The 72,089-nt window shown below is 36.6% G+C and overlaps 1 protein-coding gene across 1 annotated transcript; it reads right to left on the reverse strand.

The window, feature by feature from the left end:
* Positions 1–6,816: 6,816 nt before the first annotated feature.
* On the reverse strand, positions 6,817–48,064 carry GABRA1 (gamma-aminobutyric acid type A receptor subunit alpha1). Its single transcript, XM_075164128.1, has 9 exons — positions 47,983–48,064; positions 44,101–44,213; positions 34,062–34,129; positions 28,073–28,293; positions 26,346–26,428; positions 21,586–21,729; positions 15,827–15,979; positions 12,983–13,185; positions 6,817–9,619 (listed from the first exon to the last, which is right to left on the reverse strand). The coding sequence occupies exons 1-9, from the start codon at positions 48,054–48,056 to the stop codon at positions 9,311–9,313; spliced, it is 1,368 nt and encodes a 455-aa protein (XP_075020229.1). The 5' UTR covers positions 48,057–48,064; the 3' UTR covers positions 6,817–9,310.
* Positions 48,065–72,089: the final 24,025 nt, after the last annotated feature.

Consider the following 72,089-nt stretch of genomic DNA (forward strand, 5'->3'; position numbering starts at 1 on the left):
TTGTGCAGAAGTGGACAGAAAGTTACGTTCAGATGACCAGTTTCCTAAATCCCAGACAGCATGAGTTAGCAGTTACTATTACCAACAGGTTGTGGTCTGCTCTGCCCTTTTTTTCACCTGTTGAAGTCTGTTTAGTTTCTTGGACAGAGAAGTGGTCTCGGCGTACATCCAATGTTAATGGTTTCTTGGCCTTTCTGAAACACATTTGTTTAACTGTGGAAATTATCAAATTAATACAGCGCACATTTAATAAGAATTTTTTAGTCATAGGGAATGATGATTTCTGTCAGGACCGTTGGTCCCCCTTTGGAGCAAGGCGTGGACAGTGACAACCTTCTGCAGCCCTGTTCAGCCTTATTGTTCGATAGCACTCCCATGTACCTCCTGAGGGGACCACAGAGGCAGCCCCATACTAAGGCTTAGGATTTTCCCCAGCAACCTGTGGCAGGTACAATCCTGCTCCGTCTCAGGTCACTCCTGCAGGGAGACCTGTTTGAGCCACGACAAGGACCGGTCAGGGCAAGCCAGGCAGTGCAGCAGGCAGGGGAACATTGCCCGGGCAGCTCGGGCACACGGGCACCGGCTCCTGCCAAAGCCCTGGCCTGACCAGGAGTCACGAAGTGGCAGCTGTGGCATCACCTCCTCCCCCATCATACAGATGTACATGGTCACTGCTTGCCAACCTCCCCTAGCCTGTGTTAAGCTGCTTCACCTCTGACTTTACAGCCTTCTTGCCGTCAATTCCTCCTGGTGCTGTATAGGCAAAGTTTCTCTGAGTTCTTGTTTTTCTCTGTGTGCGCTGATGAGAACGGCGTGTCCATTCTAACTATGCAAAGTGCTGGCACTCTTTGCGTAATGCCTCAAGTAGCAGAGCTGGCATCTCAGGCAAGTTCTTCTCTGTTACTATACAGAAACAAGATATATTTTTGATCTGGGACTGGGGACGTGAGGCATTACAATTCAGTTTCTGTTCAAGATCCTTCACCGCGCTGACCTTGAAGCCAGTTTTCTTTACTTTAGTGATGCACACCCTCCAGCCACAGTTGGATGTGAAGAGAAATGGATAATTATTTGCCGTTTGCACTGACCATACCTTCCGGTATCAGTCTTTTTATCTTTTAAACATACATTCCCAGCTATTAAATACTAGATATAATAAAGCAAAATAACAGCTAATAATCTGTGTAGCTTGCTTGCAATACAGAGGTATAATAGCTCATCTCACATTTTGTAGAGCCAATGTTTACCTTTATCACTGGTAAGTGTCTCCCGAGACTCATTATTCATGTAATTCCCATTAAGAGGCAGTAGTAAAACAGCCTGTTGTCTTACAACTCTTGTGGTTAAGTACACTATGTTTAGTAATAAATACGTCAGCTTGTACTACACCAGAGAATTATTATTATTTCTTATCTCTAGACATTTATAAATAAATGAATCATGTTTATTTATAGACTTCTTTACATTTACTTTTTGCAGTAGTCAGATAAAACTGCTTTTCTTTAGGTATGTGGTCATATTTCTTGAAGCTTGCTTATTCCCTTTGAACCTAAGGCTGTAACAAAATTAATATTCTTGCTTTTTATATCTTTTGCTTTGCAATTAGCCAAGGATGATATTTAGGAAAAAAAATTGTATTGAAAGATAAATGATGTCAGTTCTAGAATAACGTGATAGAAATACTTCACAGAATTGAGTTACTTGAACTTCTAACTGTTATTTCTACTGCCATTACTAAGGCCTGATACAGGAAGATAATAATTAACTTGTGTCTCTAATTTGTCTGATCAATGGCTCCATGCAGATCTATGACAACTCTCAATATAAATTTCAAGCTCTGTTATATAGTCAAGAAAATCTTTTGCAGCAGTGTGAATATAACCAGGAATTCTTTTTCTCTTTCAAAGACTTGAAACCCATGTTTGTGTGGCTTACCACTTAAGTATTTATGGCCCTTTTCATGTGTCTGCAAGAATAAGATTTTTAGCCTCATGCTCTGGCAAAATCTAAACTCAGAAAATTTTGTTAGCAGAACTTGCTGCAAAATCTAGTAATCTTTTTCTTGCTTCCTGTTATAATTATTTTTTAGCATCACCAGTATGCTTTTAAAAGTCATTCTATGCATGGCTAGAAATATTAGGTGAGGTTTTCAAAAGCATCGAGCGCTCGTTTAATTCTGCTCATATCCACTTGGAAGGGTTTTTGTTGTTTTATTAACTCATTTGCTAGGACAAGGCCAATGCTGTCTGCGGGTGGATGATGGATGCTTAATCATCAGGACTAAAGCTATGATAAACATCTGAAAGTGAACTTTCTGGTTTATCAGTTTTCTATATTATCCGTAATGATCCTTCTCTTCTGTCTCAGTGTTCCAAAAATTAATTTTCTCAATTTTTATACTTCTTGGGAATTGCAAGAAAAAAAAATCTTTCTGTTCAAAAACCGTTAATGGAAGCGGACATTTTCAGCCCTGCCACATTTGTTGGAAAAGAAGGCCTAGGTTAGAGTCACTTACAAATGAACATAACCATTGAGATTCAGTAACTCAATACCAGAACACAACTATGCATCCTTAGAAAGCTGCTAGTGAAGTCATGGCTGGGATCTTCTGGAAGTGTCATGTGGAACTGCAAAAAGATTCACCTTCCCTGCGAATCCGCCTATCTTTTGGGGGAGGAGATTACATATGGGTGTAAGAGAAGTGCACTCAGATGTGAAAATTCTGGCTTTGCAGCCCGCTAAACATTATATCAGTACATATATTACTCTCATGATACACACTGTGTCCTTTTAAACTGTTGAAATGGGATGTGTTGCTCTAGTTACTTCCTTTATGTTTTCTTCACCGTCCCACAAACAAGATAGGAGAGAGGGTAGTCACAAACAAGCTGGTAAAGTCCTTAATGACCCAAGGCCCCATTTTGCTTGGTCTAAATTAACCCGGTTCCTTACAAATCTAGTGCTGGTGAGGCAAGCTAGGGAGATAGAAATGTGCAGAAATCAGCAGGCTGATTGACAGCAGGTATTGTCTGCTGAATAGCTGTATGTAGCAGCTTTCTTTAAAGTTTGATTTAGCTGTCTCACATAAATGAAGAAGCAAAATCCTATCAAGGCCGCAAAGTTGTACATTAATCTGCATATTATTTTGTCATGTCCATGAGGCTTAGCTGAACATTATGTGTAGTTATGTAGTATGGTCATATAAGGAAAAGCTGCTAAATCATGTAAATAATTAATTAAGACACCCTGGGAATTGTTATAACATGATATTCTGATAAATTGATTTTTAGAACAAGAAAGGAATGGATGGTCATGAACCAATGGGCATGAACCTGAGGTAAATGAAGTGTCTTTCAAACCGTAAAAATTGGGCCAAGTTCCTCAAAGATCATGTCCTAATTATAATATGAAAACCACACCTCCACTGCTGAAATCTCCCCCACCACATTAATCCCCCTACTCACTGAGCATGCATAGTTAAGGTTGAGAATGAGAAAGCAAAATGGTAATAAGAAAATTATAATAACCAATCTGTTTGTAGAATGGGCAGTAGTTAGCTGCTTTTAAGATACAAATAAGGATTTGTTTTGCATTTTGGCGTGCTAGCTTTGTGGAGTTACCACCTAGCACCCATCTCTGTGCAGACATGAAATAAACAAAATCTCAGCTCTGTGTGTGAGATTGGCTTATTGCACACCGGGTAACGAACCCCACCTGAGGGACAGCAGTTACAAAAATATTTCACATTGCCATATTAAAACTAATGTTTGATCTAAGACTCCCACGCTGTTATTTCCTGAGATATGCACCATTGCCTTTGAGAACTGTGTCCCTCACCTCTTCATGACTGCCATAGCCCCTCAGACAGGAAAAAGCAAAGCAAAAACCCTGTCTAAAATGCCTCCTGAAACTATTGAAATTAACAATTTCATCCAAAAGGAGATGGCTTCTTAATTTAGTTGATTATGTTGAATTGAAAAATGTTATTTTTCTTTCTTAAATATATGTCCCTATAGCAGGTCCTAACAATTGGCAGAGATTTTTACTGTGGCCTCTATTGGCTTTTTTTCTTATTCAAAAGGTGCATTCATTTAAAAGGTTCTTGGCTGAAATCCACTTTTCTGTTTTTGTATTTAAGGTATTTCATTAAAAAGTAATTTAATTTAAGAGAAAGATCTTTCTTTGTAGCTTCACTAGGTTTTATTTTTGGTTTTACATGACCAGAAAAGATTTTCTCCTGTTTTTTTTTTTTCTGGAATTTTTCATATCCTTGCAGTAAATTTGCTGCATTAATAAATATCACTACAATGGAGAGCAACCCTAGAAGCTTACAAACCACCTGTTTAGAAGTGTGGCTCTGCTGCTACAGGCAGTAATGGAATAAGAGGTCTAAGTATGTGGGGTTTTTTAAAGAAATTTACATTAATCCCATAGCAGCTAAATTATTTTTTTTTCCTATGAGGCACTTTAGTCACCTGGTGACTAAAGCAGATGATGCATACATGTAAAACTATCATGTAGCAAAGACAGTGCATTCTGGGCAGCCGTTAGCAAACTACTTCTAAACAAATTTAGCATCTTAGGCGTGGTTCAGATCCTTAAGTGTGTACAACTTGAGGTTGATTAAATACTTCATGTATGAGGACATTTGGAAAGAAATTCATCATATCTGTTTGCATTCAAATGTCCTTGACTGGAGAAAGAGTTCAATAAATACATCTTTCCTCCTTTGACAGCACGTTCAGAAAAGCAGCGCCCTTTGTTGGTCGATCTGTCTGTCTGCAGGTTTGTGAGGGGAAATGTCTCTAGTCTTTGGGTGAAATGCATGTAACAGCTGTGCTGTAAGTGCAAAATCTACTCAGAGCATCTTCAAATGCCCTAAAGCAGTTTAATTAAATAAGTTTATCAGCAGCTGTGAAGTCATCCTGCCTGTTTGGATGGGCCTATAGCCAGAGTGAACGAGCCTATAGAAATTTGTCATTTCAAGGCTTTTACCTCTCTCATTGTATTTGACATAGTTTGTAATCAGATGTAACATGACAGCAACAGTTTGACAAGCTGATAATACACTTCACTTGCAAAATTCATGTGGTAAGACTGCAAACATATTTAAGCTATGTCATGTTTATGCATAGCAGGAGGATTTTTTTTCTTCTTCTGTGGATCTGCTGTAGAAAGTCTGAGGAGATCTGGAGTTTTTATCTTTTAAGGTTTGACTGATATTTTTGCAGCTTCTAAGAAAAAGTTTGACTTTCCCCAGTCACATTAATTTATTTGGACAGTCCTTCAGATACAAAGCACAGGCTGAAAGAGGTTCTCTTATTATTTGCTCCCTGAAGCATTTTCTAGCCATTAGGGTGTTTCATAAGCTTCTATTATTTACCATATTGGTGAAAAATAGAAGCAGATAGAGAGAAAAGGAAATCAATAGTCAGTCCAAGAGAAAGAATGTCATTAAGAAAGTCGGTGGTGTAAAAAAAGTTCTTGGTCATTAAGAAAGTCCTGCAGTAGCTTCTAAGGATGATCCAAGAAAAAATGGAGGAGTTTCCCCTACTGATATAATATCAGAGCAAACACAGCAATGCCATGTCAGGGTGTCATGCTGGACTGTCTGGTGACTGTGAATCTGTCATCCTACAAGGCTGTTCTTCCACTCTGTGAAGCTGAGTAGTGCTATATATTTTTCTCTGAGTCAAATGCTGTTGCATCTAGACATTTTCACTCATTTTACTCCAGTAAAATTCTGAAAATGTCCAAGCAGTGACAAAGGAGATGTGAGAATCCCCATGTACGCTCTGCATCTGGCATGTGAACATAGGAGGCAGGTGTTCAAACAGTGTCACTCATCACTTTCTTTACCATATTCCGCCAGAAAATCCTGTGTGGGTTTCCATAGGGATTCATCTCTGTGGAGTTAGTAGTAGGAGGCAAGGAACAGGGATTCAGACTGCATTATTCTCATTCAAAACAGAGGAAAGCATAATAAGTTAATAGAATCTGAGTCCGTATTAACACAATCTATCCTTCCATTTTGAAGAATCCTTCTGTAGGACTCATGCTTAAGAACACTATGAATATTGTTATATACATATATACACTTATATCTGCCTTTCCTGCTTTGGATCCTCTAGAACTGTATGTCTGCAACTGGTTGTCTCCCGCTACATAAGAGCATGAGCCTTGCTTTCTAGGAACTTTTCCAAGAAAATTTGAGGGCTGAATGCACTGGAATGACTTTTCCTCTCTCTGTATTTTTCTGTGTGGGAAAGAATGAAGAGTTGAAAATTAAAATTTTCAAGCTATACATATGCTTGTTTGAATGCTATCCCCACAACTCATTAAATAAGTGAAATAATATTATTTTATACAGCCTGAGTCTCTTCTAACAGTCTTTCTTAGATCTGTACACTTATTTAAACAATAAAATCTATAACATAAACACCCACATTTTTACTCTCACTTTCTGGTTTATCTGCCATTTTATCTGGGAGGCAATGCATTTTATTCTATTCCTACCCTATATCATAATTATTCTTATGGTACTAAACCTTAACAATTGTTCATCTGATTCAATTAATTGCTTTACTGGATACACATTGTACAGACTGAACTATCTTTTTTTGAATGTCAAATCAGATTTTGGAAACATTCCTGTTGTTATATTTGTCCCTGGAAAACCCTGGACAGAAAATTACATCTACTAAAACTGCATTCATTACCAAATCCACAGAAACTAAGTTTTTGAATGAATAGCAGTTTATCAAGCAATGTGTCATAAAAGGCAGTAACTAAAGAAAACCAAAGTAAAACATTCACTTTCATTATTGAACATTTTTAGCTTTATTATTATAATAGAATTACAGTCTGACATAAAATAAAGAGCTTTTGCTAAACTCTGTAAAGCAATACATGCTTCTGCCATAAACAACCTCTATTAGATTTAGGTTTTATTGCCACATCACTGCACTGAGGTGCAATAAACATTCAATGTCATCTTTTTAAAATTATCCCAGGAGTAAACAGAAACTGTCCTCTATAAGAGTGTATCATTATTTTCAAGGAAGACTTACTATTATTACATGGTTTAGCAAAGCATTGTAAAAAAGCTACATAGAGAATACCTTGTCTTTGATAAACTGTGCAATCAAGTTTATACAGTATAATACTATTGGCATAGACTAACTAAGAGGTGATATAATGCAATCATTGCATAGCAAAAAGCAGACTAGTTAAGTAATATTCACATCTAATGTGCAAAATGCAGACCAAAAGGTAGCTATGAATTGCTAGAAAGGTAAAATGCCCTAAATGAACACACTAGTTTAACGCCAAAAATAACAAGATAAACAAGTACACAGAAGTTAAAGAGCCATAGTTTATTTTTTTCTATACATATATCTACACATGATGCCAGAAGATGAAACATCCCCTTTTAATAAGCTCCAATCAGATAACTTATCAAGTTCAGACAGGACTAAATGTTAGACAATGAAGCATTATCTAAAAAAATTTTCTCTAACTAAAACATTAACTATTTCCTTTTGTAGATAGAGAATGTCACCTTTTTGATTTATTGAGAAAGAGTTTAGAAAACATTGCCTATGAAATTTGACTCTCAGTAGCTGTTTCTCTGGAGGCTCATGTAGCACTGTTTTAAAATTAATTCAATACCATATATTACTTTTTTTAATTTATGCTTGCAAATATCCACCATTCTTCCCATCTCTTTGAAAAATCTTTATCTGAAACTTTATTTCTAAGAATCAGCAGTAATAATACTGACTAGAATTTTTTTAAAGGGAGCACAATACCTGCAAAATGGACATCTTGTATTTAAAGCCCTTACATATTGTTCCTACAAATATATTGCTACAGTAAAAATGAAATGTAGTAAGTTTACTCAATAAAATCTATTTTCCTGTACATTCTTTTATGTATGACCTTTTTGTATTTAATGCTACATATATTACATCACTTATTGTAACAGTTATGTATCAGCAAATATAGCAGTAATATACAAATGAACTTCTGTCTTAACAAATATTTCACCATTTTTACCTACCAAATATAATCCCATACTTTAGCATTTATGCATGACCTGAGCAGACCAGTCATTAATCTAATAGTATACATTGGATGACATTGTCAAATTGCAAGCTACTGTACACTTAACCACTTTACAAATGGAATTAATTCCAAGCACTTTCTGCGTGTTTTTTTTTTTAGGCTTTCCAGTACCACTGATTTTTTTTTTTTTTAATTCAGGCTCTAAATATGTTTTATTGAGCATTTAACAACATATTAAGAGCTAAGAGGTGAATCCTACACAATGTTTTAAGAACACAACTTTAAAAAAGTAAAAAAATGTACAATCTCATGCTGCATATTTACATATATTATTTAAATACTATATTTTGTCTCTCTGCTAAACATAAATCTCAGTCTAAAGCTTCTTTTTAATGTATCATTTTATAAAAGAATACATTCAACATATCTAGAGCTTGCAAAAATTGTTGTTTTGTTTTTTTTTTTAGCTCTCTAAAACATAGTGATGAGTAAAAGCTATCTGCAAAAGCATCCAGGAATTGCTTGGATTACACAGGTGATAGAGGGTACTTGGGATCTGCACTTGATTGTGCAACTGGTTTTAAATCTAGTCTAGTGACAACTTAATGCTTAGAACAAGACTGCAGTAAGACAGCAGATTAAAGCATTTGTTACCATTAGATCTTATGTGCTATACAGTGACAAACTGTACCTAGAGTGAGTAGATTTAAAGACCATTTAATATTGTAAGTCAGGTGGTTTGGAATATAGAAGAGAAAAGGGATTAGGAAAATAACATATCTTATGGGATTCAGCAAATGGAAAGATTTACATCCTCGAAAAGATTATAAACAGTGGTTGAATAAATGGTACGGTATAGTATGTGCATCAGGAACGTAATAAAGAATATTTTCTCACTCCCCACAATCCTTTGAATAAAAATATCTTTTTCACGTACATATACAATACCTTTTGGGGACATTCAGTACTAAGCTATCTACAAATGGTTTCCTCTTTTTTTATTACTCTACAACTCTTTCTTTCCCATTTTCAGAATCACTTTTCCAAAGTATATACCTTATATTGTTCTCTCCTTCATACAGAGGTTTTTTAAATATACAGATATATTTTACCTTTTGTTAAATAAAGAAATCTTTATTTTCTTTAAGACAGAGGCAATGAAGCAAATGGGAATTACTGTATGTGAAAGGAGGAAGCAATTCCCAGAGCAAAAGACAAAACAGAACTATTCGAATAAATGCGGTTATTGATGTGGAGTTGGAGCTTTTAACTGGGGCTCCCGGTTTAAATAAGTAGCCCAATAGACTAAGTTAAAGATTCCAAAAAGCAATGGGAAGGCTATTCTTGATAGTCGGTCAATTTTACTGACGCTGTTAAAAGTTTTCTTGGGTTCTGCAGGTTTTGTTTCTGGCTTAACTTCTTTGGGCTCAATCGTTGCACTTTTAGCAATAGTTGCCAGCCCAGGGTCCCTTGCAATATTAGGGGTGTAGCTCGTAGCTGCAGCTGTGTACGTGTTATTTTTCTTAATGAGAGGATCCTTCACTTTCTTTGGCTGAAGAAAGAATAAAGTGTTTTATTCTCACTATCTTCTCAACAGATAAGATTATGAAAAAGCACCATAAAATTTTGCAATTAATTGAATTTATACCACAAATTGTAATAAGCTGTAAGAAAGAAGTTAGTGTCTGGATACATGACTCATGCAAAATATTTAGGTGAAGACAAAGACAAAATCATCCATCTGCATTACTTGTATTAATTAAACGAAATTAGATGATGGATAAACTATAATGAGGACTTATACTGATAGCTAGGCTCACTGATTGACAAAATTACCTTTAATGGTAATCAACAGTGACAAACCGCTCATAATTCAATATTTCGTTAATCAACTGTGCTTCTTGACCAGAACAAAAACTTCAAAAGACATTGAGTTTCTTAATGTAGCTTTCCAATATTAAGACAAATAATGTTATATGATGCATTCTAACACAGTTCATACATAAAAATATACTAAAAATATCATGTGACCATGCACTAAAAGAGTGGATTATTTAATAAAATGCAAAGCTGCCAGTATTCTATTCACTAACAGTTTACATCAAAAGCATATGCATTATGGAACAGAAACTTAATGTTCTTGTTTGAATATTACAATTGGATCATAATGGCTGAAATTTCATTCCACATGCAGGGACTTAAATAGCTGTATGATTTTTGCACCCACCTACCCATATTGCTAAAGCAAGAATGTATCGAAAATCTTTTAGTGGAAAAGAACTTATTGATCAGAAAGAATATCTAGATTTTTCCCCTGGGTCCTTATGTTTTCTAGTATTCTACTTCTGGGATCTACTTGTAGGAAAAAATTTAAATTTTGACATCTGGGGTTACCAGTTGGAATTCCACTGTCCCTGTTGCAGACAGTCCAAACCCTTCTTCCAGCCACTGCACAAGGATAAACATAGAAAAGAGATGTAGTGGTCATTAAGGAGGTGTAAAGAAAAGCATCACTTTGCTCCAAGTTCCTCTGATTATGAGAAAAAAAACAGATAACAAAAAAATCCCAAGGGCTTAGAAAATCTTTAGGCAGTATTTGCCACAAAAAAAATAGGCAAATGTTATTCATTTTATCCTCTTAGAAGAGGAAAAAAAAAAGATATGGCTAAAGAGAAAATATCAGCAGAATGTGATCTAATATGTCATTTCACAAGGTAGCAAATATAATTCCTGTTTTCAAGAAGCAGCTGTCCCACGGAGGCAGTATTTTTTACAGTAGTCACTTTTTATGACAGGTCAACTATAGATTAATAGCTATATAGCCCACCCAATAGAGGGGGCTTTGGTAAAAAGTTTTTGTTCAAGAGGTGAACGTTTTGGGGAACTGATAGGCTCCTGCAGGACACTTGGGAATGTGAAGGGAAGCTGCAAAAGCATCAGGGCAAGTTGAGAGAGGCTTGTCAAAGCATGGCTTGGAGCCCCACGCAGGAAGGAAATGAAGGCTGAATAGGAGGAACAAACAGGTTGAAAAAAATACTCAGAAAAGAAAAAAGGCGATGTCAGAAAGATTTTTTAGTTGTCTGTCCGTTCTTTTCCTCCTGAGCAGGAAGGCTGCTAACACGCTTGCTGAGTACAAAGTCCGTCCTGTTTCCTTCTCAGCCAGATACTCTAGTGAGCAGCGATAAATCCAGCGGGCAACGAACAGCTTCACAGAAGTCTCAGAGGAGACCCTTTCTGTCCCTTAAATGTCATGAGGAATCCGATCCACAGAAAGTCCTGATACCAGTCAGGGTCTTAATATTTCATGTCAAATTCAACTTTATGAAAAAATAATATGACAGCTAATTAGAGCTCTACATTTTATTAGGCTGCGATGCTTTGTTCACCGTTAGTTTGCCTTGCTTGCCTTTCCTTATGTCTACAGATATTGCACTTTACCAGGTACCGGTATGTCTTTGCTGACTTATATCAAATGACACATAAAGACCCTTACCTGTTGAGGAATGCAAGGCCATAAATCTTCCAATGTTTTAAACAGTGTTTGAATATTGTGTTTATATTGGTGTGGTTTTTTCTGAAAATATCATTTTCTTTGAAACAAATGAAATGGCTGATTATAGTAACTATGTTACAAGTTAGGTAATATTAACAAGGCAATATTTAACATTTAAGGATTTTGTTCTATTAATACAGCCCATTTTTTACAATAGATATCATGAAGATAGGAGCACAAAAAGAATGAAACAAATTCTTTTCAATGAAGTATCATCAGTAACTGAAAACTCAATATTCACCAGCAGTCGTGCAGCTCATTACTGTAATTTTGTTTTGTTACTTCACTCATTTGTTCTACAATACATTTCTATCAGTTGTCATTGTGTAAATGTCCTAATTTTACTTCTGTTTTTTCACTGACTTATGCAACTACAAAAAAAAAAAAAAATTATGTATAGCCATACACTCCTGAATTAAACACATACATTCACGTACCAATGAGTAACATCTGCTCCTCCAAATATTTATTTTGCTGAATCTCTAGTCTGTGAATGTTCATAATAACTAATTAGGCAAGTTAAAACTCTCTTTCAAGATTTCTTTCAAAAAAAACCCCCAAATCCAACAACCAAATGAGCTTCCTCACAGAAGCAGCTGACATGATAACTCGTAGGAAATGGGAAACTTTCTCTTTCATCCCCTAAATGTCCTCAACAATTTCTTGATGCACCTGTGATTTACAGACCGGGTCTGATCCCAGACCAAGGGGAGTCAGTGGGATGTCAGGGCAGGGAGGTACGGATCAGGATTGCACACTCCCAACACAACTGTCAATGCTTCCCCTAAAACAAATCAATTTCTTCTATAGACTAAGAAGTAAAAATAATATTTCTATTTTTAAAAAATAGGCAAATGATAGGAGAAAAGAAAGGAAAGAAAAAGTCCTGTGGTGATTTATTTGGTCATGATCACAGAGCAGTCCTCCTGAAGTTCATGTTGGGGAGCAATATACTTTGGAAACTGTCAAATACAGTAGCCACAAGATTTTTTTCTATGTTTATAGAGAGGCATCCACATTTTCTCTTGCTCGAACACTAGAAAATTAATTGCCTTTCCTTAAAAAAAATACACATTTAACTTATTTCTACTCAGTCGCACAAGTCAAAATCTCAATAAAATTTTTAATTATTAATAGCGTTAAATATCATCCAGTATGTCAGAAGTAGTACTTAGGTACGCAATGTCTAAGTAATTATTGTTTATGTGTAGAAATGCTGTGTGCGAACACATGAGGAAACTTTTTTGGCATGATTACTTACTATTCTAAATAATAAGAATTTCTAACGGGCTAAAAAAACCCCATATAGTGAGCAAGCATGACACGGTATGACCTGTTGGGATAGATATTAAATGGTGTTACCTTTTCAGGAACGACACTTTTGCCATCCCATGCATAGCCTCTCTTTGTGAAGTAATTCACCGTTGCAAATTCGATGAGTGCAGAAAACACAAAGGCGTAGCACACCGCTATAAACCAATCCATAGCAGTGGCATAGGCCACCTTGGGGAGCGAATTCCTTGCGCTGATGCTCAGAGTAGTCATTGTCAGGACAGTTGTCACTCCTGCAAAGCAAACAGTTTTAGTGTCTTTGGATCAGTGGCTGTATTTTGTGCTTCGTATCTCAACTGTTACAATAGAGGGGAAAGCCTTGTCTTCGCCCCTAATTCGTATAAACTTCCCCACTTAAGTTCAGTTGCTAACTGAGGATATCAGATTTCAAGTCCTGTAGAAGTTGCAGGATCTTCGAAACATCTTTTATACCTTTATTCTTTGACGTTGTTGTAGTAGAACAATATTTTTAAAGTTGGAATGGAAATAATATTTTGAGTTGTAGACTGGATACTACTTTATGCTTCCTGGTATTTGGAGAATCATTGTTGCTGTTCCTTATTCATGCCCTGTGAATTGTCCTACAGATGTAACAAGTTAATATTTTTAGTTCTTTCTTGCAGCAATTCTAAGATATTTAGATAGAAAACTAAAAAACTCGTTGTTTTCATTCAGCTTATTTGGTATATGCTCCTTCAACTGTATACTGAAATGCACTAAGCTTTATGTGATATTACATTTATTTGAATTGATGGTTTTACAGATTTCTGCCCCTTTATTCACTGATGCCCTGAAAATAGCCAAGAATTTATGTAAGAACAATGACAATGTAGTTTGCATTTCTGATATCAGAGCTTCTCACTGCTGATGAAGCTTTTCCCTTAACCGGCCTTAGAGAGCAAGCAGGACTGTATTGAACTAACTCTGCTTGCAGCTGCTTGGAAAAAAATCTGCAAGTGCAGGCTAGACATTTACATCAAATCACATGTCCACAAGTTACCTTGACAACTGCAATGTCATGTATTGAATGTGTCTTGCAAGTTTATCTTCGCTGCACTGAGTGTTAGTGAAAATGTGCAGTGGTCTAAAATAAGCCAAATAATGAACAAGGTATTTATGTGCTGGTGTAAAGAGCTTGAATTATTAGTGCCTAATGAGGAAGCAATTTCTCTTCCCTGAGAGACAACCTAATCTTGTCTTTGACTCATTACTAGTGAGCTTATGTTTCTCTTACATAGCAGCAAAACAGGATTTATAATTTTTATTATCTGTCGTACTAAGCTGACTAAAAGATTTAAGTTGTGCTTCTGTATGTATATACATTCATGCAAAATTTTCTGAGACATTGTTTCACTGCCATTAAGAAATGAAAAAGCTATCTTGATACATAATGATGGAGTAAACACAAGACTATTTATTAAATAACTGTTTTCTAAAAGGAAAATTTTCAGAAATGTGTGGGCTCTTGAGCCTGTGAAGATAGCAGCTTGAACATCGTGCAGTATTATATATTATTCATTGTGAGACTAGGAAATTTTGTTCTCCATCTAAGGACAATGAAGTATAGCATTTCAAACTGATCATCTGACATTTCTTTTTAAATGGAATGTGCAAAAAGAGGTAAAATAGTTACAATTTCAATAGCTTTGACTACAGAGGCCCATAAAAGTCCCAGGTTAATTCTCGGTGAAGTTGATGATAAAAATTCAGAACTAATTTTCGATGTTAATCTAAACAATATCATGTAAATCAAATTTAATTATACTGTGGTCTAAACCATTCTTCTGTAAGCACACATCTGTATACCAACCGAAAGCCTCTACTTGGTTCATGAGGTCTAAGGCTATGCAAGTTGTGATTGATTTCCAGAGGCATTGGGAAGCTAGAGCACAGCTGTGAAGAGTTCCAGAAAAGGTCAATAAAAATAGCTCTTGTTCAACAAGAGTTTCAGAGTCTGCGTTTCTCAACATCAGGCCTTGTGACTCTCTGGCTTTGCTATGTCTGGTGTAAATGGGTAAATTCCCTTCAGCCAAGCAGGAGGGCCCATGGTGCCCTGCCCCAGCAGTGCCCTGAGGCAGGGAAACTAGCGTAAAAGCCAACTCGGCTGTGTTCTTCCACCTCCTTCTGCCAAAGGTGTTCAGGTGTCCCATCTGAACACCACAAAAAAAAGACTAGGTTACATAGCAGAAGTCTCAGGTTCTATTTTCCTTAACTAAAGATTTGTTACATCATCTTTTTTTTTTTTTTTTTTAAATTACGTACTTGACTTGGATTAATATCTCCAAAGAATATGCTAATTATTTCTAATTTTAAGATAAGCGTTTGCAAGCAGTGGTTAAAACACTAGGGACCAACTGTATAAACTTAGAGCCCTTTAGATTGCCTTCTTACTGCATTCATTGAGTCCATCTATTTACCACTGTAAGCATAATAAATTGTCACTGATTTCAATAGGACACCTTTAGCAGCAGCTTGCAAAAGGGATTGATGAAAAAGATTTTTAAGATAAGAATTTTCAAAGGGCTTAAGGATGTCAAATGACCAACAGCCATTGATCAAAGCCTTTTTTCACAATCCCCACCACGAATGTCATTGCCATTGTCAGAAATGTTTTATTCATATACTCATTGTTTCGGAAAAGTCGAACTGTAATAGATTGCTTAAGATATTTTCAGGTCTCTTTTTACAATCTGTTTAAAAGCTTTGGACCTTAAATCAGCTTCTGCTACATCTTTGCAATAAAACATTGTGTACTGCACTATGTCCAGGCTCATGCTGTTCTCCAATATCGTGTTACGCATAACTAGTTTTACAATAAAATTTTTTACACCTATTTGGCTTATGGTTGCCAAGCGGTTTATAGGTCTTGCTTACCAAATACAGTTCTTGCTGGAACGGATTCTCTATTAAGCCAGAAGGACACCTGTGACAGTATCACTGTCATGATGCATGGCAGATAAGTCTGGATGACAAAGTAACCAATCTTTCTCTTCAAATGAAAATGAGTAGTCATAACAACATATTCCCCTGAAAACAAGAAAAACAGGAACATTAAAGCTTTTATAAATATACAAATCAGAGGGCTTTACAGGAAGTATTTTTTCATTATATTCACCACTATTGTAAAAAAAAAAAAGTCCTCAGATCAAATTGGGTCAGCTCTGAAGAAAACATTTAATAAAGCAGGTTCTGAAGTTCCACTAATAACACAAAACTAGACAGTTCTGGGAAATGCTAATTAAATTTACATCTTTTCATCTCTGTTGAGTAGTGAATGAAAGTCTGCATTAACTGGTGGCTGTTTAGGCCTCTTGTGAAAGACCTTATTCCATTAGAAGATGGAAAACTACCATAATATATACACGTAAACATCATATAAAGACTAAATCAAGACAAGCATTCAGAAGTGTTTCAGCCAGGCCAGGCTTAAGATGTAACTGTTGATGTGATTGTGTTTGCATGACCACTGACTGTGCTTTATGTACTCTGAAGATTAAGTGTCCCTGTTCTGTTAATTCGGTACTTTACTGAATGATTATTCTTTCCTAAAGTAAATGGACAATGCAAGAATAACACAGAATATTCTCAGTAGCACTAACTTTTTGGGTGCTACAAAAACATATGAGCTGGGTATTCTAATTGCAATTGAAAGGGATCTTAAGTATTTATATAACTCTATAAACCTTTCCTGCCAGAGCACAGTAAATAATGCCTCATTTTCAGATCATTATTTACATCATTGAAAATGAATTTTGAAAAACAGTATATTCTCAAAAGATTGGAAAACCTATTGTTGTCACTTTTTTGGAGTAGATTGATTCTTCTTATTATGCAATAAACATTATCTTAGGAAAGAAACAGGTGGACATGTAATTGAATGGAAACCTCTGTCTAGATTAGAGATGACATGAGAAATTACTGTTATTCTATTTTAAAATGTAGGCAGTTGGAAAGAGAAAGTTGCTCTTGTACAGGAAAAGCTTAAATTGGATTGAAAAACTATGTCTAGACATTGACTACTTATGCATCGAGCATGTCAAATGCCCTTTTCTTTAATTCAGAGTCTAGAAGAACATTCATTTGAACAATTTTGCTCAATGTATAAACCTGAGGAAAGCTTATAAATAACATGTGACAATACTCCTGGTATGTTTCAATGTAAAAGACAGTAGCAAAGGGGGAAAAGAGAATCAATTATAAATTGAGAGGTAAAGCAAAGGATATACAAGAAATATTTTCTTTCAAAAATAGGACTGGCAGAAGTAGTATAGTGGGCATTATTACTTGAATTTTGTTCACCTTTCTTTAACTTTCACTGAAACAACCTTATTTTCTTCAGTACCAGAGATTATGATCTTATGAAGGGTGCCAGCCTTGGCTAGAAGAGCCAATAATTTAATTTTATCTACTAAAATATGACGTGGGAAGCTATTTTAATGCAATCAGATATAGAATGCTTACAATGGTATGTCAGAATTAATTCAGTGATTGTAGATGGCAAGCTAAGAATACAGAGTGAACACACCACTGTACTCTGAAGCTTTATTTAGCTGCTTAAATTATCACAGTATTTTTAACCTCTGGAAAATGAGAACAAGATTCACAGCATAAAGGAAATTAAAAAGACAGGGATTACTCTCATCTGTTAAGCATTGCAGCAGGTCTGAGCTAGAAGTCAGCTAAAGGTAATGCCACGAGGAGTGAATCAGGCAAAGCATAGGCCTAGAATAACGCCTACAGTTCAATTACAAGGCAAAACCATGTTTTTAAGTCTCCAAAGTACCAATGGACTGCAGTCCTTTATTAGAAGATAGTACATCTTTGATGAGATTTATGTAAATAACTGCAGGACATGAAAGTACTCCAGTTATTTACTGAATCTTTAGCTACCCATATTTTACGGCTTTCTTTAATTGAAAAGCATAGTCACATTCATGAGAGCTGCTGACCACTGTCTAACTGCCCAGCAATTCCTATGTAATTCTGTTTTCAAAGGTTTGTAATTCAGCCATGAAATTCCCTACAAGCTAAAATTTCAAATAGCTCTTGAACAAAATATTTCCTATATTCATAGTGTCTGATTACTAGGCTTGCACAAGTTGTAGCTTACGCATCTTACATTCTCTTCTCTCTTATCCTCTTATCCAAAGAAGTTAGAAAGAAAGGTATTTCTTTTTAGCTTCCTTGGAATTCCTAAAGCCCTCTACAAATAATTGTGTTGAGCAGATAAATTTGTTTTTCATTTTATTTATTCCATGAAGTTTGAATTAGTTTATATGTATTACACAATATGAAGCATTTAAAAGTGGTCACACAACTCCTTCATCTATATTAGCTTAATGTTTCAAACGATTGTCCACATTTGAATACTTCAGTACTCTTGGAAGAGTTTCTGCCTGTGCTCAACACTTCCGTAGCTGCAGTTTTTAAGCAGCACTTAATTCTACAGTGTATCACAGTCATTGAGTCAAATGCTCAGGTGGTGTAAACTAACCTGTGTCCTTAGAAGAAAATAGTTGGTAATTTAGTGAAGTTACATCAAACCTATTACTCAGTGTTCTATAAACTATTTGTAATAAACCCAGTTTATCAGGTGAGCACCTAAAATTAATCAGACATAAGGTTTGAGGTGGGGACAGAGTTTTAGCTATAAGAATACTTCTTCTATCACTGTAGGTAGGAAATAAGGCTTTCCTTGCCATTAATTTAAACAAAGTAATTCTCATTTACTACTTATGCCATGTAACCCAATAAAAAAACTCTTAAGAACAGCATCCTCTCAGCAGATTTACAGAACATCAGAAAAATATATATCATTGTGAGTATAAATCCTGATGATTCTCAGTGCAAAGCAATGTTTTCAAGGTGGCAAAATAATTCTATGTAAATAGAAACTTGCACAAGCCCTTTAAGCATCTGTTAAGGTGCTTACAAAAAAGATCATTTTAAACCCTTTCTGAGTCAACATGAGTCAGTAGTTGGAGACTGACAGGAACTTTACATACAAGTGAAAAATAGGTGACTCTGCTTAAGCAAAACAACAGCAACAATAATTATTATTTCATTTACTGAATATTATTTTTAGGTCTGTAGTATCTTCACATTCCATTGCCAGCACAGATGAATAACTATGCTATAAAAAGGTTTTAGTCTTTCAAGATTCTCTTGTCATAAAAAAAATCAGTATTTGTAGTCATCTTGTTCTAGATCCAGAAATAAGGATGGCAGATGGCCTACTAGCAAAGGAAGAAATTAAAGAAAAAAAAAAAGGAGGACTTTATGGATTCACCAAATCATTTAATAGTTTTGAGAATGTTTAGAGTAACCTAGTTACACTCAAATTTTTGGAAAATACATATCTGGAATTCCAGACAACTATAAATATCATCTTAAAATTGCCCAAGATGATGTAGATTCCTCTAATGATCCACAGAATCAGCTACACGAGCGCTTCATTTCTTGCCTAATAAAGGTGCTGAGAACTCTTAAGTGAAGATTGTCTTCAATTCCTTTTGTCTTTTTATCAGATGAGTCATCGTCCACAACTCTGAAAGTAGGGAGGGATTTCATAATTTTCCTTACATATGTCATATCTTAAAACAGAGATGATCAGAGGACAAAGGTGTGCTGAAGGATTCTGTTGAGACTAGCTGCCCACCTACCTGAATGGGGAGAAGAGTGATTATTAACCACTTCTGATCCCCACCATTATTTTGGGGAAGGCAAAGCATTTTTCTTTCCAAAGCAAATCAAGAAGAATTTTTCCTTGAGACACTGAATTTGCAAGAAATAAATGTGTTTCTTCCATCATTGTATATTCTTATCAGGTAGTAACTAAAGAGGATTGCAAGTTTGATACTAAAAAGATTCTTAAATGGGCTTATTTTTAATTTTGATAACCATTGTATTTAGTTCTCTGTAGTTCTTTTCTGCATCTAGACAATGGCATCTTTATTTCAGCAAATATTAATCATACTGTATTTAACTATAGATAGGCATGTTAGAGTTTCTTTAGGTAGAAAAAGGAGGCAGAATTCAAACCTATGAAATATCATGGGCAAAACAAATATTTTTTTGTTTCTTCACAGAAATGTATGAAGATTTTTTACACTTGTTATGTTTGCCTTCAGTTCTGTTTAAAAATTTATCATCTGCCTTTCTTAACAATTTATAGGGTGCTTCTCACACTACTAATTACCCTAAACTATATCTGGTATTATCTATTTGGTTTAGATATGCTCCCAAGCTTATGAGTCTCTTCTGATTATCCTGCCACCCTTACAATGCATCCAGCAAGCAGAGAATTGGCGATGAATGCAAAAGGGCATACGGGTTGCCGAGGTCTCTCTGAGCGAGTAGCTTCAGAACAGATCCTTGCAGTTCCTCACAAATCCTATTGACTTTTCAGCAAAGGGAAGCTGGGGTGAATTACTGGCTCCGCAAAAGCCAAAGGCAACATTTCTAGTTGTGGCCAGGCCAAGAGTTCTCTCTTTTTCTTTTTACTTGTCCGATGCATGCCACTGTGCTCAATAATGGAAGCAGTGAATCTGTGGGAGCAGCTGTGTTGATACTGTTCTTATGCAAAGTCCTTATTACTGCCATCCCACTTATTTCTTTCATCATTACATCAACTGAACAGAAGCTTCCAAGCAGTAACCTGAATATTGGTCCACTAGAAACTTTTGTCTGTGAGAAATTTTGTTGGCTTAATAGAGCATATGAACATATTTTGGCAAGCTAAATAAAAAATTCAGACATGAATTAGGATTCCCCTTAAATTGACTGACTTTTCCTTAAATGTTCATTGACTTTATGAATGACAGATTAGAAAGTTTGGTTTATGTAGGTATAAGTGTACTTCTCTAGTTCAGTCACAACATTGGGTGCATTCAAAGCAATACAACTACTGCTCCTAATGCAGTGCTTCTTTTGGTCCATTGAACTCCACACCTTGAGTTCTTGTTCACGCCCAATGCTCAGTTTATTACTGTATTTAGGTCTTCGTGCCCCTTCCAAATTATTTAAAAAAAAAAAAAATTACATCTTGAAACCAACACTGCAAAGTGAAAAAGCAAAGGTTTTTAGCCAGCTTTGAGGTTACAGGTATATAATACTATAAATGTTGGCTATATTTCTGTATCTCATTAATAGTTTTGGTGTTAAAGCTGGTGCTAGCATTAGGACACCTAAATCCTGTTTTAATTTGACTTTTTTTTTCACTCTTTAAGTACCTCCTTGAGAAACTATGTGCTTGCTTTTAGCAATTTACTTCACTGCCTCCAGGAATATGATCTTTGAGGATTCATATTCTTATACTATTTTTTTAAGCTTATAAAATAAGATAATATGATAAGGGTATGAGGAGTCCTTCTTTATAATGTAAATTACTCTTTTTTTCTGGCTAGATCTGTCACTATAGGAAGCTTTTTAATTGTTCAAATATTTTAACCACCAGTTGAATTAGGAAAATAATCCCAGCATATGTTATCTTTTCAGAGTCATGTTTTCCTAATCTGAAGCTCATATATTGCAATTTACCTGTCTCACTCTTTGGTCTTTGTATTTTTTCTCCTGCTCTAAATTATGTTTTGGAAGTTAAATATGACCCTTCCCAAAAAACCTTTTTCACAGACCTGTACTGGACTGAACAATTCCAGAGTCCACAGTTTGTCCAAGCAGATCATATTGGTTCAATCGAGAGCCGTCTTCAGCCACGACCACTGACCTTGCTGGTTCCCGTGTCCATTCATACACAACCTCTGCTCTGGTATAAGCATCTAATTCAAAAGAAATACATTGCATTTCAGCTTTGCACCTTCTGTTGCCATATGTCTTTACCAGAACAATGTTTTGAGCAGTCGTTTGAATATTAAATTTTCTTTAATTATCTGTAGAAACCCACAACCAGCTTACTGGAACTTTTTACTTATGGGAAATATAACTGATTTTATAGGTCTATTTGTGCAATGATTAGCTAAATATCTGCTGTAGGGCTGGATTAAGGTTGGTCGTCAATGACATGAAAATCTTTCTCTCCCTTACATCATTCCTACCTATGTAAAATCTGAGTAACCAGAAGCGAGAGAGAGACGTGGAATTTCATGGGCATGCAAGGACTCCAACTCTTTTTCTAACTTTTAACTACCAGCAAGAAAGAGGAGCCCCAGTCTTTTCAATTTGTCATAATGTGGTGTTGTCTGGGCTACTGTAAGAAAATAAGTCCTTCTCAGAGTGGCTTCAGTGATCTTCTCATCATTGGCCTGGCTAGAGCTCTCCATTTGTCAATCCCTCCCTTGCACTGTCCTTGCTGCATAACAGACATTTCTGAGGCTGCCTAGGCTCGAGTGAGTTTAAATCACAATTAATCTATTTTTTTGCTTTGGTTATTTCTGGGAAATGCTCACACTCAAGTTCACATTTATTTGAGTCTTGAAAGCAAAAGAAAAACACTGTGGGCTCTCCAAACCCTAGTATGTTACAGAGATAATTCAGTAGCATAATACATATGCCATCCGGGTGTTTTGTGCTGTTATTAGTATGTTATTTATGTTATTTCAGGAATCAAACTATATATAAATATTTTTAATCTTAGTCCCGTTGTAAAATTCTTCTGTCATTTTGCATAGTCTGGAGTCTGACAGCTCTTGCTCTGAGCAGTTAGGGTGGGAGTTAGTTGTCTACGTAGAGGCATCTAGTGTCATTCTTCACACCTAAGAGTAGCCAAGACATGTATGTCATGTGTGATTAGAACCTACCTAAAGCTTGCACCCACCAAAGGCAGCTGGAAGCCAATAGGACATCTTAGGGCATCTAAAATGACACTAGACTCGTACCTACAGGATGAGATTTTCTCTTTTTTCAGGACTGGCAAGCAGGAAAGGAAAAGGAGGAATCTGATTCACTTGACCTCATTTGTGAGTTAGTAATTTTATCTTATCAATGTAAGAGATAACAGTTAGTAATTGAAGAGGTGGTGTTGGATGGAGTGCGCTGGTAAATTAATTGCATGGCATTTGATCCTGCATTATTGAAGCAGAAGAGTGCTTTTACCCTCAGACTTCATATTCCCCAAGCACTGTAACATATACATAGCTTTTTGGAATCAATGGTAAATGCAAATCTATGTCTTAATAATTCTGACCTTAAATATAATGGCCACAGTAAGTACAAGAATTGGCTTGCTAATCTAATCACATAAAGAAAGAGTGGCAATAATAATATTAATTTGCAAGCATTTTACTTCTTCTGGAGCATGACAGTAGTTTGGAAGAGAGAGGACTGATTTCCTCAGCTGCTGAGAACCACTGGATTGGGTTAGAGGGAAGGGAATACACTCATCAGTGCTGGAAATGAGCTCGCCCTGCCCTGTAACTGCCAGATTCGGTGCTCTGTTTAGCTTCCATCCTCAGCTTCCAATTCAGATATTGCATAAGTAGCAACACAGCCTTTTGCTCCTATCACTGCTGCTTTCCAGAGAAGCCTTAATTTTAAACTGACAATCAGATTTTTGTGGTAAGAGTTGAGGAGAGCATCTGCCTTTCTGATTTTGTTTTGCCAACATATGGCTTTTTGTTGTTCCAGAATCTCTTTAGCATTTGTCACATTGAATTTACATTGGGATAACCTCTAGCTTAAGCTGCTATTTTGGCAAACCACTTTAGCCTTGGGGCTGGGTCAAACCTTTATCGGCCTCTACAGTAAGGACAGAGTCCACGTAGGAGACGTGCAACTCCTTCAATATGAGGCTTTTCTGAATCCAGCTCCAATAAGTGATGAGTAACAGTGGAGGACATGGAAAAACTTTTATCCAATTTAATTCAAAACAAACAGAGCTGGGAAAACACTACCTTGGGGAGCTACTAAGTGTAATATTGTAGTCTGCACTTAAAGCATGGCTTTCATGACAATTAAATGTCTTTTTCAGTAAATTTTTCAGTCCATTCACATGATTATAATGAATTGCTGTAGTTGTTTGACAGAAATGTCCCAAATGTCTTTAAATATGATTCCTGCTGAAAAAATAGCAATTAAATATAAGAACTGTTCTTTTTCTTTGTACAATGGTGAGTCCCGTTTTCATATCTTGCTGGTCCAGCCATTTGTCCCATGGGAGATATTTCTATTTATATCAGTAACTAAATATTGAGACAAATATTCTATAATCTGATAATTATGACATATAATCTGATGAGAAGGAGGGGAGAGGTCCAGCTTTAAGGCCCTGTCTGGACAGTGAATTCCCCATACAGTGTTTGCAGTAAAACCATTTTACAGAAGGAACTCCTCTCCATAAGGATCCAAGATTAGAAGCTCACCTGAATTTAGTAGGGGAATGTAAAGTTTCCCTGAAAACTCCTTGGTTTTGCCTCATGGCCCTTCCCAGCATTTGTAGTTACTTGTTTTGCTGGGTCCTGTTTAGGATAGCTGGCATGATAGCCAGTTAGTGTTCAAAACAAAAAAATCCGCAAAAATAGCCTGTAAAACATGTCAGACCACACCTGCACTTTGAGCTTAGAATGCCAGTTATCACCTGTGACTTTATTGTAAGAAATGGTCTTTCAATCAGAAATATCACTGGGGTTTTTTTTGTTCATTTAAGAAAATGATGTATATTATGATAATAAAAATGTTTTTGCAAGATAAAAAGGAAACCAACTTAGATACAAAAGGTATGCAGATACACTTGCATATCTTTTTGCTATCCTGTTTTTACCTTGTGGTGTGGTTCTGGAGTTGTATTCAAATCTATATAATCTATCCCTTTTCATTCATAATTTCTGCATCTCTTAATTATTTAATCGAGGCAAGATCCTTAGTAATCTGGAAAACTGTGCACTTTGTGAACCAAGAGTACACTAATCTGGGACACAGTGGGCCAGAAAGAACTCAATGTAGGAAAAAAATGGGAACTATTGTTCAGACTAGGGCATGTCTGGTGTTTAGGCTGTGGCTCAATGATGCACAGATGTGGTGACAGGTCTCTTATCAGCTCTACAAAAATTCAATCTAGTAGATCACATTTGTTCAAAAACTGGTGCTGGTTTAACTGCATTAGCAGGTTTTATGCATGATTAGCCATCTTCCCACCTCCCAGATCCAGAATGCAGTCCGCATAAACACTTTAATGTGCATTTCAAAAGAAATTAAATCCTGCGACCACTCCTGATCTAACCGGGATCTCAGGTGCACAGATCTCCTGTTATTAATCAAGAACCCACTATTTGCCCTATTTGCCCTATTATTAGCTGGAGTAAGGTTCCCCCCACCCCGTTCTGTTTCACAGATTTGGAAAGATTTATTGGAAGTGCTGTACGAAAACTTAACATTCAGGGAGTAAACTATTCTTGTCAGCTATACTCCAAGTTTGTATGAGCTTTTTGTCCTCTAAATCTTATCTAGGAGGCTAGTAGTTCTTTAAAGACAAAACATCAGTCCTTTCTCATGGTAAACATAGAGCTATTCAGCCCAAAGTAAATTATCACCCTGTCTGGTAACATGTGAAGAATGAATTGGTTGTTCTGTTTGCTATCTTCTAAAATAGATCAAGCCACTAAGTACCCATTATCAGTGAAACGACCCATTTCTACTAGAAAAAAATAGCCATTGAGGAAACAATTTGTACACTATTACATCTTCCACATATTTTTTCTTCCTCGTTCGTGTTGAACCAACCAGAGTAAAACAGTTGTTCTTTTTTTTTTTTTTTTTACTTAAAGAGTTGAAGGGGGACTATATTTAATTTTTAAAAATTACGTTTAGCTAAGTTTGAAAGTATCAGTGTCAGGTTGGTTGTTATTCAAATTAAAGTTTTTGGGGAAATTCTCAACTTACAGAAAGCTTTGTCAGTTATTACAGTGATTTCAATTACGTTACATTTTGTCCAGTATGTTCTCTAATCTAGGGTTACAAATGCTGCAAGTGTAGGACTCCATTTGGAGATTTGTGAGATTTTTCACTTCCAGAAAAGTTGCATGATTGTAATATGATTGTTTTATAATCTAAACATGCCAAGACTATGGTAGGGGAATTGTTTTCACCTTAAGCAATTCAGTTATCCATGGTCTGTATTACTTTTCTGTAACATTGATTTTGGGTCTTAGCAAAATAAAGCAACTATAAGATTAACAACATTTTCTATGTGACAAACTACTTTTCTAGATGTTTAGAGCACTGGCATTTTTCTCTTTTGTGAATGTCCAGGAATGACATTGGAGAATATTTAAGAGACATAGAAGAGGTTCATTGTATTAAATATAAATATATAAGAATAAAAATACAATCCTGTAAAAAACGTGAAAAATACACAAGATTAAAACCTTGAGGTTTCTCAGTTGCAAAATACTTTAGTAAAGTGGCCTAAAAAGGGAGAAACCTCAATTTAAAATAAACTTACAGCTTCCAAATTTCAAGGGGCAAGCATGTGCATCCATAGGAAAGTCTTCTAAATGCATTGGACATTCTGCTCTCACAGTCAATCTATAATGGATTAATGAGCAAAAGGACACATTTATTCTAGTTTCATAGAAAGAGCAAATAGAATTCTATTAAGACACATAGAATAAGTATAGCATAATATCTGTTATGTGATTAATTAACAGTTAGAATGGGACCTGAATTATTTGGCTGGGGGTGCAGACAGGTATGTGTAGACACAGCAGTGCGACTGGTTCTGCCCCTCTACCGTGTTTCATTGTACAGCAGGGACACGTTCAGACTTCTAACTTGGCGTGAGGATTAAAATCTATTACAAACTGAAATTGCTTCCTTGCTGCCATCATTAAATTGGCCCGCTCTAGATGCTCAGACATTTGCTGAAATCATTTTGTCACTATCAGCTTGGGTGCAAACATGTTTCTCAATAAAAGAGATTAAATAAACTAGAAACAGTCACATACCACACATCAGCAAGGAATGAACAGTAATACTTGAATACTAGGCAGAAGATTGCATTAAGGCACTTGCAAAGGTGAGCAAATAGAAATGGTTATGGTCAAAAAAAGAGACATATGTGAACAATGTGCTGCCAAGATAGTGTTCTTGTGGATTAAATCCCTAACAGCCAAGTGTTTAGGAAGACAAGAAAAATTGACCTGGACTTGTATAACTAGCAGCCAAGCAGATTCTACCCTAGCCTAGGCAGTCTTGAAAGATGTTGCAGAATAAATTGAACATATTTGACAGGCTCCCAAAAGCCTGGAGACTTTGTTTTCTCCAAATACTTGTATTGCTTTTAAAAACATCTTTAAAATTGTTAAAAGAAAACTGTTCACCTACGTACTAAGTTATCCATCTTGACTTTGAGTCAACAGAATCATTTTATACCTTGTTTGATTCCATGGGAGACATAAACGGGGGATGTGTAGCTCTGTAGAGACAACATACCATTTTTTTCATTGTTTAATTTGCAGTCTTTTAATCCAGAATGTTTCCATGACTGTGTATCATTGTCATTTCAAAAGGATATATTTAACTCCTCTGCTGACAACTGGATAGCTACAGTTCAGTTATCCATGAAGAGAATATTTCCAGTTAAGAGTGGTGCCAGCACAAAAGTAATTTTTTCTCCTAACTTTCCAAATGCCTTAGTGAATTGCTTTTCTTGTTATGAATGGAATAAGAAATGTCTATTTTTAGACTGTAATGCTCTGTATTCCTAAGCACAAGGAATATGAAGAATGGACAATGAATTCTGTGTGCACCTGCTAGTTCTTAGAATCTGCTTTCTATAGGATCCAAAGATTAAAGACCCTTGTACCTGATCTAGAGTCTAGATTATATTAAACTTTCAGGCTTTATTATACTTTGCTGATGGAATCCTTGAAAGCAACTCCAAATTAAGGTCCTCTGCAAACTGATGGATTCCTAATACTATAGGTACCTATTTAAAATCAAGCACTAAGACACATCCAGGGAGTGTAAAGGTAGCACAGCAGGAGGGGGGGGAAATAAACACTGCGAATGCGTCAGTTTGTCCATCATTCCATGGCCTATTGTGAAAATAATTACTAAGCAGGAATAAAATTATGCTCAAAAAGGAACCTGTTTCCTGTTTGGAAAATATGATGCTTTAACAAGTTAAATTGTCAAACTAAATGAATGATATAATATTTTAGGGCTCACCTCATTGTGTATAGCAACGTCCCATCCTCTGTAATTCGTAGTAGTTTATTTGGCATCGTCATGTTATGAGCCACTGACTTCTTTCCATTGTGGAAAAAGGTATCAGGTGTCCAAATTTTGCTGGCCATTAAATTATTTAACCGGAGAACAGTCATAGGTCCTTTGAATTTTAATCTCTCATCTTTCCAGCTTTGGCGGAAAAATACATCTATAGTGTATTCCTACATCAATTCAGAAAAAAGGGAAACATTTTTGATGCCATATATTGCAATATGAGAACTTGAAAAGTATATTGTTACCGTTCCCTAGAAGCAAGATGACTATTAATGAAATTAGTAATTATCAGAACGTTTATTTCTCTATATTACTTACAATGTACCTGAAGCTGGTTATTAAACAGTTGCAATATCAGTACTGTGTTCAACGGAATAAATGTTAGGTAGAATAGTATATCAGAAGTTAGACAAGAATTTGAAATATAATATAGTGGAAACAAAATAATTCACCCTTTTCTCACTTTTCCTTCACCTTCTGTAAAACTGTAATTTGAAGCTGTGATATGTAGCCAGTATGCGTAACACAGGAAGGATATGTCTCTTAGAAGAAAACAAGCCTGGTGAGACAGGGTCTTACCAGAGCCTTTTGTTCTAAGTGTCTCATTAGCATAAACATGTAGTCAACCTGTGAAAAGTTCACAGTTCACTAAAACTATGTGGTCTGATTTATGATATGTGGAACGGTTCATTGGGCCAAATCATTGGACTACAGAGAACACAAACCGAGAACAGCTTTGGACTAAGAATTATAGTTCGGTTATGCAAGGACTGGGCTAATGGGGAAGAGATGCAGTGTCTGACTCAGTGTACATGGGGAGAATCAAAATAAGCAACACTCATTACGAAATGAAAGAATTATTTGTTACAAAGCAACAGGACAAAGTTAAGAGGGAGAGGGTGAAATTAGGAAAAACATGTTGAAGTATTATACATAAAATATAGATGGGGGGGGTGTGAAAATGTGAAGACCTCCTGTGGATGCAGTATAGTATAATATTTTCCCGGGGAAAAATTCCACTCTGACATGAAAGTTCAGTATGGGATTATCCTGCCCCTTCCATCATTCATGGCTGTGATAATGTGATAAACATCAAAGGTAGCTATCCAAACACTGTTCAAAATTACCCTGAATGATAATATTTTGGCTGAGAAACTGAACTTTTGCTGAGATCTCCTGCCTGAAACAAAGGAAATTCCTGTGTGTGAAGGCACACACAGCTATAAGGAAAAGAGCTGCCCCAACGAATATGTTAGTAAAGAGAAACGTTCTGGAACAAGTATGCAAAATCTCTCTGTGGCAGACTCCCTTAGACTTGTGATTTTTCTTTTAACAAATGTCAATGCCCCGTACACCGTAAGCAATTGTGAGCTGTTTATTCCTTTTGCAACTATCAGCAAGTAAGAATGGTGATTCTTACCGGTGGTGTGTTTTTCCTGGTTTTAGGGCATGAAATGCCTAAATAAATTTCTTGTGGACATGGAAATGTTGTAGTTCCATGGGATGGTCTTACTTTGGGTTTGTTTGGGTTTTGGTTGGGGTTTTTTGGAGGGTTGTTTTTTTTTTTTTAATTTACATCCCAGACCTGTGAATAATTTTGGTGCATACTTAATTGTATTTCCATTTTTATAATCATGTGCTCAGTGAGCTGCTGAAGCCTGGATTTGTTCAGCTCCAGTGACAGCAGTTGTGCACTTACAGCCAACTACTTGCTTCAGAATTTTGCTGGGTTGGGGCCCTAGGTTGAACTGTGTGCAAAACCTTGTCCCAGGTGTGCAGCAGGGTAGGAGGTTTAAAATGCAGTAGATGGTATTAAAATATTAGATTTCCTCCATGTTTTACTAGCTCCAAAGAAAATTTCCTCCTACACACATGGGAAAGGTAAAAGACATGCCCAGAAGGTGACATCATTTCAGTGTGCGTGTAAGCCATTCCCTTTTTATCTCTTTCAACTGCAAAGAAGGAGGCGAGTGGGAGGTGGTACAGGTTGAGAGAAGGGAGTCTGGTTCTTCACTTTGTATGAACACAAGGTTCTTATGCTGGAAAAGAACAAGAAGTCTGAGAGATTTGATAAGGGATCTGACAGCATAAGACAAAACTCAATTAAAAAGTAGCTGACAGGTCATGTCTGGCATAGACTGAATCTTTCTTTATCCCAGGCTGTTGCACCATATAGGGTGAATTAATTTTGGTTGAGATTTCTCAACTTCTTAGCTTTCACTACCCACTTTAACGTGTACAATAATTCTGCTCAAATGAATCCTGACAGACAGGTGATCTTTAAGATCAAATCATCAGATACCCTGATTAGGGCTTTCTTCTACAGGAGGGTGCCATATAGAACAAGGGAACAGAATAATTTTCTCCACGCCATGTACTATAGCAGTGGTCTACGTGCAAACACATGAGCGAGATGAAATTCAGAATAAATTCTCCACAGTGGAGACTCTTCATTCCTTAGTGTGCAGGTAAAGAAAGAACATTCCTATCTGCACTTTGGCAATAAGTTTTATGGTATTGAATATTTATAACACTTTGCCCTAAATACTCTCTAATTTACTCATCTGATATCTCCCCCTGGAGACCGTTTATTCACAAGGTAGACCACAATGTGGTCTACATCAGACGAGGTGCTGTACAAGAAGGTAGTAAGATAGAAACTCGTTCCTGAAGAGCTTACAGTACAGAAGCAGTAGGAATGAAGGTTTACTGGGGGGGGGGGGGGGGAATCTGTCTTTATGAAAAAAAATATTTTAAAATGCTTCTTATTCCAGATAATATACATTAAAAATTTCACAAAAATGACAGTCATGTGAGAATAGCCAGTTATCTGTTGCTTAGTTCAATCCACCATCTGAGAGAGCATGCCCGAAAACCTGCAAAGTTCTTCCAAAAAAAGATGTTTTTATTTTAAAAAGTGCTTTTCTCCTGTTTAACTTTATTCACAAGTTTAAGCACAAGCCAAGACATTCTCTTTATAGAATAACAGGTTATGTCTATGCTGCTCTTAAAAGAGTGTATTGAGAGTGGGTAGGAACACCATGTACTCCCTGATATATCAACCTACTATCTATATAAGTGCCTCATTGCATTCCTGCAAACAGATGGTCTAGGTATGCTGATGTCTCACTGTGGCTGTAGTTTCATAACATATGGCGTCAGCTGGAATAGCTCATTGCCAGTTCCCAGCCATGAGTCCTGGGCTCAGACAGCAGTGCATCGTTCCCTCACTGTGCCAATACAGCTGCTTGTGAGGTCTCCCTGGGGCCAAACCCCACAACCCCGTCTACACTTACTGTAAATTTGCTCACTGGAGCAAATCTGGGGTAGCCCTCAAATGATGGTGTCTACAACCAACCTGTAGTATGCATAGAGGACTTTGCACTAAATGCACATTGAAATGAATATAAACTTCATATTCTGGTAATCTCTTCATTTTATCTTTCTCTTTCTGTCTCTGATTTCACACTTATTTCCCTAAGTAAAAGAGTTAGCATGAGTAGGCTGCACACACATTACTTTTTAGGGGAGGTGAGTAGGAGTTTTACACTAAATGCCTTTCTGTAATTCCTTAGTTTTCAACACATATGAACGCCTGCCTGTGTGTTTCTTGGTCACACAGAGACTGATGAATTCCTTCTCCTGTTTAACTAAGTGAAAATCAAGAGCCAATGCAGTATGGGTTTTTAATTATTTTTGAGATTTTTTTTGTAGGTAGTGATTGCTTGTGCTGTAGTAATTAAGCTATACTGAATTATAGCTGAAGTCAATAATTTTTTTCAAATATACCTATTCCTAATTCTGAAAGTAGATTATTTTTGGTTTCAGTATTTTATTCGTCCTCAAAACCCAAATCCCATACAAATATCAATTTGTCCTAGGAATGCCAAACTAGCTTTACCTTCTACTTAATTAAATCACCTGAAACTACAAAGTATAAGTAGGTGCTGAAGTCCAAACATTATGTAGTCCCAAGTAATTCAGCAGGCCTATCAGTTACTCGAAACTTATGTCTACATATAGGAAAGCATCCATATCCACTTGCTTATTAGATTGCCATTCATTACTGGAGTTTTCTAGTAAATTTGACTCAACAGAGCAAAAAATAGCTTAGCCAGCTGACTTATAGAAAACAACTCTAATAAATATTACTACAAAGCATACATTCATCCGCATTCATCTATCTCCCACAAGCATCTACGTCCAGCCCAACACTTAAATTATGTTAATTTTCAGGAAATTAACAGGAGAGACCTGTCTTCTTGGGACAGGTCTCTACAAAAATGGAGCAACCTCAGATCATGTACAAACTGCAGCTGCTACAGTTTTAATTCAAAGACTATTAAATTAAAAGAATATATATTTTAGTCACATGACTGTGTTCAAAGTTTTCAGTTTGTCCAGTGGTGATTGGTTACCTATGTCGAGCCAGAAATGGGAAAGCAAGATGAAGGGTTGCTGAACCAATTACCAGAACACAAATAGTGGATGTCAGTGGTTTCTACCAATCTTTAATACAAGGAATTTCCCCTCTTTTAAGGCATAATCTAGAGCAATAAGTAGACATTGTAATTTCACAAGATTATCACAGAACAAAAAAGCAGAAGTCACTGAATTTTTTTTTTAATTTTTCTTCATGGTATATATAGTACTTAGAAGTATTGTATATACATGCTGAGGAGACAAGTCACCAGTCTAGCTATTTTCCTGGATTACCCTTCTATTGCAGGTCTTCTCAGCAGAATGACTGGTCAAAAAGTCTGTGCTGCCCAAGCTATTCTTTCTCATTTAAATATCATGTCATCAGTTGCAATTATAAATTTGACTGTAGTTTTATAAATGCTATTTTCAAATCAATCAGGAAAGGTCTTTGCATAAAGTTCATTTAGGAAAATAAACTATCTTGTAAAAGTTACTTTCTCTGTTATTCCACCCCTTAACATTGTTTTGAGTAGTCAGAAACTTGTAATAACCTGGTGTTCAAGGCCTGTCTACAGTTTTAGTTCAAATTAAACAACTTACAGTTTTGTGGTAAGAAATGGAACTTGTTTCCTTTCCTGTGATAATTTTTTCTCTCTTTTTTTTTTTCATCTTTCTTTTGGTGAATGTCTTTAGCTAAATGTAGCCAGCTACAAGGTCAAACTGTTTTATTTTCTTTATTTAAATTAATGACGATGTTTCCAGCGTTCATCCTAACACAGGATCCAGCAGATACTAGTAGCTGCAGACCAGGCTTTCCCTGTCGATAGCAACCTACTTGTGAAGACCTCATTTATATGCAAAATTTAAAGTACCTTATCCGTATTTTTACACAGTTGTTAATATCTCTTAAGACCAGGGCTCACAACATCTTCATTCAGTTTTCTGAACTTCTCCATCCCCTGCAGTTATCTAGCAATTTGATTTTAATATTCATTCCATGAAGAAGTGACACTAATTCTCTCATTAATCTTCTCTTCTCTTTCAGCAGCCAAGATCTAGGAAAGTCACTTCCCATTGATCAGTAGCTTTTAATATAAAAATACAGGTTAGACTGTACAGATGTCACACTGTAGGCATAAGTGTTAATTGCGTTTTAAGATGATGATCTCTCTCGGCAAATTGGATCACTGATGTGCCAGCAAGGACATGAGCAATCATTCTCAGAAGAATACGGATCCAAACCCTAATGCTCTTCATAATATATTATGTAGCAAATATAAGGTCTGTTAAAACACATTATTAAAGTCACTGAGGCTGCTAATTTCAGGGCACTTAAATGCAGTCACAGCTAGCAGGAATGGTTGCACATAAAAGCTGACAGCATTTTGGAACCAAGGGTTTAAAAAAACCCCAGCCTTAAAAGGAATAAATAAGTTATTGCATAGATCTTCCATCCTCCAAATTAAAAAGACAAGAGGAAATGAAGGCTGTAGAAACACAGGCCATCACTTACCATGTCATGGTCTGAAACAGGCCCAAAACTGGTGACGAAGATGTCAGTCTTCACTTCAGTTACACGCTCTGATGAAGCAGGAAATTAGGACAGTGAGTGTCTATCAACAGTCTTCATTAGATCTAACCACTACCAATTCTCACGATAAATAGAAAAATTATTGGCTTTGATTAGCCATTCTAAAATTGGTCTACAATACGGTGCTGGTAATTTATTGCTTCTAGATGTAATTTCACAGTCAATATTGTCAGCAACAATTTTTTTATTACAGTGGTTCCACAGAACTTTTTGAGACATGGCTTGTGATTCCACAGTACAGCAGCCATAGTTCCACTGTTGTGTAAATCTTTTCACTCTTTGACTAATAAATCTTCTTGTCTGATGACATAAACAGTGCTGAATATTTTACACAGTACTCAAAAGTCTCATTGGGTACTCAATGTTTCTGGGCAAGCTGAATGAAGGTCTCTAATAATTAACCCTGGTCTTATGATTTATGTATTTTTTTGAGACACAGGAACATAGAAGAGAAAGAGAGAGAAAGAGAGAACATTACGGTGTATAAAAACATTAAGATATTTTATTGGCATGAGTTAGAAATGGCTGCATTACCCTTAACTGCAATAAACAAAAAGGAGTTAAAACTTTTCCAAATAAATATCAGTTAAACTTCTCTATTACAATTTTTGACTTATGTATAAATGTTATAGTTTGTAAATGTTTTAGATTTCTTTTTAAATTGATACAGGCACTAGCACTAGATTTCCCTTAAACTACCAAATTTGTTTTATAGGCCTCAACGAAGATTAGTATAAATAATAATTCAGAAATCTATAACATGTACATAACACAGATTATATGTGTATGCTATATCATAAAGCTAGACTTCTCTGTGATTTCAAGGATGTACATTTGCTCCATGGCACAATGCCCTTGGCCACTTCAGAAGAATCTAATGATTTTAGTGGTCACAAATGCTGAGTCTGAGACAGCTAAAATGGTGCTGATCTCCAGAAAGAGCCAAACATCTGGCTTCTGCAGATCTACTGCTAAAAGTCACTGTGAGAGACGCACAAGCTTAACTTCCCCCCCTCCTCTCCTCCCCCTCTGCACACACACAGTATCAGTCACTTCTGAACATATTGGTATTTTCTAGGCCACACATCACAAAATATTCACCCAGGATGGCATATATCAAAATAACTCTGTTGATTTAAATATAGCTGCAGGGAGTAACACCACCTGGAGGCATAAATCCAAACAGTGTTGAGTGGAGCTAACCCCATCAGCTTTCAGAATTTACAGCGATGTAAGTCCGAATACATTTACTACAGTGCTATACAAGCCAGCGTGGGGTTTTTGGTAGAAATTTCAAATGTGGAAGGAGTGATACATTTCTCAAATAACTTTCAAAAAAGAAATAAATTCAGAAATTTGGAATATTAAAAGTAATCCTAAAGACAAGAAGCTAACAGAAAAGTACGTGTATAGCAAGTAAAAGTCATGCAGCAGGCAAAAATTTTCATAAGACTAAGAAACGTATATATGTAGCTATCCATACAATATTATTTAAATATTGTAAAATAATTAAATTTAAAAACTAATTTAATACAAGCCTTTGATTTCAAAAGACTTTGGACTGTTTAAATATGATTTGTTCCATCTGACAAGAAAGTTCTGACAGAAGAGAAGTGAAATCAGGAATCAAGGTTAAGCAGTCAGTAACAATATACATTTCTGTATCTGATGCAAAAGTTCTAATGAGAATCAGTGTTCTACAATGCACATACAGGCTTTTCGCTTTCATTCAAAAAAGTCTACAACTTCTAAATATATATAAATGTAAGCAGTTTAATATAAATGTTTAATATATATACAATAATATATCTCCTTTTGTGAGACAGCAATAATCAAGATGCAATATTAGATCTGATTCTACTGTCATTCTAGTAATGCACTGAATGACACTTGTATTCTGTTAGCAAGTTAATGCAAAAATTAAGTAGTAGCAAAAGTAATCTCCAGGACTCATTAAAAAAGTTAAAGGATGAAATTTCCAATGTATTATTCGTAATCACAGAAAGTAAAATGCTATGATGTGGCTGAATTGCCTAATAATATTCTTTTCGTTCTTTATATCTGTGACTGAGACGTGTGCAAACTACAGTGACTATTGACAAAAGCATTGGATAGGTGAAATTTCCTCCTTAACTGTCCAGTGAAATTAATGTGTGACCTTATTCTCTTGACATCTAATTGGCTCTGGACTTAAAGAAGTTCACAGTGAGAATTTAACCTTCTATTACTGGAAGAAGCATATGGTTGTCCAGACATTACTTGGCTTGAGAAAAAAGTATTCTCTCCTTCAGCCCATCACTTTCACAAAAGTTCAGGAGGCTGTGGTCTTGTATGAAACAGCTGGCAGAAAAAGAATATGGAGATTTCACAAGGTCCAGTAAAACATTGCTCAATGGATTCTTTAAGTTCCAGCTGCTCAATCACCTTTTCTTAAGACTGAGAAACTAATATCATCACAAAACCTATTAGCCTTTTACATATTGAAAAGTGAAACTCAAATGACTCTTTTAAAGACCTTTCATCCTGACTCCCCATCTCTCCATCTTCTTTCCATTGAGGCAGTTCCACTGGTGTCATTAGGAGATAGAAGATGCTAGAAGCTCTTCAGGCACAATGCATTCATGCCTTAATGGTGTAAATCCCAGATCTGAGTGAACCTCTACTTAGTATAATATAGCTAACTGATTTACCTTGCACAAACACAGAATACGCTCTTTGAATCACTGGCATATCATGTAGTGCTATCCTGAATTCTAGTTTTGGGAAACATATGGTCATAGTAGAGAGGTTAAGGCTTAAGGAGATCACTTTGAGGACACAAAATGGAAACTAAAGGCTTTGGCAGTAAGATGGAAGATTTCCAAGGGGTTGGAAAAAAGAGTGATGCCTTTCATTTCTATATAATATTGAAGATAATTTAAGTGGCATGTAAGTCATAAGTAATAATAGAAAATTCAGATTGTGAACTCACAAGAGATTGTGTTATCTACATACCGATTACACTTTTGCAGAGCATCTAATCCCAGGTCTCTTCACATACAGATAAAACCACTGTACACACCACCAAATAATTTCTTTTTTTTTTTTGATATGTACCTCATTTTCAAAAGCAATGAAAAAGTGTTTATGAACACACAGAAAAAGATTAGCCCCTCCAAAGCCATATGGAAGTTTTGAAATTTTTGTTTACTGTTTTACTAATTAGATGATTCAACTGTGCTTTGTTAAGAGCTTCAGAAGTTGTGAGTCACTCCTGCACAGGACATGTGTTTACTCATACAGTTGGGATATATATTTGGAATCAAGGTTAACCATGTTCAGTTTGCAGCTAGATTACCATGGGAAGGCTTAAACTGTGCTTCAAATGCTCAGAATGCATTTTTCAGGAACCTCAAGTCCTGAGCTATATTCAAAACCTTCACAATATCCCTGAGAACTAGAGAAAATTCTAAGTCATTGAACAAAACAAGCTCAGGTCAGGAGCTGCTCGAACTGCTGAGGATAAATCTGTCAGTTATAAAGACTGTTAACCATGGCTCTTGACTATAACATCTATCTTATGAACCAGGACTAAGTAATATAGGGATATCTGTAGAATATGTAACTATTCCATTAAAAAAACCCAAGGAAATGATTCATGACTTACTAGTTTTACTATAAGGCAACCAAAGGGTCCAAGTAGTTACTGATCAGCAAAATAGCAACAGAGTACCACACCTAGACACTGGAGCACAGCCTCAGGCAATTGATCCACATGTAGCTATGAAAGCACCAGTCAGTGTGAACTACTGTAATTTTACTGTTTACAACTACTGTGTTTTGCTAATGAAGCTAGACTAACATAAACTCTCAAAATTAATAACAATAAATATTTTGATTTAAACTCCCAGGGAGCTCATTATTGCTAGAATTGTGATTGGATTACAAATTGAGAACAAAATAAGAAATACAGATTTATTTAAACAGCAGGAAATAAGCCTATTTATCATAGGAAACTATACATTAACTATTTCCCTTTCTAATGTGCTGGTATTTGAGCACAAGGCTTATTTGAATTGCATATTTTGGTGGTTTAAATTAATTCCATCTTTTTTTGGTAATGCCCTTGTTCTTCCTGCATGTCTTGTGTACGTATGTGCTATAATTATTAAAATAGAGAAGATTTTTCTTATGGTTTTGAATGAAGGGAATTTAGATGCCTGTATAGTGTACACTATTCTTACTAAAAAAAGGTAGACTAATGACCCTGGCTGCATCCCATGAAGTATTTTGATCGAAGAACCACAACAAATACGCTCATAAGTATTTTGTGCTGCTGCTTTTGTAACAGTAGAGACCAAAAGGGAGAACAGTGACCTGTTCTGTGATTACCCAGCTATAGTCTGTGCTGCAGTGAAGGGTTTACCGAGAGCTGCGCAGTGTCATGGTCTCCCCACGCCAATTAACAGCTCAAAGCTGCTCATATCCTCCCTACCTCCCTACTGTTGTATTAAATCAATTTTTCTAGGGTCTTCTATGGCTTTTTACAGTTGCCTTTACATCAATGTGGTGCCTACAGAGTGGAAAGAAGACCAAAATCAGCCCTTTCAGTTTTTACAGAGTTAAGTATAGCATCTAGTCCTTCTTCACTTACAGAGTTATGTGTAGGGGTCCAGTATAGTATATATACTCTTTTATACAGTATATATAGTATAGATACTCTTTTCATTTTGAGTAGAAACATTTAGGTTTAACTAAATTTTTATTACACATACAGGCCAAAATCATATTTTCCCTAAACTTTAAGTTAGCTCAGATATGAGTTCAAATCCAACAGTTTCCATTGGGACCTCAGTTACCAAGAAGTAAGTTTATCATATATTTATAGATAATGTTCTCATAAAACTGAATTTTAAAACCTAATTAACATAATACTGTCAGGTTTGTTTTACATCACTTTAAATATAAGCACTCTGTGGAAGTAATGAATTGCCCGAGATGGACCGATGTTCCACTTAAGGACAGTCACACTCAATTGTGATAAACATCACACAGGAGAGCTCAACAAATAGCTTTTACTGATAGCGTAAAACAAGTATAATTTTGTTCAATACTGAAGTAATGTTGATAATCTACTTGGGATGACCTAATGGGCATTTGACCCAACCATAAAAGCAAATTTCATTTAGGAAGATTCCGGTCTGCCTTGTTCTTCTTAGTTCGGTATTAAACAACCTTTCTACTACAAAATCACTCTCAAAGGGATAAACCACATTTACAATTATTTTAAGTTACAAAATCATAGACCATGTGATATCCTTTAGTTTTAGAGAGGGGATGTGTGCACTGCAAAGGTGATAGTCTTAAAAAATCTGTAGCTGCACCTGATTTCATGTTGATGAATCTGAGCACCAGGTACAAACCACCTGCCCTGTGCAAGCCCGCCCTCTCTCCACTGTGGCACTCCAAATCGGCCATGGTGGCATCTCAGGGCTCATCTCTATTCCCCACATGAAGACAACCCAGAACAAAAGGCAATGCTGTATCCATTTATCTGAGGAACTTATTTTTTCCATCATTTTTTGTTGCTTTTCAATTCTTTTAAACTCCCGCTCTAGATACAGTGGTTTACTATGAGAGGTCACCAAACATTGATGTGAGTTTTCCTCCTTATTTGACTCCTTCCCACCACTCTGATCCTTTAGTTTGTTCAGGATTGCGTATTTGAAGAGAGAACAGCATCTTAATTATTTAGCCTATTTTTGATCACCTGTAGTTCTAGGATCCAGATAGTTCCCACAGAAAATTATGCTATTACCCAAATGACTTCACTGTTTATTTTTTCTCTTGATGTCTGAAATAATTTCCTCTTTTTCAGCTTCAATATGTTACTCTCTGCAATTCCTCCTCCTTGCTTTTTGTAAATTATTATCTTCTCATAGAGTTAATAGGTGTTCTCTAGTGTGATTCAGAACGTTTTTACATTCATTTTGAAAGTTCTATTTCCCAGGCATAAATAACTGTAAATGTAGTTATTTGTCCATGTTTATGGATGGGTACAACAGATGCTATTTCCTAGCAATGTCTGACTAAGTGACTATGCCCACATATGAAGGAGGCAAATATCTAAATAACACAATTTATATCAATAATTATTGATAAGAGGTGTAAATGTGCCACTGCATAACATAGTGCTGCGTGTTTCTTTTAAAGAAAAATCAGATTATTTTAGCTACAATGCCATTTTTTAAATACCGAGCATATTCAATCACTATAATTTTTCCCCGTGGGTCACCTAATCCATTTTTTTATATTCTTGTTAATGAGAAATAATTCCTTCTTTGTTTAATGGCAAAATGCTCAGAGCTGCTTACTTAATTTCAGATATGGCCTTCCTGGGTTATCTGATGAATAGTAACTTTCATTCCCATACTTTTTATGGAGCATATGTGGTTTTTAGTTTTCCTTTTGAAGTGATACCTCAAAAGAAGATCTAAAAAAAGGAAAGGGAGGACTTAATATTAATCTGGCACTGATTCCATGCATGCTGAAAGAGTGATTCAAAATTCAGCACCTCTAAATTTTTCATTACCTTAATGCTCCACCTTTTAACCTAGCTTTCCAATTAATATATAGTATAGCTTCAACAATGTATCTTTGTAATGAGATCTCTCCAGGAGAGATTCCTGGCTTCATGGTGCCTCATCTGCCTCACCAGGATATTTCTACCAAACAATGAAACTGTTCAACACACCTATAGGAGGTTTGCAAACTTGGGATAGAGAAATATCATGGCGTTTTTTTCAAAAAGGAGGAAATTACTCCTGTAAGTGAGTAAAGCAAGGTCAAGATCAAACCCCTTTCACAATTCATTACAATTTTTCAGTAAACATACCGTTTTGTCATTGAATTCTTCATGCATACACATAAACTCAAGGAAGGAGAAACAAATAAACTGACTGAAGAAACTCTATCATCTACCTTTTCTTCCATAGATGAGAAAGAGAGAAATTGGTTCTCTTTTCTGTTTCTGTTCATGCACAGAATTCTCTTTTCTGTAGGTGTATATATTTGAAAAACTGCACTACAGAAGGAGAGGTCGTACAGGGATAAGCAGAGAGTTTTCTGCAATATGCCCCTTTCTATAGATGAAAGATGTACCATGCAATGTTTTACTTCATCTACTGTTTCTCAGAAGGCATAGAAAGAACAGGACAGACAATTTGAGATAATTGCAAGTGTGCTATAGTGTAATCAGTGGTACACAGATTTACATTGTGCCTAACAGTGTAAAATTTATCAACATAACATATATGTATGAGAGTCTCTGGTCTCTTAAATTCTCTGATAGCTACATCAGAGCTAATATGGAAGGAATGAGTTTTAGACCTAATTCTATATATCTAAAACCGCTGTTATATTTGCAGCTTTCTTAACATCCTGTTTAGAGTAGATAAAAATCATGTTCTGACTGAAATATTTAATAAGAAGCCATCACTGATGTTGGGAAGAAAAATGAAACCATTGCTCTTCCATAAACATTTTGAAATTTACAGCAACAGATCATGATATAATGGAAGGCTATTGAACTTCCAACTCCAAAACCTGTGCTATATTTGATATATTGATTCAGGTTTCTCATTGCATATTTTTACGTATGGAACATTTCACAATACATTTTCCCATTATACGAAGTATCTAAATCAAATGTGTCAAAATTGAGGTTCTTAGCTCATATTTAGACACCTCAGCAAGAAGGTTTTGCAGAGGTGAACTTCAAAATTCCTGAGCAAACCCTTTATTATAAATTGGTACCAGAATTGAAAACATCGGCTTGGATGTTTGTCCCTAGTTTTTGAAATCTATAATTTATGTATTTTAAATAGAGCATTATTCAACAGTCAAAAGAGTAAAGCTACTGCTTACTACATTTGATTTTAAACGTTAATTTGCTGGCCACAATTTCATTAGATGTGGGAATTTTTAAAAGACCTGATATTCTTAGTTCTAGTATTCAAAGCCGACAAATATAACAGATAAATTAAATTTACTCTGCTGAACTGACACCATGAAACTATAATGTACTGAGCAACAGGGAAATTGTGATATTCGAAGTTCTTGGCTACAGGCAGGAACATCAACACTGTTCAAAAAAAGAGGGATGCAAAGATTATTTAAACTTCTCTAACCCTTGGTTAGAGAAAGTATTCCAATCCTGTCTTCTCTCCATCCCATATTTCCCATATTTCCCATGCTCCACTCATTTTTGTTTTTAAGTGATAGTGATGCAAATGACTATTAAAGTTTGTGAAGAGACTCATTTTCTCCTATAGAAGCAGTTACATTAGACAATCTTTCTTTCAGGACTAAATTTTAACTGGACTAGACGATCCTTTCATGAGGTATGCAGACCTGTTCTCCCAGTACACCCTTGAAGTCTGGCTTCAGAAACACATATATGAACACACATATGTAAGACTCTGTACTGATGTGCTTAGTTCTCTAAATTGCAATCCAGAGAATGAGATAAAATCCTTTCCTTGCATCTCCCTTTGTTTGCTCTTCTAGTACCTGTTAAACAAGTCCTAACAGCTACAAAACTCATATAAGAAATCATCATATGCTCAGATTTTTCTTGTAGACGTGTACCAGATTCTACACAGTTCACAGAGTTTCATTTATTTATTGCCTTCTCTGCTATGTTTATTTACTGTGAGATAGTAGCTGACTGAATTGTACAGTTGCATTAATCCAAGATTAAGGAGCATTTGTTTCTACACTAGTCTAAGGCTTTGCAAGTAAGCAGCCAAAACCTACTGGTGGATAAAAGTAAAAAGTGATTCTTATTTTGTTGTATATTATCTGAAATTGCACACAAAAATTTACAGACCAACCCATTTTTAAATGTGTTATTAATACTTTACAAACAGAATTTTATCTTTAGCCATTCCTTGAAGTCGGTGAAGTCAAACCATTGAAGAAGCTGGCTCACAATTCAAGAACTGTTGCAAGATGGTAGCCTCAAACCACAGAATAAGCTTACTCTTAATTACCTTCCATTTCATCTGCAGGAGATGGTATAAGAATTCTTAATGTAGTACCGTGTTCTTATAATGCAGTTCCTCTGAGAGCTACTACATGAAAACAGGTTGAACTATACTTTGTGGGGTGGGTTGCTTTGTTTTATTTTACCTGAAGGGTCCAAAAGAAAAAAAAAAAAGTCACATCTGAAAGAAGTAAAACCAACCTTTCCATGCACTGGAAAGAAGAGATCTGTGCTTGTAGGTTTAGAAATTTCACGTTTGTGAACAACGAGCTTTTAACACCCAATTTTGGGGCTGTGTCACAGTAGAACAAATCAAAGAGTGAACATAGGGATGCTGATAAAGACTAGGCTTTGTAACAATGTTTTTATAAAAATGTAATTGCTATGTGTTTTTATACCTTTTTACGGATTCAGCACGAAGAGCAGAAGAAGAAAGACATTTTTACCAAGCTGTGAAGACAAAATGTTACAGAAACAAATCCTGACATACCTAGGTAGAAAAAAAGTCTTATAAACTTCTCTGAGACTTTTATGACTAAGGTTGATTGATGCTTTCACTTTTAAAACCAAATCCTCTTATGAAGATAGTTATAGATAGATGCGCTGTTTAGGCCTGATTCATAAACTTGCTATTTGTCAGGTCACAGGTCATATTTTATTATTTTTTATTCTTCATACATTTAAAGTTTTAATAGGTATTTAGAGGTCTTCTTGAATTGTGAACCATTTTCTTCTTCTTTTGGGTATAAGTGTGAGAAAACTGAGTATGTGAAAGACAGAGAAGGCATGGCATTTTTGAAAAAATGGATATTACATATCAGCATTATTTTATGTGTATATAAAAACAGAATTAAAACAAGTATATAATGGAAAAATGACACTGTTTTAATTGATTTTTATCTAACATGTAACCTTGAAAACTATAATACAACACACCTCCCAGTCCTGGTCTCAAGCGGTTATCATAACCATCCAGCAGACGATCCAATATTCTGGTAAATACTGTGGTGTTGTCTTTAAGTTCATCTTGTGATGAGGTCTGTCCATAGCTGAAATACAGAACAGTTAACACTGAAAAACAGTAATTCCAAAATCTGTTTAATCTTCCTTATACTGGTTTATGGTCACAAAATCTCCTCCATAAAACAAGATTGTAGTGCTTTATAGGGTTCTTTCACTTAAACATTTTCTTCTTAAATTGTACATTTTTTGTAAAATCGTAGAAAACCAGTGCCTCTCTATAAATGGTGAGCAAATAGAACGTCAGTTCCTTAATGTTTATCTCATTATTCATTAATGTTTATAACGTTCTAATATGTGTTCCTCAGTAAAAGTCCCATTTGTCAGCAAAAGATAATGTGTTTAATTAATAATAGTTATAAAAAGTTTGCATACAAAGAAAGATACAATAATTTAGAACACTGACATTTAAGTACTGAAAATAAATGCTAAAACAAAGACAAAACAAAAAATACAGAGATGTCGTCTTTGTGAATATAGAAGTAAATCAAACGAGTGTGCATTTTCGTAGGTCAATATATAATTTTGCTTTATTTTATTTCCCATTTTCCTTTAGCAATTAGATTTGGAGGAATATCTCCAACTTTTCCTTACAGATGTGTAACGAAACCATCTGTTGATATGGAAATCTCTCAGATCTATAAAGTTTTGCTTACAGATCCCTAATGTATATCTCTAACTCAGCCTGAAATTTTGCTTGAACAAGGATAAAATTAAGCTCTTTGAACTCTGCTACCAAAACCTTACTTCCATCAATACAAATCAGAATGAAATCCTTGGGCTTAGTGGTTTCTGTTTTCTGTAGATGACATCAGAATCAACCTTTTTCTTAAATCTGAAACCTTTACCAAATACCCTGTCATAGATGATTCCCTTAATCATAGATTACGGTTGTCTTAAAGCCAAACCCGGTATCGTTTTTTCATTCATTGCTGGGAAGACTTCCATTATAAACATGTGTAGTCATCATGACTAAAAGCAAAAACACTGCTTTCCAAAACATCATTTTGTCACACACATTGCTACCGAACTGGATAAAAAGTGCAGTGCCAAAAACTTTTGTTAGGATCAGGTCTAGTCGCAAAAGTGTTTCTTCCATTAGGCAGCTTGTTATCCATACGGCTACAGCGATACGCGGGTCTCGGTGCTCTGCCAGTTGTTCCTGCTCTAACCAGCAAAGACGTTCTTACGAGGAATATGCTGTTACATGAAATGATCTGGTTCTATTAAAATACCTACGAAATTATCTTCTGTAAGCTGCATCAGTCAAATATCCTTTGTGTATCCCACAAGTATATTTCACTTGTATCAAATACAGAGAGAAGGAGGAAAGATACCCTGAATATAGGTACTCTGGAAATGCTTCCAAGTTATTTGGCACTACAGGTTTGAGTAAGTAACACTACAATTTTAAATCAGTTCCAGAACTGACAGTCATAGAAGTTTTACCAACTTTTGTTTTATTTCAATAGGATGTGACTTTGTAAAGAAAAATTCTCAGGGTTTTTTAATGCATAGAAATCACTGTTTTTAATGAAGAAGACAAAATCTCTAACAGCTTTAAAAAACACTGTGAATTTTCTGTAGCCATATCATATAATTTCACTTAATAAAAAAAGGGTTGATTTGTATTTATTTTTCATACCTACGGTTGCATTTTAAGTCACAGACGTTAATATTTTTTTCTTTTATGCTTCCTATATTTTACCAAATAACAAGTTCTCCTGCTGTCTCCGATGAACATTATCTTTCAAAGGATCATTCCTCATACACCTTATGTAGAATTGCAACACAGGACTTTTCACTGGGTTAAATTTATATTAACACTCATTGTCAGTAAACAAGCAGCTGTACATGTATATCTCAAGGGTAGCAGAAGGTCAGCAGGATAAGGTGGCAGAAAGATATAAAAACACTTCAGAAATTTTAGTGGTAAATAAATGAGTATGTTTGCAGAAGAGGCATCAGAAAGATGGACTAGTGGCAGCGCAGTCGGAAAGGATACAATACAATACACCGCTTCCATTCTGGGTGTCGCATTTGTCAGTACCCTTACCTGTTCTTCCCATCATTTTATCAGAGGCAAAAAGCACCGTTAGGGCTGTTTTAACTGCCATACAGTCACAACAGGAAGAATGTGAACATTTGTGTACATATAAAGTATACTGTAACTCCAGAGGGGTTGTGATTTTTCATTCAAAACACATGTATTAAAATAGTCCTAATGCTGTTTTTTTATGACAAGAAGAATGATATGGAAAGACTGTGTCTTTCTGTATCACAGACACTTTATCTAATTTATCAATTGTTTTTTTCTCATAATGGATTAACAGCACTCCAGAAGAAAAGGCAAGGGAAGTTACTATGACAAAATGGCTTTAGAAACAGATACATTTCATGTAAGGTGTGTACATTTTGAGGAAAAAGTGACTGTATGCGATTGTGTTTTCATATTAAACCACAGTATAATAAAAAACTGTGCACTAACTCCATCTACAGGTCATTATAATAGTGACACACCATATAATTTTTAAACACTAGTCCAATGCATTTTAATTCTCACTATAAGAATGCATATGCATACATTATAGATATAATGACTATATGTACACATATGTATGTACACATATCTATATAATAAACATCGTTCACAAAATTCTCTAGCTAGGCCAAAGTACTTCATGAATATTTCAAATCTCACCTTTCTTAATATATTATCAAAATAAAGGTATTTCTTCTAAAATGTCATGTTTATTCAATACAGCAATTGTAATACGAATCACCCACTTTTATTCTTTTTTTTTTTAGAGGAAACTCTTGTGCAGATGAACCTTTGCCCCTTTGCCCACTCCACTCTATTTGAAATCTTCAAGGTAGCCAGAAGATAAGTTTATCTAGAGCTGCAAATGCGTAAGGAGGCACTATGGAGATCAAGGCACAAACATATCTTTTAGGGATCACTATTGACAATACGAAATTTCTACTGCTTTTTGGTCATTAGGTAGCATTATTGACAGGACATTAATGTTTTTAAAATACAGAAATATATCTGTGAGTCTTCTTAAACACCTTTACTGAATTTTGAATTGTAGAGAGTACTTCAAGAATACTCCAAACTGCTTTATAGTCTTTAGTTAACCTACTAGTTGTTAGATGAGGTGTTGTATGATTAGAAATTGCTCTTAATACTAATGCTATTTTTAGATTATGATTTCAACATATATTCCATAAACATTCAGTGCAGCATGGTTTTTCAAACATAAAGTGTTATGGGGTTTGAGCTTACAATTTCTTCTTCATCCAAGCAGCCTCCCTTCACCAGAAGGTCTACTTTGGATTTGCAAAAACAGCTACTAAGTTAGGACATAATCCTGACCAACCAAGAAGCGAAAGTTTTGCCTCTGCTTGCAGGGACAATCAAGTTATAAATAGGACTTAGATGTGATTAAAAAAAACTTAATTACACCTTTTTTTCCTCTAAAGAAACTTGTATTTCTGAGCAGTCATTATATAAGAGTAGAAAGGATTGCACAGGTGTTTAAGATGTAGTTTAGTTTCAATTTGTTTCAGAAAGCTTTTGCTTTTTTTTCTTCATAATATTGAAAAAAAGATGTTATGCAAACAAATTGTAGTTTTCTTTCAGTCTTCCCTTAGTTAGATTTAGCTGGGATTTGAACAGGGATTAACTTCCCCCAATACACTTAGTAGTAGTGCAGCCCATGCAGTATTTGTCTTATGTTGTTACATTAAATTAAAGGTTCCTAAAATATGTTGGTGCATTAAAAAATATCTCCCCACCTTCTTTCAGTCAGTGCATTCAGTAGGAGGCTCCAGGCCCAGAGGCAGTCACAAAGCACCAAGAGTCTCTTCATGGTGGGCTCTGAAACTAGAAGGAAAATAATCATCAACATCCTTTACATTAAAACAGGTACTGTGGAAAAAAATGTCTGATTTTGGAAACTTTTGTAGAATAATTTGATGTCAGGCAATGACCTCACGATACTATAGCTCATGTCATTCGGAATGAGGGAACACAGCCTTGGCTGTTCTCCTGTTTACCTTCTACTTCTAGACATAGAGGCTTAGGGTGGGATTTATTTTACGGTAAGGGTGTATTCTTGTTCGCATTATTCTTGAGCTTTAGCAAAAACAGTTATGAGTTAAAGCTGCTGTCCCCAAACTCTGTGGCAATTCTTACTCAGTTTCTTCCTGTGTTGAAAATGTGACAAAGCGCCTCCATAAGATTTCCAGATAACCAAGTGTAATTGCTTTTTGTCTGACCTGAACCAGCCCGCGTCCTTCCAAACCTCTTGGAAGGTGTGAGTGTGCAGTAGTGTGACTGAGGAGAGCGGTGCTTCCCTCACAGCCACTCCTGTGCTTTGATGTGATGGAAGCAACTCTCTCCTACAGATACTACTATTCTCCTCTTCCCTGAAATATTAGCATCAGAGAAGGAGTAAAACAATCAGATGCTGACTCCATGATCTGCTGCTACATATGCACACTAATATTTTTGTTGGGCTAAAGGGCACAATTCATAATCAAACCATGTGCTGACAACCTACACAGCACCTCCTAAATCTCTAGCAGTCTCTGTTTCCTGCTAGGAAATGTTTTTGCATTAGCAGCCTTCTCTTCCTCTCCAAATGTCTCCTGTCCTCTCTCCAGACTTCGCTGAGTTACTCTCAGTTTACCTTTGAGTAAAAAGTAACACAACTCAGAAGGTTTCTTTTGCTTTCTAATAAGCCATAAAATACAAAGTTAGCTGATATTTTTGGAATTGGTGTTTTAGATTCAACTGATTGCCTAGGAGATGCTGCAGGTCCCTTTACATATCTATATACTGTGTGCTGGAATCCAGTCGATTTTTACTAGTCATTACATTAAATAAGGGCAACAAAATACGAAGCCTGTCTTTTCCCCCTGTAGTGAATTGTAGGTTTTTTAAATGCCTGAGAAAACGAAGCACTATACATGGAAATGTTGTTGTACGTTTAAATAAAGCTACCCCAATTCACTGCACACTCTCAGGGACAATTTAAATCAATAAAATATCATTACAAAGCGATATGTAAGCAATGAGATATAATTAATGCGTTTATAGGCAAATGATCGGCAGATAAGCATTGAGTGGGGCTGAGCTAATCTAACTGGGTGGGAAGGAGCTGGATGTGGCACGAAAGCATGGATAAAGATCTTTAGGGACGAGGCTGCATCTTAACTTGCCCTGTGATCAGCCCCCTTACAAAGGGAAAGGCAACATCTGTGGCTTCAAAAATCGCCTTCTCCCGGTCCTGCCAACTTCTGCCTTTGCAAAAGGCTCCTCGGGATAAAGAACGGAAAGTGAATTATTCTGAACTATCTTGATCTGTTGAGCTCCACGCCCGCCCGCCCCCCCTCCCAACACAACCCCCTGCTTCAATAAACCCATACAGGCACTATAAATCCTGGGGAAGGAAAGTTTCTTGCAGCTGGGAAAAACAAATGTTAACAAAGACTTTCAAGGAGCGTTAAACATCGGCAGCCCCCAGACCCTGGCCTCCCCCAGCCCGCACCGCCTGTGAAACCAGCTCTGGTTTTCCCATTCAAAATGGGAGAAAGAGCCACGCTTCTGGGAGAATTTCAGCAGCTCCCACTGGAAAAAAAAAAAAGAGGGGGGGAGGGGGGAAGGGGGCATTTTGATGCATTTTTGACCCCCGGTGAGAGATTTGCCCATCCCTGAGGCACAAATTGAGACTTGTTTTCCTCCCGGCATTTCAACTTTGTATTTCCCCCTCACCCTGAGAAAGCCACCCCTCCCACCGCCTCCCTCGGAAAAAAAAAAAAAGCCCCCAAACCAAAAAAACCTTTTCCAAGCGACCGGTGGAAATCAGTCCGCGCTAAAAAATAAATAAACACGATAAATTAAAATGCTCATCGACCGCTGCGGATTTTCAAGCTGGAGGGATAGGAAAAAAGCACACCGACCCGGCAATACCTGCGGAGAGAGGGGAGAGGAGCCGCCTGCGCGCCTGGACGCGGTGCCCGCAGCCGGGAGCGCCCGGAGGGGTGCGGTGTGCGGGTGCGGGTGCGGGTGTGCGAGCAAACAGCCGCCCTTACCGGGAGCCCCTCGGGCACGGGTCCGCGGCGCCGCTGACCGGCTCTGCCGGGGATGCCCTCCCGCCCGCGCGGCGCGGAGGCTGCGCGGCTCCGGCTCCGCCGCTCACTCCGCCTCGGCCATCGCCGGCGCCGCCGCTGCTCCGCTCCTCCGGGGTCAGCACCCAAATTTCTCTTCCCAATATTCCGACCGCCGCTATACAACAAAAGCTTTCTCTTTACCAAGACAGTAGTAATACGTCCCAGGGTAAACCGGATGTGAAATAGGCTGTGACTTCATGCCAGAGAGATTTTATTTTAGAAAGGAAGGTGGTACCAAGCTCTCATCTAGAGACCAATCCGCCCATTTTTTATATGCAGCACAATTTAACTTCCAGTGCTCTCGCCCTAATCCCTTTCTCTCTGGCTGCAGACTCAAATCCTTCTACAATCTGCAGCATTATTATTATTTGGGGGGAGGCTGCACGGCTGGGGGGAGGCTGCACTGAGAATCTTTAGACACTTGCAGTTTACAAAACAGTCTATTTTAAGGGTCGTACATTAAAAATATAACCGATCTGCGTTAGTGTTCAACCTTTGATCAAATGTTTAATCGCGGCATAAATATGAATGAAGGCTAGCTAGAAATGTAGAGGATGCAGCACTACGCGTGTGTGCCTATAGGCTGTGTATACCTATAGAGACCAGGCGGTAGCCTATGGATGTAGCCAGAGGGGGACAGAGATGCTGTGCAATCCTAATTAAACCCAGGTAACGTGCATTTTGGGCGAGACCCACAGGAAATCAGCTCCGGGACCTGGTGGCTCTCCCACACTTTCACACGCCTTTTATCGGTAGGTGCCACGTTTGCCCGGAGCGGCCGCCGAGGACTGTGCTCGGGGACTCCCTGCCCACGCTGCACCGTCTCCCACGGGGCACTGCCCCCCGCCCCCGTGCACCCCTCGGTGCCCCGTAGGGGACTAAGGACGGGACAGCCCCCGCGCCCCGCCGGAGCCCGCGGCGGCCGCGCCCGGCTCGGTGCCCGCGGCGGGAGAGGCGCTCCCGGCTGCCCCCCGGGGACATGCGTGGTGGCCCGGCCCTGGCCCACCTGTGGTCACGGAGGGGCACAGTTCTGCTTGAAGTTAAGGTCAATTTACCCCCCCCGCTCCCCCAGCGACCGTCCTCTCCTCAGGTGTGAGCAAACTGGGTGAGCTCGGCGGGTGCTGATACTTCTGCGGAGAAACAAGAAGTTGGATGCATCAGGTCCGGAGGGATGTCAGGTACGCCGGGAGAGCTCACCTGCCCACCACAGGTTATCGTAGCTTTAGCTCAAGGCACCTTTCATCAGCTCCAAGCCTTCTGCAGAAATGTCAGACACTGCTAACCGCCACAAACACAGCATGGTCAGCTGTCTTAGCTCCGTTTAGTGTGAAGATAAAATGAACTCCTCAGTCAGCAGTATCTGTTACTTATAAAGCACTACCAACATCCATGGGGTGGAAAAAAATCCTTATATCATGTGCACCTACTGGATTTCAAATATTGTCTACTTTCCCTCTTCCCCTCTTAGCGCCATCGCTGATCCAATTTCTGTTCCCTCCTATAATGCTCTTCCAAGGGCAGTCAAAATCCATATATTTTGTCAGAGATAACCTGAATTGGTATCCTATGTTACAGTTAAACTATCTGTTGCAAGGTTTATCCAGACTTTTAAATCAAATATTGCACATTCTACACATCTTCATGAAATACATGATTTGTTTGTCTTTGTAACAGCATGAGAAGGATTTGATGTGACCCAACAAACCAATGACATTCATAGCTAAGGCTGGCAATAACTTCCAAGGTGGCAGTCATTTTGGATAAGTGCCTGACTTATAACAGTCTAAATGCTGCAATGATTTCCCTAAGCACAAGGAAAATAGAAATTTTGTTTATCAAAGTCCCCTAGTGCACCAAGTTCACCCAGTCATTATGATCACCATTAAATAGCCACAGGTTATTTTAAAGACTTGCAATGGATTTTTTGCTTAGTTTCCTGACATTCCAATGTAGTTCATCTCATTTTGATTCAAGGTTGTTAGCAGTGCACAGAAAAGTAGGGAACAGAAAAACCTACTGACTTCCCAAGGGAATTATAAGTAGTGACTTTTCAAATCAATAGCACATAGACACGCTCTTAGTGGCTAGAAGTATTTTCCAAATATGCAATGTTTCCACCTTCATTTGCTCTTAGCTATCATAATTTACTACGTTTTTCTTCTTGCACTGAAGCATGAGAGAGTTTTGCTTGAGCAACAAGTAAGTTGAGGTCCTCAGCTGAGTTTAGAAAAACAGCACAGGGGATTTTTATTAAAGTACATGGACATTGTTGTGGCTGTAAAACCACTGAGATTCCTTGCCCTGTCACTAGGGGATTAATTATATTATCTACAATGACCTTAAACTATTTTTTCTAGATGAATAATATATGTTTGCAAAAATAAATAAATGTTCAACATAGCTCCAGTATTTCAATTTTCCCTTCATTTCTCATGAACAAAGAAATTATAAGTACATTTGCTGTATGTTTGGGTCTGTGATAGATAGCTAGACAGACAGATGGGCTAAAAAGTGAACAACTGAATGGCTAGAGGTTCATGTACCTCTGTGCACTAAAATCCGAACAAGTGGGCAGCTGAAGTAGTTTCAAAGCCAATGAGACATAACCTTGCATCCTATTTTTTTTCTTCTTGACTTATTTTAATTAGTATATAAACAATGGCAACTGTTTTTATTTTGGTAAATTGTCAAGGGTTACACAGGATGGTCTTTGCCTCTATGGACACAATTGCCGCGTGCTAAAGGATGATATGTTTTTCTGAGTTCTCCCTGGGTGAAAATATTGACCTAAAATTGGAAGTTGCTCATTCTCTCTCTAATTCTCATCTGCTCAGAAAGTAGGACAAAACTATTTTTCCTCCATGGCTGAGATTCCTGTCCATCAGTGCTCACACGTAACCCAGATTTTCCCTTTTCTGGGAAAAAGGGCTGTTATCACAGTTATCATACCATTCCATAGTAAATGCTAAAAATATTTGGATGTAATCAAACAAATAGACTGTTTTATGATGGGTTGTGGTAACAAAAATAACTCTCTTTTAAGGAAAAAAAACCCAACTATAAAAAAAGATCTAGTCTTTTAAAGACAAATATAATTTGTTGTTACCAACAGGAATGCTCTTTCGAAGAACAAGTGCTAAGTGGGAGATATATGTCTTGCAATTCTTACTTTTTCCCTTTCCCATCCAAATTCCACTGACCTAGTCCAAACTCCACTAGGGGTAATGCATTTATCAAATAAGTCCACCTGTGGGTTTCAGGCACCTAACTTAAGAGGATATCTTTGAAAATGTCAAGCTTTATATAGGATTGTGAATATTACCAGTGAGTCTTAGGGTCATATGATTTCATTCTTGAATGAATTGTTCAGATGAGAAAGGGAAGGTGCATTTGAACTTAATGTCTCCAAGTAACGCAATATTAGGTGATATGCATCTCACTGCATGGTTTTACAGTCACATTTGGAAAGTGAAGATGTCAAGAAGACCTATGTTTTTTTCAAGCCAGCTTTATGACTCCATAAAGTTTTCAAAAAGAGGCTATGTCATTCATGTTACAAGGTAGTGTAGAGCTAAATCCTTTAAAAACAATATTATTAAATCTAAACAGTTAGCCAAAACGAACTTGGCACAGCTACTATGTGCAACGCTTCGAACCTTGATGTTAGTGCAAGTGATTAGTAGCAATGAAGTTAAACCAATTGAATTCTATTTTGGTAAAATAAATTTAATAAATGATGGATTAAAATTGACATAGAGAAAGATTGTTAAAGTGATTAGAACTATTTATTTTCTTTTGAATTTCTAGTAAACACTTTTTGAAATCTGGCCTGTTCCTTAAGTCCTGCATCTTCTCTCTATGTATATATATACATAACACATATACAGTGTATTTATATAAGTCTCTAGGGAAGAATTCTTTTTTTCAGTGTTGTGGTTTTTATCATGTTGTTCTTTGTGTATACAAAATACATATATGTTCTCTTTTAGTTTAGGAGCATATATAAAACAACTGAAATTCCACAGCAGAATGCTTTGACACAATGTGTCCTGAATAGCCAAGGGATTTGAATAAAGCAAATGAAAATCAGAGATTTACTGGCATACAGCAGATCAGATAAAGAATTAAAACAAACCATCTGCTCCAAAGCTTTGAACTCTGTTATTTACAAGTCCTGCTCGTGTGATTAAATGAAAATATTTTGTTAAATATATGATTTGAATTTGATTTCTAATTTAATGTGTTTCAAAAACATATTGAAGAATAGCTATTGACCCTTTGGTAGACATAAAGAAATTCAGTTGCTTAACTTTTTTTTCCTTTAATTTAGAGCCACAGTCAAGAAAACAGGACATATAATTGTCAGCTAGTGTTTTTATAAAAGGCAAGTGATGATATAAAAATAAGTTCATTCTTATTATGCCTCTTTCATTTTACAGTAAGGTTCTATCCATTGCCTCTTTCCTCTTAAAAAAATTAGTAGAAAGAGAACTTCCAGGGAAATACAGATGAGAATCTTCATGAAAACATGTTGCACTATTTTCAGAGTCAATCTGAGATACAATGCCCATTAAAGACATACGAATGTTCCTTCTAGATCTGTGTTGAAAATTGGAAGTGGCACTTCTTTAAACCATTTACCTATTAAAAATGGAATAAAGATGTAAAATAGCTGATTGCCAGAAACTTAGAGATGATGACTGTGTCTTGAATTTTAAAGTCTCCAAATACAATATTTCAAACAGAAAACCCAACTGCTTACATGTTTCTCAGACTTTCTAATCCACAGAGGCAACAATTTATTATGCCTTGCCACGCTGTTGCCAACATCACCATGAAATTCAATCCGTAAAGCCAGAAATGGAGGATGCTTTCCTAGATAACAATAGGATTTCTTGTCTGATGTCAGAAAGGAAGAATGGAATAATAATCTGTTTTCTAAAAAAACCATTGTGGAATTAATGAAAACCACCAAAAAGAACAAGGGTCACAATCGGGAGCTTGTGGGGATTACAAGAGCCTGGCAAATCCAGTGGTGATCATTGACGAGATCTTTTTCAGGAGGCTTTTCCTGCAACAGCTGGATTTATCTGTAGTGGAGTACAAACACCATATGTCTTTATCTCCTATGCTCTAACTCACTGCTTCTGATGAGCAGTCTTGCTAGAGTCTTGACTAGAAATCTACAACCTCCTGGAGCTTTCATAGCACCTTTAGTATAAATTCAGCACACCTTCTACAACTAGGAAGCTCTCCCCACAAAAAGGGAGGAGTGTCTTGTCATCCTGGTGTGGATGTCATTCAGTTACTCTTCAGAAATAAGAAGATAATTTTGCGGCTCATTGTCCTTCCTGCTCTGCATTTGGAAGGAGAGATTTGTTTGGGACTCAGACCTTAGAATTATGACTTGTGGTTTGATATACTTTATGACACTTCATATTCCTGCGGACCAATGAGCTAACCTGTAATTTCATATTTTCTTAAGCAACAGTATTGATCCATAATCATGATTTTTCCTAAAATCAGATAGGATAAAAACCTATGTAAGCAGAAGTTCTAGATTATTCCAACTTCCTGAAGGTTAATACTTTTTTTCCTTTTAAAAATTTATCTAACAATACAATGTTTAACGCATTAATAAACCCTTCTTACTTATTATTTGTGGATAAAGGATATAAGTGACTATGAAAAGAAAGACAAAGTAAGATAAATATTTACAGAGATAAGAAACAATAAAATACATTTTAAAAAATTAAGGAAAAAAAATCAGTAGGGAAAAATTCAGTTCATCATTGTCCTACTATAAATATTGCCTTTGATTGAACTAAAAAATGTAGAGTTGGAATATGTCAGCTTGAATTCAGAGAGATGCTTAAAATGTGTTTAAATCCATCCCTATTCAACCAAATACTTAAGAATCCACTTAATGCCATGGGTCATAAATATTCTTAAACTTAAATGTGTCACATTAGGCTGAATTTTGCTGCTTTGGAAGCCAAATACCCTGCCGACTTCTTAGGTGACCTTAGACACATTTAATTTCTCTCCCTGCCTAGGTGCCTTTATCTAGAATAAGAACATTGCAACCTGTGAAGTTCAATTAGCCAAAATTCCTGTAGATTTCAGGGAGTGCAGTACTAAGCTGAAGCTTTCTTGCAAATAGTGTTTGGAAACCACAGATAAGTTTGTAAAGCAAAGGTAACACACACATTAGCTTGTCAGGTCCCGGTTCCCACCCTCATTTGGAAGCACACGGTGTTTGATTCACCCATTCCTCCTACTCCACTGCCTTCCTCACTTAGAGATGGTGACAAGGAGGCTCTTCGGGGGATTTTATCTTCCAGTTGGACACACCGGTGCTTCCTGGCTGCTGATGTTATTGTATGGAGTTGTACTTGCTCAACTGCCGTACGCTGTCAAAGCACTCTTGCATGCGCTGTCCTGTTCTAGAGTTTGAAGTCTGCTGTAGAAAGAGCAGAGTAAACATTTAAGTGATATTGAGATTTTCAAATTTAATTTTTGTGTGACCTGCTTAGTGCTACAAATCCAAGTGTAGTCAGATAAAACAAATATAGATGAGGAATACACTGGGGCAATCGTTAACAAAGTGATGTTGTAATGGTATGATTTCACACTTAGCTTTTGCACTCATGTCTTTAAGGTCCTTATCCAAAAGATACTAACACAACTCTTCTGCATTTTCCTTCCATTTTAAAATTATTTATGTTTGGTTTTATACCTACTGAAAATTATGCAGACAAAATTTTCCCAGACTGCTCTGCTGGGACAATTGAAGGTCCAGGTGTTAGTGGCAGACATTTACAGGCAATATAAGAGCAGGGTAGGTTGTATACAAGCTTTCCTCTGGTCCAAGGCTCCTAGTTTCTATGTATTTGGCTTCTAAGGTGGGTTCTTCTTGATTTCTTCTGTGGTTGATGTTGCTTGTTTTTACTGTTATAGATTAAAAACTGATTTATATGTTTTCAATTTCCTTGCAGAGCCCCCAGTGTTAGTCAGGCAGAACTGAAATTTTGATGTTGGCTAGAGAGTTGCTTGCTGAACTTTTTATTTTTTCTTGCTCATTGTAACATACTGATTCAACTACATTTCCTGTTCCATCTATTTCATTTATGGAAATATACTTCGCAACTGTTATATTTGTATGCCAAGCTTTGTAACATGAAGTCTGCATTTACGATAGTTTGCATATGTGGTTATATTATATTAGGAAATTATTGTTTTCATTCAAAAGCAGATGAAATAATTGCTGGGCTGTAGCGGCAAAAGCTCAAACAATTAAAAATCAATATTTTCTGGACACTATGAATGAATGTAAATATTAGTTAGAATTAAAACTGTGTTGTAATCTAAATCTGTGCTTTATTCTAAGGGAGAGCTATAACAATACCATTTCTGAAGGTTTCTGATAATCCAAGGTGATCCAAGTGATATTTTAGAATGTAACTGATAATTTTCAATGTTGAATAGCATAAACAGTTTTGTAGGTGTAAGGACTGGCTCCCCAGCACATGTAAACTGGCACAGCTGTGCTGAGTTCAGCCGGGTTGTTGCAGCAGCTGTGGATCTGGTCCCCGCCTACTATCCTGTTTAAACAAATGAAGCAATTGCTATAAACATGGAGGCTTGCTCAGGTAATATGTGAAAAGGAAGTCAACTTAATATGAAGCCATATTTAGCATTCATAGTCTTTACTTGCTGCTTTCATAAAAATGATAATGTTTACCTAATCTTTTTAGCATGGATGTTGGTGTGCACTTTTACTTCTTTTGAGATTCCATGTACCAATATGAATTTGTTTTTATTTTAGAGCTCAGACTGTTGCTTATGAAAATTATGAAATGTGTCTACATAGAAACAGTACCTCTTTCGTCAGTAGTGGTTCTGTAAAAAGGACCGTTGAGTCTCTTCTCTTTTTTACTGCTGCCAATCAAGGGCAAAGCAATTGAGATTAGAACAATATTCAGGCTAACAGTTACTGGTGTGACTGGGAGGGAAACTACTTTTTCACTTGTGTTTCAGAAGCCGTCTAACTTGTTAGTTCTGCTATGGGGAAAAGAACTCTGTATTTTTGAGAGTAATTCAGTGGCATGGTTGTGGAACCACCTTCGGGATTACCACTGGCTACCCTTACTGAAGGGAATGGGAGTGCACATGCTCTGAACAAAGAAAGGCTATTAGCAATATTTCACAAGAAGGTTGTCTGACACTGTCATTTTGTGGTAAGGTAGCAAGTAAAGGAGTCAGCTGTTCATTTTGAAAGTAAAATTCTGCTCCGGAGGTCATTAAAGGCAGGGTTCATCTAACCCATCTTCAGCTGTGACTAATTAATTAGATCCCTAAATTTTCATGTAGACACCATTTGTAATCAACAGAGTGATAAGATGACTTGGTTTACTTTTTTTAAGAGATTGTTGAAATGGAATGAATCATTTTTTCATAGGGATATATCCCATTCTATTAGACAATACTAATAAACATTTAGCTAAAACTTGGTTACATAAAAGTAATAAAGATTGTCAAGTCAGGCCTATAGAATATTGCTGCTGTTTTGTAGCAGTTCTGGAGGGTTGGGTTTTTTCCTGTTTCTTATTTGTATCTGATCAACTGAGAGTTCAAGAAGAATATCCAACACAACAGTATTTTGATACTGATGCTATGGTGATATCCTCCATTTTTTCAGGACAAAACTTATTGGTATAGGAGATCATTTGTCAGGGGTGAAAATACTTTCCTCGTTGCAAACCAAAAGCAGTGTTATTAACTAATAGATATAATTGAAATAAGAATTTGAGAGGCCTAAATGTTGAAATGGCTTAAGTCTGTATCATAAAGCAATTGGCATGTGACATTTGTCTTATCAGTAGTCTGCAGCAAAATCTTTAATTGCTTTGTAGTTGTGTCATGAACTTCTTTCATCTGTCAGGGATGCCAACGGTCCTATGACTGTAAAACTGGTATTTTCTTTGATTATGCCTAGCGATTTGCTCTAGAAGCTATAATATATCAAAGTATGCTTTGCCTTGGATGACAAAGAAAGAGAGTGAAGGCCCTTTTCTAAAGACAATAATACAAACTAAACAAGTGGGACAGCAAACCAGCATGTGTCTGCAAATACAACCGCTTAATCAACAAAATCGTAGTTATTGAAACCTCCTAATGCTAGATCCTTGGCAGACAGCAACTAGAAAGGGCTTAGCCTTGGACTCTCCCCCCCACTCCCCATAAAGGAGCAAAATGGAAGGAAGAAGTAAAGAAAGTCTTCTGAAGGCAAAAAGTTCACTACCACAAAATATCTACTTTACAAAGTAAGGTCTGTCAAAACTGCAAATTTTGTTGTCATTTAGGAGAATCAGCTAAATATGCTTAGGGAAATAATTCTGTATATAATTTATATTTTTCTACCAATTTTTTCTTCAAAGAACATTTCATACTTCTTCACTCTTTGTACTTTTCTCCCCACAGTTTTTCCATGAACTTTTTCTTGTTTTATCTTTTCATTGTTCTTGAAATTGAGTAATATAGAAAAAATTATCAGTCACCTAAGCCACTCAAGCATTTTTCCCTGGTTTTGAAATCTACCTAATTCTAAAACTTCTTTTCCATTAATATATTGTTGTAGACACCCACAGGGGTGGGTAACAGGTTGTAGTTCAGGTTTTCCCATTAAAGCTTGAAGTTTTTTATTTTCTAGGTAGCATAGCAGCAATGCATATATATTAGAAATTCTTGCAATCTAAATGCTGAAAAATAATCAAAATAAGAATACACTTCAAAAGCAAATGTGAAGACTTGATTCTATGAGAGATCTACCGCATTTAAGGTAACAAAGAGGGGGTCTTCCCAGCTGTGCCTGGCCCTGTGGCTTATGTACATGTACTGACATTGCCCATGCACTGTAGGAGAAACCCATTACATCCTATTAAGGGAAGATGCCAGGAATCATCTTAATCCTGAATTCAGCAGGACATCTGGGAATTTCTTAGATACTGCTGAAAGGTATTCATGATAGGGATTCATAAATGGGATAATTAAAGCAGCAATTGTACTCTTGATTGCTTCTTCTGACCTGATGAGTACTTACTCACAGTAACAATGTCCATTGTAGAAAAGCACTTGAGTCAAAGATAACCTTATTGAGCAACTTGTTATCTAAAAGATGCATTTATGCTAGTGTTTTATTTGTATTGTGTGGCCTTTTGAAGCAAATCTGGCTATTCCTATTTGCTGTGGTTTGGCTCACATTAGGGAGGAGTCTTATAACATTGAAATTCAAATAATTACAAATGAAACAATATCAGATGATAGTCTCCAGGTGTGTATCTGATATGTTCCAGCAGCTAATGGATATTCAGCCCATGGGGCCAGACTAGAAGTAATTCTCTCAAGATGCATAAAGGTTGGATGCTGATGCACAACATCAGCTATTTTGCTTTAGATATCTCCATTTCCTGGTTTATGGTACTTGATAACGCAAAGCCAGCCTATGATAATTAGATAGTAATCATAAATTTTATTTTGTATTAATTCGCTTTACCTTTTGCTGTGTATTTGGGGCTGATATAAATATTAGGCATGCCAATATCCATGTTCCCAACCGTCAAAGTTCTTTTAGGGGGTGGATCTGCATATGCCTGTGTATGGTTATGCCAGCCATGTGTTTCCCTGGTTTAGAATGTTGCCTCCCTGCTAGCAGCATCCTATGGAGCTCTGTCTTTTTTTTCTTTTTTTTTTCCCCTGTGAGAATAAACCTTGGCTGCATAGAATAGTCGGTGTTGTCTGCATCATCAGATCTGCTCATTGACCAAAGTGTATTAATTGTATAGGATTTTCAATAGGGTCTTAGTATCAGTTTCATTTTCCCCTTCCCTGCTGTATGCTGGCATTTTTATTTATATTATTAAGAAAAATGAGATCAATCATGCAGATTTATTGAGCAAGTACAGTTGAGCAGTTTGGGCAAGACTCCTTAAATTTGTTGGGTTTTGATTTTTTTAAAACAACAAAAAGTACCTTTTGCAAACTCAGACTGTCTTGATAATTATTTAAACCAGCAAAGTCAAATACTCAGAACTGCTGGCTCATCCTCTAGCAAGTCAAGGAATTTACAGTCATCAGAAATCAGTAGCCTATCCTGCACCTTACTCCCACTTCCCTTCTGAAGGAGACTTCTCAGTTTACCCTATTGGAGTAGGACCAAAGGTCCTTCTGTAGACGTAGGATTATAGAGAGTATCCTGTGAAGTCATATGGTATGACTAGAAAGAGCTAGAATCAGTATCTCCAGTTGTTATAGTTGTGTCAGTGCATACTGAGAATCAGGACATATTTGACAGCAGAATAAAGAGATTTACGTACAGTTTGAACAGCACAGACAATTATCAGGAATAAAATACAAAGCCATTTTTGAAAGCTAAAGAATTACCTAGCTTTTTGTCTATTAACATCTGCATGATTCTATAAAACCATTTATGTAACTAATTAATGATTTATTTGCATGACTTAAAATGCTATCCCCCCTGTGAGCTATTCTCCCATGTTCTGATGGGGGTTGAGGGGAGGAAGGTCAGATTTTCTTGTCTTCCATTTGTCTCATTAGAAATATGGAGAAAATACTTTTATTCTTTGAACAAACCAACCCCCCCAACAGCTTCAGTCCCCGACAATAAACATATTTTAAGCACTGGACTACAAATGCTATGGAAATATTTGTTCTTAAGCATGTTAGCAGTGCCACTGGATTCATCAAGACTGCCTACTGTATATTCCTGTGCCTTTTTAAAAAGAAGGACTTTAAAAAGGTTTCGGATGTTCTGTGTTGGATATTGCTGTAAGGGTTACCCCCCCTTGAAAATCCATTGACAGAACTTTATATCAATGGTGAGATAATTTCTCTTTCTGACTGTGTGAATAATCACTAAAAAATCAACTACTACAAGAAAAAAATGAGAAGGCCGTTCATTTGTATTTTAATTTATATATTTCAATTTTTATATAGCAAGCTCTAGCCATTTAAATACTAATTGTGACTGAGCTTATTTAAATAATTCAAACTGGGAAAAACAACATACCTTACTCCTCAGGAAATTAATTGTCTACATGTACAAGCTATTGTCAGAGTAGGACCTATTCTTGAAAATAATCTGATAGTGACACTGTTTAGAAGTAGAACATTTCACTAAAATGTTTCTTGACCTCAAGCAGGTTTTATAGGGCTAGCTGCTACAAAAAAGGTATGCTGCTTCAACTCTTGGAGTTGAGTAGCTGCATACATTTGAGAATTAGTCAAAGCAAATGTTTAGTGAAAAGCAGTCTTGGATTGACATAAAACTCAAATTGGCATTTCCATGTGTAATATGACAGAAAGGGTTTTACATATAAAATTTCTTCAACTATACCTTCTAGAATATTTATTGTATGTATATAATTAGATATAATTTTATTTACTGGTGCAAAGTCAGTGTGAAATAGCATGTGCCAAAAGCTCAAGATTAGATGCGTAGTTTTAAGTTATCTTTAGTGAAGAAACACAGGTTATACAGTTTCATGACTGTTAGCCTGTTTTATTTCTTCTTTAAGTTTTGAGTTATTCAAAATATTATACAAAAATAGTAGAAGGATGTACACTAAATATAATTACCGTTATATAGTGAACAATACTGGTCCCAACAATGAACAGAAAAAAATACTGTTTGGAAAAATTTGTGTGCTAAACCAAGATTGTAACTTAGAGTACCATCCACCCAAACAGATTTTAGAGTTATAAAAAGAAATGGTTTTTGTAATTAAGGTGAATGAATACATTTCTTTCAGTATACCAAGTTAACATCTTTAGAGCAACTTCTACGGCACAAAAGCTATATAAAGGACCACTGCCATGAGGAATGACTGACAATATAAAGCAGTACAGAAGGGACCTCATTAGTTTTTTACAGGAGGAAGAAGTTGGAAAGCTAAAGCTTTCAGAGGGCAAGAGTCAGCCAATGTAACAAGGAAGTCCTTATAAGAACTGTGTCTGTTCACCTATTCCATAGCAAACATTGAAATTCAAATGAGAAGTGTCTTAAGATACTGTGGAGAGATGTGAAATATGTTTGTAAAATGTCCTATTCTCACAGAATTGTCTCTTAATGAATTTAACATAAAAATACAAAGATGCAGACAGAGCTGATAATGAGTAATAAGCAAATAATTATTTACTATAAGACATTCTTGTTTGATAGTAATGATGGTATCATGGTAAGAATTAAATATCAACATCAGATGATTTTATGTCACTCATACAGTAGAAGTAACTTGGAAGGGTTTTTTTATGCAGTAATTTGGAAGCTGTGCTTTACAGTGGTAGTGAAGCTATTAAGCAGTAGTAAGGATCCAGAACTGAACAGGTATTTCAGATAACAGTATTTAATCTTCATTAAAAATTAGCAAAAAAAAAAAAACCCAACAAAAAACCACCACAGAATTCAATTTATGTTGAAGCTCTTTAAATTTGCTGGGAAATATGCTGGATTCTTCCATTGTTATAACCACATAAGAGTTTGTCCGGTAGAGTCACAGGAGACAGGCAGTTAATAGGAATGCACAACAGGCAAAATCCCTTCAACTTGTTTTAACACAGGTTTACTACCGTGAAGGAAGAAATTTTAAGCCAATGAAAACTGTAATCTTCAAAAGATTCTGAAGGGTGAATTGTCACCCTTTCTACCTCTGATCTTCAAGTACAGTGTTCACATGTATTCTCTATTCCTTGAGAATTCTATCAGACTTTTTAATGTAGCATACAACAGTCTCTATTCTTAGCAGGGGAATGAAGGGGGATTTTATGCCCTACCATCTCTGACGGGATGTTTTATTTCAGTTTTTCTTGCCTCACCAACAGGCAGCACCCGCAGGACTTGGTCCCAGCATGGCCTGTGCAGAGGGGTTTGTGCTTCAGCAAAGGAGCAGGACTCTATACCCTTGAGCTTGTCATAACGATTGTGAAAACAACTTGTGACAGCTGAGAGTGTGCATGCATTCACATTTATGTTTGAAGCATACAACCATGAGACACGCTTGCTAAGTTAAAGAAATTTTGTAATAAAAAGTGTACCAAGAAAAAGAAAGACAAGGCTTGCACAGAAAGGAATAAGCAGAGGTATAGCACCATAGCAGGAGAACAAAGGTAAAACATAGTCTTGATGTAGCTATTGTTCCTTTGAAAATATGGGTAGCTGTGAACTAAATTATAACATGCTGGTCCTTATACACAGTTGTTAGACCTTTGGATAACACACGTGCTTCTGAATTCAGCGAAGATGAGAAAAGATCTAACCAGCAAAACATCTTATGGATCTTGCTGTAACAAAGAGAATTGAAAGTCAAAGCTATGAAATACTGTCAAATTTGTATTAGAAAAAATTTGCAGCACTGTTAACAGGTCTGGTCTTGAACTTTGCATCCATCATTTTTGTAAGCCATAATGTTTGTTAAATTCCTCTACAGAAATTGGTCCTTAAAAAAGCATTAACATTATGTAATTTTAATACATGCATTATATTCTCAACTCCTGGTCTTAATCTCCCAGCACCATTCTTCAACTATTAATACATTTAATTAAATAGCTTCTTATACAGAGCTAGAGGGGTAGTAACTGTATGCCATGGATGAATTACAGAAACAATTGAATATTCCGAACGTTTATTTATATTGTGACACTTTTCATCAACTCAGAATTTGCAATTGTTTGCTTAGAATAGAAACTACTAAAAAATCAGCAAGTAAATCAAGGTTTCTGAAATTCAGTGCCATACCATGAAAATTGATGTTTAGCCATTACAAAGGATCAAGATTTTATCCTTGGTCTGGTTTTGATAGAGTAACTATAGTTGCATTTATATCTTATATCCTAGGTTATTAAGGATCTCCCTAAATCAAAGCTCAGCGAGCTCAGTAAGTTCTATTGATCTTGGACGCTCATTAGGCAGAGAATCGGTATGTTCTTGCTCTTAATGAATGCAGTTATAAGTGTCATTCCTGTCTCTTGGCCTTTTATGCATATTTCCAAAGTCTTGTGTCAGAATTCAGAGGAATTAATACATAGAATTGCTTGGGATATTGGCACTTGTCTTACTCCCACTTCAAAGCCCCTTTCAAGAATCTGCAGAAGATTAGCGCAAGGCATGAGTAGACAGATAACTATTCTTCCCAGGAAAAATGTGTATGTCTTTGTCCTGGTTTCGGTTGGGATAGAGTTAAATTTCTTCCTAGTGCTGTGTTTTGGATTTAGTATGAGAAGAATGTTGGTAACACACTGATGGTTTTAGTTGTTGCTAAGTACCCTACCGGTCAAGGAATTTCAGCTTTCATGCTCTGCCAGGTGCACAAGAGGCTGGGAGGGAGCATAGCTGGGACAGCTGGCCCAGCTGGCCAACAGGGTATTCCGTACCATGTGACGTCATGCTCAGTATATGAATGGTAGGCGTGTCCAGGAAGTAGCGATCGCTACTTGGTTATCACTCAGCACGGGTGGTGATCAATTGCATTGTGCATCACTCATTTGGTATATTCTATCATTATCACTATTATTATTTTCCCTTCCTTTTCTGTTCTATTAAACTGTCTTTATCTCAACCCACGAGTTTTCTCACTCTTACCCTTCTGATTCTCTCCCCGTCCCACTGGCAGGGGGGGAGTGAGCGAGCAGCTGTGTGGCGTTTGGCTGCCTGCCAGGTTAAACCACGACAGTCTTTTAGGAGCAGATTTGCAGGTTTTATCTTTTTTTTTTTTTTTTTGGTAACACTATTAAGAGAGCTATAAAATAATGTGCACTCAAAATACCCTAATTTTTCCTCACTATCTCCAGAATTTCAAATTATACCTCCTAGCCCTAAACAAAACAAGCATTAGCATGGAATTAATCCTTACTTTTTCCAGCAAAATTATTATACTGCATCTACACTTTACTAACAAAACTTCTGACCAAATAAGTAAGCCACAGTAAAAAAAAAAGTAAATAAATACATGAGTTTATAAAGTAGATTCTTTATAATCTATATATATTCATTTTAAAACAAGACAAAACTTAAAAAAAAAAAAAAAGCCCTTCTTTTTATTCTTCCCCTCAGTACCAGGAGACCCACTGATATTAACATTCTGTCTTGTGAGATCCAGCCAATAAAGTCAGTAGGCAGGATTAAAGCATAGGGACTGATAGCAAACAAGAAACTTAATTTCTATTCCTTTCCCTTGCACCTTTCATCTAGAGAACAGCCAAACAATCTTTCTTTACCTTAGTTTTTCTTGCCATGGTTTTTCATGTGACTGCTGTATTTCTCCAAGTTCAAGGGAAAAAACCTTCATATATAGTATCATAGTATTTACTGTCAATACCCATGATTTGTATGTCAAGATTTTAAACTTGTATGGATTGGCAAGCTTCTTCAGGGTGTTATTTTTCATCAACTCAATGAACAAGAACTACATTCTGAAGATAATATGGATGAGATTTCAATAGGAAGGGAATAATGTCAGCTCTCTGCCCTTGATAAAATACAGACATCCGTTTGATCTTATTCCTTGACAAGACTGGATCATTGCCTCTAGAAAAGCTGAAAAAAACTCTGCAAAGCTGAACCTTGGAGTATCTGGATCTGGAATTATATATTCAGAAGTTCATGTTTCTGATAGGATGCTCAGAACCAGATTAATCTAAAAGCCTGTGTGCTCTCAATGGAAAACTGAGCAATTCTTGCAACAACTTTTTGTAGCTGAAGAACGTTATTATGGCAAGGAAACTTCTTTTACCCATGCTATTCACTATTGGCATACTGTATACATACATACATATATGAAATATTACTGACAGCCAAATGGGCAAGAAGCTGCCCCAAAGGCTGGTTGCAGCTGCCATTTTTATGATGGTGGTTTAAAAGTGTCATAGCTCTCTCCTTCCATGGGCTGCAAGCATGGTGCAATTTCAAAGCAGAGGACGTAGCCTACACCAGGCTCCACACTGGCAGGGCCAGGCAGCACAGCTGCTGGAAGATATTTCACACTGGTGAAGTCTGAAGTGCAAGCATATCCTTAGTATTAACGCTCTTGGGGGTGCAAAAGCTGTAACAGTGAAGAAGTGCTACATAGCTACACGAGTCCTCTGTCCAAGAGTTTCCCAATCTTGTTACCTGAGGGGTGTAAGGGGAGCAGATGTTTTCTCCCAAGCAGCTCATGGGCTTATCCCCCAGGGCCATGTTTCTTGTTTGAAATTTGGCAGTGGTGGGCAGATCCTGAGATTCTTTGGGTAAGGTTAAAGATATAGTTCCAGATTTAACTTCAGTATTGTGTTTCTAATATTTACTTCTATATCTAACTTTGAGGAATGCATTAATACAAAGCTTTTGTGAAAAATGACGTTCTCTATAGGGTTCTTCTCTTTAGCTGACATGCTTAGACATATTCACAGGGAAACTGGGTCTTCTGGGCATATGGTAGGACTCAGATAAATAAAAAAAAAATACAACGCCTAAAGATAAGGTCCAAATCTCACAAGTTTTCTGGCAGTAGGTGCCTCTAGCAGTATGCTGGGGCGTACCAGCCTTATTTCAGAGAGATGCCACTGATGAAACTTATAATACAGTGTCATGACCCTCTAGGTCTTGAAAACCTTCCAACCAATTATGTCACCACCACAACTGAAACCAAGAGGAAAAATGTTCACTGATATCAAAGGCAGACAGATTTGGCTGATTTATTTTTAACCTGCTTAAAATATGAAGTCAGCCAAGATCATGTGTGAGGGCACTGTAATGTAATTGAATCCATTTTAGGGAGCAGGTATTGATAACAAAGGTGCTGGAAAAAGAATTTCCTATTCAAAGGGACAGCTACTTAAAAATGAACTTTCATTTTTAGGTCTTGTTAGACTTTCTAATGAAGACTACTTGTATACACTGGCTAAATATACTGCAGAAATTGTAGTGGGTCTGGGTATGATTGTGTAAACTGAATACCAAAAGTTGCTTTAAACAGACTATCAAGACTGTTTCTTTATTTAGACTATATGTCATGTTAGACATGGCAAACTTGAATAAAATTTGAATGCATATTTTTGATTGAGTAAACCTTTAAATGTCTCAGAGGTTCTCCATTGTTAAAGTTACATTAACATAATAAAAAGGCAATCTTGCATGTATACTTTATCCTTATCGAGTATAAGCCCTGCTCTTTTTTTAAACTTAAATTGAATGTTCTTTTACCTAAACATTTCTTTATAGCACAAGAGTATAACAATATTAAGTGGAAAATACCTTCTAAGACAGTCAAACCCATATATTTGCTAATGTATTCCCTTTGTAGGAAAAAATCATCAAGTTAGGGTGTGCTTTTGAGAGGTTTTAACAAAACCTGGTGTTTAGTTTAAAACAATTGTCTATTATCTCTGAATTACCTTAATTAACCTTTTCTCAGAATTAGTAAAATGTCATTAAATTATATGTTAACTACCCAACTCTTTATGTAATATTCCTCATGTTAAAAATTATGAGTGGGGATTCTGACCTCAAGGTGATTTCTAGCTCTCTCCATCTCTTACGAGGGCGGTGCAGGTTTGTTAGCAGGCCGTTTACTCCAGGGATGGTGACATAATAGATTCACTGGAGTCCCAGGTAAGAGTTCATGGGTTGTAGTAGAAATAATGCACTTTAAAAGCGTGTTAATCACAATGAGGAACCGTCGAGGAAGAAAATACTTTTTTGTTATATTTTTACTTAAATTTGAGTACTGAAGAACATTCTTAAAATACAGTAAAATGTGAGTAAGTATTTTCAGAACGGATCTGTTCTGGTATCAGGGTAATATTCAAAATAAAAGAAACAGTCTTGCAGATATTAGTGTCATTGGTCTAATCACGCAATTAAAGATGCTGAAATGCATATGTATTTTTCAAGAGAGATGCAAATGACATAATAAATAGATTGAAATTGGGCTGCCTATAATTAAAACAAAACAGAAGTCTTTAAGTACTTCCCAATTTTAGTCAATGGCCAGGTAGAAGTGTTCAATTTGGATATGAAATGCTTATCGCTTGATTCTGTGATTATAGAGTATGATAATTAAAGGCTGATGAATGATTTATTAGTTGTCTTAAAATATACACCACCACTTTCAGTTTAGCTTCTACTCCTGTTCACTTGCTGAGCTAACTATAGATTTGAAGGTTTGGGGGCTTTGCCAGAGATTGTATTGTCTATATTTATAACACTTTAAAAAAGGTATCAGTCGGTATTTTAAAAGGTAGTTTTCATTAAGCTTCTATTCTTTTCACTGCTAGTCTCATTCCTATTCTGTGCTCAGCATAATCAAGTATAAGCACCTATAAGTAGTAAAGTAGAAGACACCTACAGTGTCTCGATGTCTTCCACCTGCTCCTCCCGTAACTCTAGCTGTGCTGGCTGGGAGAGCTAAGCACACCCTGGAGGGGGGCAAAACCCTGTTCTGCTCCTGTGTTTCTTGGTGGCTGAGTTGCTTTCATTTCTGTGCAGTCAGCGTGGCGATGCCCATCCTCTGGGGCTTATGAAGCACACTCACCCAGCTCAAGGTTGAGCTGAGGCCAGAAGTGGGCATGAAAGTGAAGTCTTTCCATACTAATTATCAGCATAGCCATATTCTTCTGGGGCCTTTGGCCTGAAACATGTAACATATTTAAAGTATATAAATAGTTCCAGTGAACTCGGAGGAGCTGACACTTAAGTGTTTTACTAAACTGAAGTATCAAGCTGGATATTCTCCCTCTTTGATTGTCTTCGGTTGTTTCTGTTTATTTAATATATATTAGTTAGAGCCTCTGTGCAATGTGGAAGATAAATGGCAAATATAAAATTCATAGGAATTGTGTAAAGGATTTTAAATATTTCAAATTGTAGTTAAGATCTAACAGTATATAATCCATACTGTATGACAAAGTGAGAAATGGTTATTTCTGCTGGGATGAAATTTTAGTAGCTCAAATCGAATTGTGTCATTAAATGAAATTGTAGATTCTGTTGTACCATTGTGCATAAAAGAAATTATATTCAGAATAGTCTTGGTTAGTATCTTTTCTTTGAAGTAGATGTGGACTTGGAGGATGTGTGTACACATGTGTATGTATATTTAGCAATATATATGCATATATGTTGGTCTCATTTTATATCTTTGATTAATTTAAAACAAACTAACATGACTATCTGATCTGTAGCCATGAATACTGAAAAATAAAAATAATTCTTATAAATTTGTATTATTTAATATTCATAGCTACAGGTCAGAGTGGTTTATTTATCTTTGACCACAAGGAAAGCCTTGGCTGCAGAGCCTTTGGGACTAATTGTAAAGAAAGTCTCTTCTCGATGCAAGAAAGGGGAACCATTATAATAACCTTTGATACATTAATAAAGTGAGCTGTGGGTTTGTACCCTTCCAGAAACTATAGCTCATATAGAGAATTCTGAAAGGATTTGGCAAATTATTTTGGCACTTTTATTATCAGGTGAAAACTAAACAACAGAGCCAATAGGTTTCCTTTTACTATTTCTTCCGGTAAAATGTTACGTCCAACAGGAATAGTGAAGCCTAATCTACAATGTCATGTGTAACCATCAGATCACCGGTATCTTCTGTACCGATTTTGGAATAATGGCATGTATCTGTTTCCCAGGACTTACCTTTGCCTCCAGAGTGCAGAGCCCGTTTGAAGTGGGGGGAGCTGGTTCTGCAGTGATGCACTGCTGGCGCGTCAGCAAAGCGCAGGCACAGGGCAGCCACCTTAGCCTGTCATAAGATCTTCCCTCCATAAAAAGATGGAGGGGCTGGATGCAAACTCACAGGAGTTAACGGAGAGGATGTAAAAATGTCCTGGCTCTGAATACGTTCCACAGGGAAAGGAGTAACAGGGAATGTATTTTGCTGAGAACTGCTTTATTTTAAGCATATCTTAAGGCGAAGGCAAAGCCACTTAGCAGACAAACTTGCACGGACTGCCCTTGCTGGAAATGTTTATGCTTTTTCATAAAGGGATGCTGTGCATGCTAATACGCCAGTGCAGTGCTCAGCTGGTGGAGCTGGTAAAGCGAAAGAGTAAAGACCTTGTAGGGAGGTTATCCTCCTTTGGGAACATCGCCTTTGAAAATACCTGCCATTTGGGGCAGCCTGATACATTCTGAAAGCAAAAGATTTTCTCTTCAGAAGTCTTTCCATAAGCCCCAGGGAAAAGTTATTTCTAGCAGGGATGATTAAGCAGTATCCAGAAAGGGGTGCACTCCATCAGAGACAGGGAAATCAATCCTACCTTCAATATCTTAACAAAGGGCTTATAAGAGCCCCTGAGAGAGCCCTCTGGCAGAGACGGTGTTCATGTGCAGTGTCTGTAAGAGCGGGACTAGAGGACACTGGTGGAGCTAACGCCTGCTCACACCACTGCAGGCAACTTCTGTTTCTCTCGCTGTTAGGAAGGTATTTAAATTCACTTGGCAGTCTAAGCACATGAGTTCTTTTTGAAAGAGGTTTACTGCTGAAGGTTATGCTGTGCTTTTCATTAAGTCACAGAGTTTTAAGTGTTAAAGAGTTCTGGATAGTAAAACTACAAGTAATTTCTACTGACCATGGTCCACTAGAAAATGTAAACTGGATTCTTCTTTTTAGACAGGAATAGTTTACAGCAATTCTGTTAGTCTGTTCTGCAGGGGGGGAAAAAAT

The sequence above is a fragment of the Calonectris borealis genome, chromosome 15 (genome assembly GCF_964195595.1).
Source record: "Calonectris borealis chromosome 15, bCalBor7.hap1.2, whole genome shotgun sequence".
Taxonomy (NCBI): domain Eukaryota; kingdom Metazoa; phylum Chordata; class Aves; order Procellariiformes; family Procellariidae; genus Calonectris; species Calonectris borealis.

What these genes read in the sequence shown, in the direction of transcription:
- GABRA1 (XM_075164128.1), bottom strand. Translation starts at nt 48,056, where the DNA reads ATGAAGAGACTCTTGGTGCTTTGTGACTGCCTCTGGGCCTGGAGCCTC. An exon ending in ACGTTGCTATACACAATGAG is followed by an intron (nt 26,429 to 28,072) that starts GTGAGCCCTAAA and finishes AATCCATTATAG; the next exon opens with ATTGACTGTGAGAGCAGAAT. An exon ending in AAAGTGTCGTTCCTGAAAAG is followed by an intron (nt 9,620 to 12,982) that starts GTAACACCATTT and finishes TTCTTTCTTCAG; the next exon opens with CCAAAGAAAGTGAAGGATCC.